Source organism: Chanos chanos, chromosome 5, assembly GCF_902362185.1.
Source record: "Chanos chanos chromosome 5, fChaCha1.1, whole genome shotgun sequence".
Taxonomy (NCBI): Eukaryota; Metazoa; Chordata; class Actinopteri; order Gonorynchiformes; family Chanidae; genus Chanos; species Chanos chanos.
In genome coordinates, this window is record NC_044499.1 from 44,006,162 (window position 1) to 44,067,109 (window position 60,948).

Consider the following 60,948-nt stretch of genomic DNA (forward strand, 5'->3'; position numbering starts at 1 on the left):
GTCATCCTAAGAGGCAGGCTCCAAAAATAAGCAATAAGAGGCAAATAGATGAATTCACCAGAGAGGTAGTTCTCCTTACCATGTCTTTCACTTTTTGGTCTAATTGCTGTCAGCTATTAATCCTTGACTTGTCATTAGCAGGGGTTGCCTGCTGTGATGGCCCTCTCTAAGGTCTTACTCTCAGTGTAGGGGATGTTTCGCTAATGATGTCATCCACCAATACCAAAGGGCAATGGTCTAGCACAATAGACAGCTGGCCAATTACACATTCTCACCAGAGAGGGAGAAGTGGGACGGCCTGGTGGTTTTTTTTAACTTTTTACATTGCTGTGAGTTCGTGTAACACAAGGCAACGCACACATTCAGAACAGCACATTTCCGCTAATCTAATTGATTGCCATTCCTTAATTGGAATGCCTCTTTAACCTGAAGCGCCATGTCCAATTTGTGCATTACAACTCCTCTGGCAATGATCTAATAATATCACCTCTGTCTCTACACTTGCGTTCGGGAGCATCTTTCAGGACTGAATGATTTATTAGCCTTGAGATTTCTTTCTTTCAAAGGCACCAGTGCCTTACACATGTTCAGCCAGTACAGGGTGCTGTGAACAGTGCCTCTGGCCACCGGTATACTTAGAGTTTCACTGGGGAGGGACAAACTGGGCCTTTTCTCATCAAACTGGGAACTTTTTTTTGTCTGGACCAAAAGTCATAATGAGTTTTAGGCAAATGATACAAGAAATTCATTTAAAAAATAGACTGCCTCTAGATATAAAGGGAGTAGCAAAGATGGGTCATTAAACAAGTCACTTTTTCACAGGCCAAATGCTGCTGTAAAGAATATTTAAAACATGTGAATGATTTGACAACATATAAATAATATAATCTCAATTATGCTAAAAACTGCTAATGAGGTTTTGAAGAGTGGCAATGAATAGCAATGCCAATAAAAAGGAAGGTAGTTTGAACTAAATTTTAAACATTGGTTTTATCAGTGTGCTTTTGACTACACAGATGTAATTTGGTGGTCTTGGATGCAGCTCCTATGTAGTCTGGAGCTTGGCAGGCTTACAGAAGATCAGTAGTGGAGGAACACACTGGATGTCACTCTTTCTTTCATTTGTTTACACGCCCTGAGGTGTTACTTTGAAGGGCATGATTCGTTGAGTTAACCAAAAAAAACTGTGATCCTCACAACTCAATATAAAAGTTCATGGTTTAAAATGCCTTAAAAACTTGCCAACAAGCCACCCATTTGGAGTTTACTCTACACAGCAAGCCCAATAAGCTGCTATCTCTTGGTTCACTCTGAGCTTGTTAAGCAAAATTAAAATGAGATGAAATGCTTTTATGGTAATAATAAACTAACTATAACAAGCAAGTAAGTATTGGTCAATATTTACTGATAACTTGTCTCTGTCAAATGATATACAATGCATGGCATAAAATACTGGGACACTACATGTTGTATGATAAATTGTTGTGCAGAGTTGTTACGGATACATGAACTGTTTTATATGTTCTACTGAAATATAGACCATTTCATTCTTAGTGCAATTAGTTGATTATATGCTCAGTGAGCCAATAAAATGAGGATTCTCATTATTTAAAATCTACTGTATGTATCATCCATCATTTTTACCGTGCCTTATTCGGTTCTCTGTTAAATATCCATTTAAATTTCCTACTGATTTTACAGCAATTGCAGTCTTGTGTCAGATTTGAGAAATGAAGAATTTAAGGTGAGATATGATGTGAGCTCAATGTTAAATGTGTCTAACTGTGTATAATTCAGAAATGGCACTGTTACATCACATGTGCAAGTGAAGCCCTCGGTTTCACTCTGTTCATTTACAGAGGATGAATAAAGTGAAATCTGAACTGTCTATGCATGGTGTTTGATAAAGATGCCTTGTTAATGTGTTAATTAGTAAATAAACACTTTTCCATTAAAATTTAAAACAGTTTCCTGGAATGGCTATTGACGTTGTTAGTCTATGACGAATCAGTGAAGAACATTTTCATCAAAAACCCTCACATAGCAGTCTCTTATATTGGACAGAAATGTATCTACAGAAAAAAACAAAAAACAAACAAACAAAAAAACACCACCAACAACAACAAAAAAAAAACTAAAGTAAATTTCATTCCTATAATTATTTTTCCGCCAAAGATAATACTCAAATCTTTTTCAGACACTTATACAATCGGATTTATGTGCCCCACTCTTTTATTGATAAAAAATACAACTGTTTTGAAAGGGCAGGAAAGAACCTAGTGTATCAGATAATTCAGGAAGTCTGACAGTTCACTCGTCTCCTGAAAAATTAAACAGCAAAGGGACCTACCACTTATCAAAGCTTCAAAATCACAAAATAGGATATTTCAACCCATTTTAACCACCACTTCATAAAAAATAGATATGATATTATAGTGAATCGACCTTTGTGCGTTATTGAAAAATGATCTCGGTGACAAAATGTTTATCATTCTTGATGAATAACCAACCCACAGACAATTGGGTGGCTAGGATTACTCATCCTTTATTATGTATGCCCGTAATTGTCAGCTCCGTTTAGATCATACCTTACCCTCTGCTTTCCCTTTAATCTCCACATCTGTCAGGAAATATACATCAACTTTGGGCTCAGATGTACTTTAGTAAATGGCCAAAGAATTATTTATAAAGCTTTTTGAAATGAAATTGTGGTCTGCAGGTATTTTGAGTCATAACAGAAGGTTACTTTTGAATACCGTGGAAATCTCAAGGTTATTTTGAGTTTCGATACCAGTGCCCTTGTTGTTTTTCCCAATGCCACTGCCAGCGAATCTCAGATACATTTCATTCACTTACTGAGCTTTCTCCCATAATTTGGCATTCATCTGTAAATCCAGATGACTGGAGAGACAGCTGGGCCACTGGAACGGTTTCATTGCAGTGTCGCTATACCCTATAATTCATCTAGATCCCTGCAGCAACTTAATGATTCACTTCCATAGCAGTTTTCCGTCTCTCATTGATTTTCTTTATTTGGTGGTAGTTCTACAATTCAATCCTTTTCCTTTGATGGGATTTGACACTGTGTTGTTTTGTGAATTTATCACACTAGCCATCTGCTGTCTTTGCTTTTTTTGTTCTAATAGTAGAAGAACTGTAACACGAACATGCAGTTCCATAATACATATCTCCACAGTACAGATCTCCTGTGCTATGATCCAAAACTCAAAATTTACTCCACTGAGCTCTTATTAGAGCTGCATTGGATTCATTATGCAAGAAGCAAATATCAGTCTGTTTTCTTTTCCAGAATCTAAGCCAAAGGCCACCTCAACATGTAATGACATATCAAAAGAACCGTTATCCGTTTCCATCTGCCAAGATTGTGTATGGTGCTAAACAAGAGATTATTACAGCCAAGCGACGTAATTTGTCCTTCGTGCACTGACAAATTTGATATGTCTACTTAGTGATTTGTGTTATGTGTGCTCATACATCTTTATACATCATATTTTAATATTAAAGCCAACTAAAAGATTCAGCCTTCCAAAAACATGATCTCTTGCCATGCTGGTACAAACAGCAGGGGCACTGTGTGCTGATTTATGATTTGCCATCTGTTGGCTTAGTGTGTCAACAGAAATGAAAGGCACCTGCAATGTCTTTGCCCTCCCTTGTCTTTCTCACAGCTAGAAGACAATTAATGCCATGCTTCTAATAATAATACTTATCTCCATTGGTGAGACAAGCCCGGTTTGACACCGCATTAGAGCCGCCAATCAATGATGGCTGCATCAAAAGACCATTTTGAGGTGAGAGGAAGTACACCCACTGGTTGAAAAATAATCTTGTAAGACTTGCTCATATAAAATAAAACCCCATAATTTCAAAGGAATAGCTTACAGTGCTGATCATTTAGAAAGCTGAATGAGGACAAATTGAAACTGAATGAGGACAAATTGAAAATTGAAAACATTCTGTAAAAATTGTATTTTTCCATGTAAGATGTGTGTCTAATGTTTTGTGAGAGATATTCATCTTTGTATGTTATTAGTGACAACTGTGTTATACTGATATGGAAACATCAGTGTAGAAACCAGACATATTCAGAATACAAACCCCCTAAAAAGGATGATTTTTAAAGTTCTTTGTACACTAAAAAGCAACAATAAAATATTACTTTTGAGATTCATAAAGTGGTAATTAATTAAGTGCCGATGGATTATTACAATGAAAATTTTCTAAAATTGCTGATGACACTGCTCAGGAGTGACTATGAAATTTTGGGTAGACCCTTAATGCTTAAATGACATACATGTTTCAAATTTATTCAAATACACAGTTTAAATAGTAACACTCCAGGAGTCACAAAGAGTACATACAGGGGCTTCTCTAAGGTCATTTCTTATATACACAACTGTATTAGCTCCGTAGCCTCATACATCTCTGTCCTTTGCCCGCAGACTTGACAGGTACATGCAGTCTACAACACCACGTCTGGTCTCTCTGCCAGTTTAAGAGCCTCGTGCATACTGGCAGCAGACAGTTTTCGGTTAATATTCCTGTAGCGACAACGGATGAGGTTGTGGTAAGTGGTCCTGAGGTCCCTGTTGAAGAAGGCATATATGAAAGGGTTGATGAGTGAGTTGGCATACCCCAGCCACAACAAAGTCCTCTCCACCCACAGGGGAACACAGCTACACTGGACCCCGCAGACGAAGGGCCGAGCTGTGGACAGAAGGAAGAACGGCAGCCAGCAGACGCTGAAGGCACCCACCACTATCCCGAGCGTGGCTGCCGCCTTCTGCTCCCGTTTGAAGATGGAGATGTTCTTGCGGTCGTTCTTAAGGAGGCGAGAGAAACTCGCACACTCCTCGACCTCTCTCTGCAGCTTCAGCGCAGCCGTCACGCAGTCCACGCTATCCTCGTCCTCTGCTCTAGGGAAACCGGCTATCGTGTGCTTGGCAGCGCTCACCTTGGCCGCTCTGTATATCCTGTAGTACATGATCAGCATTACAGACATGGGGATGTAAAAGGCGACCGCAGTGGAATATATTGTGTAGCCAAAGTCTTGGCTGATCAGACACACTTTGTCATCGTTCACGTTCTGCGCCCACCCAAAAAGTGGAGGCAGAGTAATGGAAGCAGAGAGAAGCCATACAGACAGGACTATTTTGGCCATACACTTTCCACTCTGTCTCACAGGATATGTCAGGGGCTTAGTTATGCCAAGGTACCTTTAAAAAAAAGAGAGCACAGTGGGGCAATATAAATACACAGCACATTTTGCATGTCAGTCTTTGGCCCAAAGGGAGCGACTTTTGCTGTTGGAGTGAGCCATAAATGACTAAATCAGTTTTTTTTAAATCAGCAAACTCAAATACATGGTTGTGTATATGGCTTTTTATTTACATAATTTATTTACACTTAAATTTTGCTTTATTTATCCCAACCAAATATAAATCAGTATTATGCATATTGTACATATACATGTATATATGTATTATAACATACACATGTATCATATGTGTAATGTTAATTTATATGATCTTGCCACATGACCATAAATTACTCCTTAAATATTAAAAATTTTGTCCACTCGATTTTGGTTTCTCTGGTTTGATCGCATTTTATAAGTAATTTAAAAGCCATGAGAAAAGCTCACCTGTCTATACTTATCACACAAAGCGTCATAATTGAAGCAGTGCAACACATAACGTCCATAGCGATGAAGACGTTGCAGAAAACCCGACCAAATATCCACTGTCCTCCTATAAGATCGGTGATGCTGACAAAGGGCATCACTGCTACTGCTACAGATAGATCTGCAACGGCGAGGGACACAATCAGGTAATTGGACGGCTGTTTGAGCTTCTTTACAAAGCACACAGATATGACCACCAGCAAATTCCCACAAATTGTTGAAAAAGTGAGAATGGTGAGGATTCCTCCTATTAGCACTTTCTCAACGTTCCCGTAACTCAGAATTTGCTCTCCGCAGTTCGTCTCATTATCCATTAAACTCGAAGTTGGTAAAGTTGCTGTTGACGTATCATGAACCTTCAACAATCCCAGGTCCATCATTTCAGATGTCAGAGTGGACACGTCAAGCTCCTGCATAAGTTCTTTTGTCGGAGACGATCTCATGCTGATGCAAGCGACCTGTCCTTGGTTCTGAAATAAAATGACTTAAATGAACAGTGTCTGCCTTTTCTGCCAGCCCACAGCAGACAAAAAACTATCTTAACAAACGTCATTGCCTATCTTTTGTTAAGGTGCTTCGATAAAACTTAATGGAATAAGTGGGAGCTTCTGACTTTTTCACTTCCTCCCATGTCTTCCCTTTCCATAGAAAATGTAACGTGATAACACGAAGCACCAGCCACCTCTGTTTAACAGTGTACGCTCTCACCAACCCGCCTCGGTCGAGGCGTTCTTATACATTCACATGACGTCACTGTTCCGTAGACTCAAAAAACAAAGTTTTAAACACCTCTGAAATGAGATGCATTTAAAGTGACAACACTGAAAGTGTCTTTCTTAGCTCTCCGTAAATCAGCCCAAGCTATACTGAGCTGTCAGAGGAAAAACCTTCCTCCTTTTCATAATTACAAATTCAACATCAGAAATAACACCAGCATACATAGTTTTTCGTTTGACATATCTGAGCATGCAAGACTTAAGACAGTCTTCTAACGCTAAGAAAATGATAAATAAAATTTGTAAGTGCACAAATAAAATCCAGTTCGTTCTGTTGAGAAGTAGGTCATCATGCCTCTCGGACATCACTATACTGCCATCGTATGGATTTATATGATACTACAATTACAGTCTCACTTCATGATGCAAACGCTCTGTCAAGTAAGTATTTAACTTATTGTGAGTTCATTCACATGAAAAACATTACACAGCAGTTTCTGTTTAACATAAATGTACCAGCATTTCCCATTATTATACTCGACTGTAAATATAAACTGTCTTAGCACAGCCCATGTTCATAAAGAGTGAGACGATACGTGAAGACATGATAGGCAGTAAGTAGCAATTTAAAATTTTGCTTAAATGTATATCACCGACTTTGGCAACGTCTGTAAATAATAAGCAATAGACAAACTGCACGCATTTTAAAAAAGCAAAAATAGCACAAGTAAACAATAGCAGAGCACATGAGCACAAAACGAGAATGGAAAGTAAATTATTTATTCTATGACTATTATTTTTGCTGTTTTGCAGAGTAAACGTTTTTTCAAGAACGTTTGGGAAGTTTTATACCACACACGATGTAAGTGAAGAGGGAAAAGAAAAAATAGGAGGAAAAGAAGAAGAAGAAGAAGAAGAAGAAGAAGAAGAAGAAGAAGATGATCATAATATAACTATGGTTAACTGGCTACAGAAGGACAATCTAAAAGCTTCTTGTTTTTATTAAACAACATGGCGATTTTATTCACATATGGAGAGCCGACCAATCAGTGTTGGATCGGAGGCCAATAACTATTCTCTCAAAAATGTGACGTTTTAATAGAGGGGGTGCCGAGGCATGTTCTTTGTAGTGACGTAGAATACCGGCTGTTTAAGTCGGAAGCTGCAAGGTAAGGGGGAAATGACCGACAGTGACCTCGATGTCCTCGCTGTAGCTCTTGTTTGCATCATTTAACACATCAAATAGTTGACAAGATCTTTTTGCGGACAGTTCCGAAGATTTAGAAAGATTTACGTAATCTAGAGCGGAGACTAGATCTCTGTACTGTTGTCTTCCGAACATTCAGTTTCGCTGCGCTCGGCGTAAAATATGGAAAATGTACAATCAACTGATCAAAAAGGAACGACTACGCATTACTCGAGTGGTTTGTTAAATGGATTTCATCCGTTACCACCCAGCAACGGAGACTGCATTGCTTTTAATTCAAATGTTTGCAGCGGTGGTAGTGATAATGGCACTAACAGTAGCGGTGGCCATAATGGTATTGAAAATTTCCACCATCTTCAGCAGGATGTGCACAACAATGGTTCGCCTGCTAAACGCTGCAGGCTTCGGAGACGAATGGATTCGGGGAAAAAGAACCGGCCGCGTAAGTTGTCTCGAGACTATGCCAAAACAATTTTTTTTTTTAATTGTCATCCCTTCATTCTGAGGGGTCGGTAGGACAATGATACAGCATAAAACATTATTTAAACCGGCTGTGATGAATTCTCTTTTTTTGGTGAAATTAAAGCCAACATATATCAGTGCTTTATTCGAAAGAGTGTCATACGGTGTGCCAGGTGTTAGTATCATTGTATAACCTATACATCGTGAACAAAGACATAATAAATCAGTTACAAATGTAGGCTAACAGTAAAATTTTAAACAGTGCTTCTTCGAACAGTTGGGTAGGCTATGTATCTGCTGTCTGTTAATCAAACGATCCAATGAAACACAAGCGTGCAGGATACTCTTCGTTGACAGGTTGACAGATTTCGTCTTTTAATTTTCAAGCTGGCTTTAGAAAAGCTCGACAAACATTTGACATCTCGAGAACAATACCAGTTTTGCTATTAAATTATGCATGTGTTGTAAAAGGATGAATACGCACACTGTGCTAGAAAAAAGTGAGAAAATCTGTTTAGATTTTATGTCAACTGTAATAATAATTTGTACAGTGGTTGTGATTTTTATTATGTTGAGATCGTCATGTTGTCTCTTATTTCATTGGTCGAGTCAGCATTGGGGTGTGCCATGTCATTGCTGACATAAATCCAGACCATTTAAAACGATGTTCGCGAGCATGGGGGTGGTTTAAAGAGCAAGGACCAGCCCATGATTCTTACTTGTAAAACAACGGAGTTTCCCACTGACGTAGTTAATCATAAGAAGTTGACATATTGAGAGAAGGGTTCAAGCTTACAGTGGTGACGAAAGCACACAACATAGTCAAACCATGTTCATTTAGTAGATGGCAGCGTCTGAGATCAAATAACTGTTTTTACATTATATTCCTCATACATACCTCTGTAAAAACATGAAGCTGATGGCCAAGAAGCCAGGTAAGACGTTATGCACTTGATACTATAAGACTTTGGTATGCCTAACTTAATGGTCATGGATTCTTTGAATACAAGGGAGAAGTATATTTATCGATTCAAATGGTATTTCTATTCAGTAAACTGGCACAAATAACCAGGGGCAGTTTAATCGTCTGTAGTGGTACGAAAAAAAATCATCAAGACTCTTTTGACAAGCTGGTTTTACTACATTCCTCTGTGCACCTAACAGTTCGAACTAGAATCAAAGTAAGCAGGCTAACGCAATTGATGCAGTTGTTGAGAGGCAGTAAGGGTTGACAAAAGGAGAAATCTTTTGCAGACAGTATTGTAAAATTCATATAACAAAGCAGCAACTTAGTTTGTCAGCAAGAAAATTTGGTTAGGTACAGTCTTGTTGTCTAGTGTAGAAAGCTCATTGCATTTAGAGGTTTCCCTTTCATTTTGACCATCAGGCGGAAAGTGTCATTGTGCCAGCATTACTAATTGAACCAATATTTTATTGTATTTCTCTTAATTTGTTACGTTTTTACAGTTCTTGTACCATCATAATAATAAAATAGTTAACTAGTTTATCTCAACCCATGAAATTAAGAACATATGATTGTGTGTGTGTGTGTGTGTGTGTGTGTGTGTGTGACAAGGCCAGTTGACACTCTTGCATTTGTGGTTTTTGAGTACTTTGCACCTCTGATCTGCATGGCAAGGAGTAAACACACCTTTCACCTACATGTGTGCCTGCCAAAGTCAGGTTCTCCCCAAAGGACAAAACTAAGGTCTACCTCCGCCAAATACATGAGAAAGGTTTCCTGTGAAACATCACTAACTTCCATGCTTTTTCAGATGAAAGTGGTGATTGGTGGTCTCAACTGATAAAAAAAAAAAGATTTACAGACTTGGGAAGTGTCAGAATGTGGGAAGTGTCTTTATAACTGTGCAAATACTGAGTAGTTATGCTCTTCTCTCTATTACTGAATTATTTTTGATGATAAAAGTGGGCTTGTTACAATCTTGAGGCAATCTTTTCTCCAAGCTGCTGTTTCCATAGCAACAAAAACTGTCTGCTCTCACAGGCTATTGTGAATACAAAGGCCCCTCCTTCCACTTGTAGAATGATGCATAGTCCACCTGATACCTCAGAAAGGCCTGAATATTCCACATATAACCTAGAAAACGTGAATGTCTTAGCCCTGTGAAATACAACTAGCCTACATCATACAGTACAATGAAGTGCAGGGAACATCCCGTCACTCTGTCAGTTGTTTGGAATGGAAAATTAGCCCAGCGTCACATTGTGGAGAAGAACAGGTTTTTCCTGTCGTAAAAGAGAGACACGTCCCTATTTTTAAAGATGGTTTGTTTTGCAGCTTTCCCTTGGTTCGGCATGGATATTGGCGGAACCTTGGTAAAGCTGGTCTACTTTGAACCCAAAGACATCACCGCCGAAGAGGAGCAGGAGGAGGTGGAGAGCCTAAAGAGCATCCGTAGATACCTGACTTCTAACGTCGCCTACGGCAACACGGGCATCAGAGACGTGCACCTGGAACTAAAGAACCTCACCATGTGTGGTCGCAAGGGCAACCTGCACTTTATCCGTTTCCCCACGCAAGATATGCACGGTTTTATTCAGATGGGCAGAGACAAGAACTTCTCCAGCCTCCACACCACTCTGTGCGCCACTGGAGGAGGCGCATACAAGTTTGAGGAGGACTTCAGGATGGTGTGTGAACCTTAAACAGCTGTTAAAATTAATTCTTTTTTTTTTAAACACTGTTTGATGATAATAAAGAGTAAAGTTGAAAGTGTAAAATTTAGTCATTTGATGTGACATTTTGCTTTTTCATCTGTTTTCAATCATAGGGGTATTGTATTTACAGTTCTCAGGCAGAATTATGCACAGTCTTTTATAAGACCAGCAGAAACAGCTGTATAAAATGACCAAGTAATGAACTATATTGTATTCTTAACTGTAGAGCCACTGTCGTATTTTAGACTAGTGTAATTATTCAGAGAGCAGAGGTGTGAATATCTATAAATATCTTGTTAGAAAACATGTTACTCTGGTCTCCAGTTTATTGTTTGAGTACATTCTGCACATCTAAGGATTTTCTTTAAACGATTAATTAATTAATATGCAGTTATTCAGTTCATCTTTATCAACAGTGTGATTCCTTCTTTTGAGTACTGTGTATTGGTCTTTAGACTTATGGGAGTCAGTTTTTTTTTTATTCAGTGGAGGTGACCATAGAAATCATACACCATTTGCTCAGCTCTTATGCTTCCTGTAATTTTTCTTGCAGATTGCTAACTTAGAGCTACAGAAGTTGGATGAACTGGACTGTCTGATCCACGGTCTCCTTTTTGTTGATTCTGTTGGCTTTAACGGGCACCCAGAATGCTACTTTTTCGAAAATCCCTCTGACCCTGAAAACTGTGTTAAAAGGCCGTGTTGTCTTGACAACCCTTTCCCCATGTTGCTGGTAAACATTGGCTCAGGGGTCAGCATCCTGGCAGTGTACTCAAAGGACGACTATAAAAGGGTCACAGGCACCAGGTAAATGCTCTTCACTTTTTGTTTTAAGGAAACGCAGGTTGAAAGATCTTTTCCAGAGAACTTTTACATATGGATTAGAAAAGCCACACTGTTTTTATTTAGAAGGAAGTGTATAACGTAAATAGGACTGTAGAATGAGATAACATCATACAGAATACACCGCGTGTGTATGTGTGTCTGTGTGAGTGTGTATATGTGTGTTGGTATGTATCTGGAGGGGGGTGGGGGGAGGGGCTGGGGGCCGGTGTAGATAGTCTTGTGTCCAGTCGGTCCACATAGGTGTAACTTTACCAAAGCAATGTCAGTCCACTGAAGCACATTTGTGTTTCTGTTACGTGCTAAGATGCTCTGGTTTCAGCGAGGCTCGTTTTTTTTCTCGTTGCTATTTTAAATAGCAGAGCTTTTGAGTTCAGCACTTGCCGGTTCACTAATAGGCTTCTGTTGTCAAATCTGTTCCTCTTAGTTTGGGTGGTGGTACATTCCTTGGACTCTGCTGCTTGCTGACAGGCTGTGAGACATTTGAGGAGGCCTTGGAGATGGCAGCTAAGGGGGACAGCACTAATGTAGACAAACTGGTGAAGGACATTTATGGTGGAGATTATGAACGTTTTGGTCTTCAAGGGTCTGCTGTTGCATCCAGGTACGGGAAGGTTTTCCCCAGACAACCTCTTTATATGACACATCTCCTTTTTTTTTTTTTTGCTGCAACTTTTAAATAAACTTAGCCCATAACTGAAAATGATTATGATTAATTCTATATTTTTAATTCCAGTTTTGGTCATATGATGAGTAAGGAAAGACGTGATAGCATTAGCAAAGAGGATTTGGCCAGGGCCACTCTTGTTACCATCACCAATAACATTGGATCCATTGCCCGCATGTGCGCAGTGAATGAGGTATGTGGGTAGTTTATATGTTTATTTTTATACATGTTAACATGTATGTTTATTTCAGTGTTTACATGTTACCAGTTTTACATGTTTACATGTTTTTTTTAAAAACACATTTATTACAAATAGGGGAATGATTATTCATTGGGCTATTGCTTTTTGATACATCTGTCACCATTCTATGTTTGCAGTCTTACATTTTTTTTTTTTTTTTTATAAAAGAACAGTTGTAGCCATGCATTCAAGACTGAAAAATAGACCCTCCTTTTCTTAGAAAGTTTGTTTTTTTCTCCTCTGGAATACGTATACTGTGTCAACAACCTGTGAGCTGGGAATTAAGTCTGTCTGCTTTCAGCTTCTTTACAGTGTTGCCTTGTGGCATGGAGATCAAGCAGCATTGTACAGGGCTATCAAAGCACACAGAACATGCACGGGACACACAGCCTGATTCAAAGTTCAGCTCACTAATCACTACACTCAGTAAATGTATTACATGCATCCTTTGTTCCTCTACTCAGCACATTTTTGTAACCAAGGACAAAACACAAAGGATCATGAAGCAAAATAGAATGAACACAGCAATTAGAATTTCATAAAAATGATGAAGTCTTCATGAAGTAATATTCTTAATACATGCTGGTAGTTCATTTATATATGATCATACTTAAAATAGTCATGTCATCATAAACTACCACATCCCCCAAATGCTTTGATAATCAATATGTACGTTTTCTTTCAGAAAATTGAAAGAGTTGTTTTTGTTGGGAATTTCCTTCGAATCAACACAGTGTCAACCAAGCTGCTAGCTTATGCTATGGACTTTTGGTCTAAAGGACAACTGAAAGCCCTATTTTTGGAACATGAAGTAAGTAATAACTGCAAAGCATGTACTTGTTTTTTCTTTTTTTATTATTTGTTTGCTTGATATTTAAAATGAACCTGAATATCAGCAAACAACTTGGGCTGATTTCTTACACAATGACTAAGACTAGATTAGGACTTCGCTGCATTTTTGCATGACAAATGTTCATTCAGATTACAAGTTAGTTCAGACTAAGCATAATTGTCTGAGAAGCGATAGAACTGTGGAGAAGATGATGATGCAGCAACGTTCTGCCTTAAAAGAGAAATGTTGATATGAGCCAGATATGATGATATAATGATGAACTCTAAACTGCTTTTTTTCCTGGCACACACAGGGTTATTTTGGAGCTGTCGGTGCCTTCCTTGAGTTACTAAGGATGACAGATGACCTCTGAGATGCAATGGAAGTACCAGCTTATGAGACGCTGCTGTAAGAGTTCAGGAAAGCCCCCTCTGAGTATGGGGAAAAGCCATTTTCGTAATTTATGATATTTAAGATATTGCCTGTTTACTCCTTCCCCATTCTGAGGTTTTATGCTATTAATCTTAATATGAATGGGGTTTGGAGGTATGTGTAGTACAATGGGTACCACTGATAAACCACTGATAAGCCAGCCTTTCTGGTACTACTGTTAATGAAAGAATGAAAATGTATCTATTTACAGACAGCGACCTGAAAGCCAAAATCTACTGACTTTAGTCTGATGGTTCGATTTCTGTCTACTAATTGACTTAATTCTTTTTTCTTTTTTTTTTTTTTAATCACCAGCTTCTTAAAAGAAATGAACTCACAACATGTTCAGCGCTAACTTCTCTTATGGAGCTTAATCATGTATAAGTTTTTCTCTTATCCTCACTCATGACTTAAGCATGAACAGTTAGGATAAGTCAGATCATTTTGAAGAAGAAAATCTCAACAAACTCAACATTTTTTTTTAACAATTTAGCCGTTATTTTCATGCTCACGCTGACTTGTTCGTTGGAGTTTTGTTACTTTATTTACTTAATTTCTCATTAGTTGTCCTTTCTTTTTGGGTTTGCAGTATCAGGGAGAAACTGGATAGTTCTGTTCGACTCTTGTATTATCGTAAATGTGTGATTCTGATCGTAGTTCAGTCTAAATTCTGATTTATTAAGGAACTGTTTTATAGAGATAAATCTCCATACGTGTCATTTGGCCTCTGTGACATACGTGAATTTTTCACCCATACTTGTACAAACTGTGGGACCATATATGAGTGTTAATTTACCATTGACAGTGTCACTTGGAAGCAAAACATTAAGCAAAGAATTATGCTTCTGGAGAACTTTCAAAGTTGACCCTTGCTCAGACCTTTAATAGACTCCAAGAGATATGGTGAGCACCATTTTTCTTTGGGGGGAAAAAAAAGTCCATGCCTTGGACTTTGGCTGACTGCGCTGTTCTAAAAGTGAGTTCATTTTCTTTTTGATCTTGAGGATGTGTGTAACAATATTTACAACTTTAATTTAATGTACATTATGCAAATGTTGTTATTTAAGATATCGTCAGCCTCGCGAGGCATAAGATAGTGTTTAAGCTTCGGATGACCTTAAAAAAGCTCTACACTGTGTTTTCTCCAGCCTTTTCTTACAGATGCCTTCACCACCATTTCATTATATTGCATATCATTGGCCTAGACTTAAACAATATCACTCATAGTATTTTTAACCCCGTTTATGCCCTTGACTGACGCCAGAGACTGTATTAAGAGAGATGTTCCTTTTCTGCCTGAATTTAATACAAATGCCTAATCCTATAAATGTTTCACTCCACCCCAAAGTTAAAAAGAAAGGACATGAGTCTCTTTTGGCTGATGGTAAAAACGTAATATTTCTGGTTGGCCAGAGCAGTTTAGCAGCAAATGAAATCTGTGCTTCTGAGGCTAGATTCCTAAAAAAATTTAGTGAGCTTAATCTGCCTAAATATTTCAAGTAAAAAAAAAACAAAAGCACTTCTAAGAGACTTAAGAAATACTTTTTTATCCCCCTCCTCTGACCTCATTCTTTAGCCAGTGTTGCTGCAATTCCGTATAATTGTTGTGTGACCCAAATTTGTAAAACTGAAGACTTTTTTCCCATTTGTTAACAGATTGAGCCATGGGTTTACTAATTAGCTTTATCCATCAAATCCATATTTAGCAATGTAGCATGAAAACAGTCAAATCTCCACTGACACAGATCATTTAGAACAAGATATCTTGCAGTTTTCTGTGTGTGTGTGTGTGTGTGTGTGTGTGTGTGTGTGTGTGTGTGTGTGTGTGTGTGTGTGTGTGTGTGCGCGTGCGTGCGTGTGTGTGTTTGTTTTATTACCTTCAAAACTGATAGTTCTTACAAGCAATGATCTTGAAACATCAGTTGACACTAGTAACTTTTTGTATTGTAAAGTACTTCAGCATAACTTTAAATGGAGCAGGTGACAGCTTAATTTACAGTACAGTACATCATGTACTTAAAATTTAGGCTTAAAGTTTCCTTTCTGCCATTCTCAGAATCTCCAGTATTTACAAACTCATCATGTGTTCTGGTCTGTCAGTTTACAGAGTAACACAGGGAATTTCATCTCATTTCGATTTCAAAGAAGTAACAAAGTAAACTATTTTTTTTTTAATATATCCAAGATGTTCCCTTTAAAAAACAGCGTTCTCTAGTGGAAAGAGACTTTCACTGAATTTTCCATCAGACGGATTAAACTACGATAACTGGTTAGTTTTTTTCTGACAGTTTTAAGATTTGTCAAACAGTGCTGAGTATAAATTGCTTAGACTCTGTTTTTCGGTTGGACACATCTTTTTCCACTTAGATGAAGGAACACACTTTACTGATGAATCCTGATCAAGTCTGAGCATGTTTACAGACAGCGCAGAATATACTGTATAACACATACTGTGTGAGAAACATCAGAGCCTTTCAAATTCTCTCAGTTTTTATGCTCTCAAACTAAATGGGCATTCAGAAACTATATTTCCCACAAAGGAGTATTGATATTACAGATATCACCCTCCTCTTGTCAAAGGCATTCGTTCCATATTTTTGGAGACCTATGAAGGTTTTGCTGAAATTGATTGCTGAAATGAAGTTAGTTCTGTCGACTTGTGTTTTTCCTGTATTGATGTCTTTAGCCAAGTTCTTAGAATTACCCACTGTATTTTTGAGTGCTATTTCAATTTGGGATATTTGCATATGCACAGTGGCGTTCTAATAAAATTCTGTATCACAGCTGTATCCCCCAGAGTTTGGAATGAGGGGGTTGCCTTTATAATGGGCCACACTTTAATTATTTTTCATCTATGCTGTTCTAAATCCAAATCTAGATGTCCATAGAAAACCGAAAACAGTCCTGCAAGTCTTCATTCCTTGTGTACTATAGTGGCACCTGTGTGTTGCAGAGTACATGCAATTATTTCTTTGGTTTCTGATCTGAGATCAGTAGGAAGGATTTTCTTATAATGGTTACGGTTAAGAAAAAGTATGGGAAGCCTGATCCTCGCTTCACTGTCTAGGACAAAAATTGCTGGAGTATTCATTGTTGCTATGCCAAGAAACAAAATGTTATTTAATCAGTTTATCTAATGAGAACCTAAAATCTTTAGACTTCCAGAACCTCAGCTATGATTGTCTGTTTCTTTGTTTTTCATGATTTCTTTGTGGTCAAGCCATGGTAAATTTAAAACATGGACAGATACACTATATTTTGAGTCTGTACAAAGCAACTAGAGCAGTACTAGTATCTCATGGATATGTGAATGATAATAATCAGTTTTTTGTTCTGCCAGATTATTCCAAATGAGTGCTTGGATGATTATTGTTGTTAAATGATGAATGGCCAAAACATGTTCTCTCTCTCTCTCTCTCTCTCTTTTTCCTCACATTCAAACACACACACGTTCTACTGTTGCAGTACATTTTCTGAAGGTGATATAGTAATAGACACTTCATAACTGCCGAGTCCACAGATATGATAACGCTACAAATTCAGAGCCTCTGAATTTTTTGACCAAAAACTTGTTGGAAATTAGACATTCAAATGTCTATGTTCAAATATGTAAATGCCATACTCATGTTGAAATTGTTTGTCTCAAGTGTTGTCATCCTCATTCTATTGTAATAACAGTAGGCCTGTCACTACAGGAGATGATGTACCTGGTGTTTACATGTTTACCTGTACCATTTATTGGATGAAATCGTCATGTATTCTGACTGGTTCTTAATTACATAAATGGTCAGAAAGAGATTTCCGTTATGATCTTTTTTTTCGTTTATCCCGTGAACGTTGTTTTCTCTGCTGTGTTAATGAACCATTTTGTACATATTGATTAAAGTTCAATATTATGCAAAATACATTTTCCTTGAACTTTATTTCATGCATGTATTAGAGGATGAGAGTTTTCACCTATTTTATAACCACTAGACAGCGGTTGCGCTGATCACCAAACAGTGACTATGCTGAACTCCCTGACCGTATACCAAATAACCTTGCACAATGCACTGCTATAGGATATAGCAAAAGATCCTGCAAAACACGTTTTGTGACGTTTTATGGGGGAAGTGCAAGCTGTGTGCTCTATCACAAACGTTAAGTTAAGGAGCCCACGATATACTGTTGGAAGAGAGAAGGAAAATACTCACGGTACACTGCCATGCATAATTGCATAATTTCTCTTCACGTGTTGGGCGGAGTGGAGAAAGAGGTAGGTAAATTCATTGGTTGTACGCTTACATTCATGTAGATTCACACCAGAGTAGATTCTTTGGCCGCTGCAAACTCATGCACCTTGACTTTATTGTAATGAAGAAATGTTAGAACAAAAGGATCAGTAGAGAGGGAAAAAGCCTTAAAAGTAGCAGTAACTGAAAAAATATTATATGTCACTTAATTGCAGGAGTGAAGTCAAGCCGGCGAATGGTGACAGGAATTCTTACGAAAAATGCGCGAACCGCAGCTGCATGGCGCTTAGAATGGTAAGCGTTCTGAAGTTTGAACTTCTTAGAATTTAACAATATACGCATAGTATATGTGGCAAAACAGCTGAGCAAAATCGTAGAGGTTTCGGAGTTTTAGTATGGAGAGGTATAGAAATACTGCAGAATTGTAAGCTATGTGGATCTATCTTCCAGCAGTTGAGCCGCGCGGACGTTTTGCATGAAAAATGTGAGACGTTTTTCGATTTTTATCTTAACAACAAGAGCACCTCAGAATAATTTTAGTAGCATCCCATTTTTTAGATATTTAGGCAAAAACATCTACTTCGTTCCCTCTTTACAACCATGCTTATTGTCTTACAATTAGATTAAATGTAGTAATTGCCATATGCTTATTAAGTTGTCGAGGATTTTTACATTAAAACCAGTTTTTAGTTTGCATGTTGTCCGGGTTGGTGAACATGTCGTTCTTTTTTCTCTTCACATTAAACATCCTTAGGGTAGTTTATGACCCCCTCAAGTCATTGCATGTTACCAATTTGAAGACTTCAGTTTGAAACTGGAGATTTTAGACATATGTGTTGCATTTCTTAAAACTGTTTAGACATGACATGAAAATTTCTCTAGATGAACTTAATGAAAGTTTAATGACACATTTTTTCTAGTACAGTAGTATTCAAAATGTCTTGGTGAAGCCACTTCCAAAAACAAGTTAATCAAAACACGTTCACTTCACCAATACACTTGACACTATTATATTTTAGATCTTTATTAGGATCACAAGATAGCGCTAATGTATGCATTTGCATCGTACAGACTTTTTCAGTTGTTAATGAAATTGTTCAAAACTGATTTAGACGTGTCTTATGGTTAATGTTTTGGAAAATAGTAAGAGCCTTAACCCTTTGAGAAAGGGTTAAGGTTCTGTGGAGAGTGAATGAACGCATACCACAGCTTTTCAACAGGGCCACAGAGGTCAAGCCTGCAGACAGCAGGGTCGGAGTTAATATGGTAACTCCTTAGTTAGCCTGAACTCCCTGGTCGTAAACACCTCCCCTAGACAGGCAGTTTGGTAAGAGAAACTATGCCACCTCGCTTTTCTTTGATGTAAATTATTCGCACTGATAGCATGATTTGTAAGCCAGCAAGAAAAACTTAACAGAAGAAAATAAATTTGCTGAACCCCAAAAGATGTCACACTATCAGTAGGTATTTTTCTGTTCAACATATTCTTTCTGTCAGTATTGATAAATGGACTGTTTGCTAAAAAAAAAGAAAAATCTTTAACTGTTTTGCTTGTTATGTGATTTGCAGAGTTATTAACTGGTCTACCTGACCACAATTTTCATGAGCAGCAAGTGAGCCAGAGGCATTGTTGGCTGGGACTAGGTTCTGAGGATCTTAGTTGACGAGAGGGTCGGCTGTTGTTGGTGCAGCTTCCATGGCTCAGGAAAAGAAGAGAGCAGGAGTCCTTCCTCCAGATGGGGGTTGGGGATGGATGATTGTGGCCGGCTGCTTTGTCGTCACTGTCTGCACACGTGCTGTGACAAGGTGAGTTTTGTGCTCCCTGGCAAATTTTTTTCTCCGTTGGACACTTTGAAGCTTACATTTGCTTACTCTCTTCAGGGTTCAAAACACTAAAAAGTTCTGTCTTGTCATGTCAACTTTTTGATCATTCACGTTGATTTGTTCTTCACTAGCAAGAACAGCAATCCAACATTCGCCCGTTGTTTATTTGGCTTATTTATTTCTTGAACTTTTAATGTAAGCTTTATGGTGATTAATTAATTGTTGAACTCTAAGCACTTAGAACTTCATGGGTAGCTACTTAGTTACTCACAAACTTTCCTTTATGTTTCAGCTGATATTTGCTGTATACCATGCCTATTTTCTTCTCTTTTCTGAGTTGACATTTGTACAAACATTTTTTAGCGCCTAAATAACATATTGTAGAAAAATAGAGTATATAGAATACAGATGTAACATGATATTTAGTTTACCACACTTAGAATTAGTCAGAAAATGCTATGAGGTAGCTAGTGTATCTGACAGTTCCCAGTTCAGGTTACATTTCTGAGGCTGGTAAACAACTTGCTACTTTTCAGTATTGGGTGAAAGACACATGAGACATGACAAAAAAGACAGGCAAGGCTTTTAAAGCAAATATTCTAATTCTGTGTTCTTTACCTTGTTAATACAAACGTTTAGTCATCAGGTTTGATGTAAACAGGAATAATTAAATTTGCTTTGTGCACAGTGAAATAGTACACAGTAATTGGCTTTTCTCCCATGAGTTTCAGTCCAGAGTAAGAAAAAGGGGAATTTATGCATCCTTATCAATATATTATCTCGGTTCCAGTTATTAGTATGTGAAACTGAATTGTGCATCAATTTATGTAATTTAGTTACCACCTTATCAGCTTTGACTGAACCTTGACGTTTTCCCCTCTCTCTCTTTTGAAATAGATTATTCAAATGATGTTGACTGTTTTCTATACCGAATTTATTCTAACTTTATTCTTAAAAACCAGTTGCGACTGTCAGTTACAGATATATGTGCAAATGTAGTCTTGAAAAACAGGTCAAGAGGATTTTAGGTGGAATCTTTTCAATGTCAGATTATGGGTTGATGGGAGAAATCCAGCTATGACAAAACAACTCTGTCATGCAATCTCTAACCAGTGGAAACAAGAGCACTGACCATTGAACTCCACTGACGTCCAACCGTGGCCCTCTTGACCATTTCTTGACTCCTGTAGAGATAAGTGGCAATAATCTACTTGGATTATAACAGATGATGAAACTCCACAGACCAAATGAAAAAGCCTTAACACAGAAGCCGTGTTTTAGAATGATTTTTTTTCCCCCTTTGTATCCGTGCCAAGACTAAATGTTTTGCATTTCTCTTTGCAGTTGGGCGTGTTTCAAGGCTGTGAGAGGGATTTGAACCCTTTGGCCCTAACTGAGGTTCAGTCTGTTCAGCATGTACAGTCTCGTTAGGAACAGTAATGTGAAGGACGTGTTTCTAGACTGGCCCGTGTCCAGTCTTGTGTGTACACTTCCTGGCTAGTGATTGAGGATGTGAGAGTGGTTTGCTGTTATGGTCGCAGTGAGCGCTGTGACCCCGCTGTCCTGCCTGGTGCTTTTGCTCTGTTTGTTCAGGTGCAGATCAGATGGAGTAGAGAACCTGCTTCATTACCCCCATCACAGTATTTTCCCCTAAACCTTGGCTTTTCGCAGCTTCCTACTGCCTGGCTATTCATTAAGAGAGGTTGTGTCACACACTCTGTTCATAATGGTTCCTTTCACTGACCATCTGCTGAAAACTAATAATTCATGTCCTCATCCTCAGTAAAAGTAATGTGACCCAACAGAAAGAAGTCACAAGAAGAGGTGGGTCTGAGAAGGGAGTGCTTTTGGGTTTTTTTGTCAATTTGTATTTATATTTGTTCTTTTTTTCCCCCCCTTTTTTTTTTAGATGCATCTCCATCTTCTTTGTTGAGTTTCAGATGCATTTTGGGCGTGATTATTCTGGGACAGCATGGATTCATTCATTGGTAGACTGCAGCACTATGTTCTGTGGTAAATGCACTCCTGTGTCTCACTGTACTACACTGCAGCCAAGCAAAAAAGACATGATTTAATAAACAGATTCTTGAATTTCTGGCATTGAAATAGTGCTATGAGTTGGAACATGAAGTAGTTCTATGTCTCAGTAAGACATGTACACAAGATTTTATTTCAGAAAGTGATGTGAGGGTCAGATTTCACCTGTTCTTTTCAGTGTGGCTTTCTTGTTTGATGATTTGCCTAATTGCTTTGTGCCTCCCTTCACAAAATTCTCAGCATGCGCTGTCTTTTTTCTTTTTGTAGCCCTTGGGTGTAGGGCACATTAACGCCCTCAAAACACAGGATTTACAAATGAGAAAAACAGGCTGTTGAAAAACATGATTTAAATACGAGACAACAAACCACAACTTTTCTGGATAGCGCTCCTTGTTTTTTCACATTCTGCATGCTCAGGATGTTAACTAATCACATGAAAGAACAGCCAGCAATACAAAAAAAAAAAACTCCCTCCGTTCACGCTAAGTTAGTTTAGGGATAGACAAAGCGCACTGCTGTCTCTTAGGGAAGAAAAAAAAAAAGGAAGTCCCTTTTCTTTTATGGGACTTCACAATTAAAAAAGACAACAGAAAGAGGTCAAACCCGTGGGAGGCATTATGCTTTCTGCTAAATGTTGCAACACACAGCGAACATCTTGAGAGGACATATCAGTGTCACAGCAGCTTGATTCAAAACAGCTAACTTGTTTGTTTTTTTCTCCAGAGATAACTAGCTTTATAACCAAAAGTATTTGACCAGATTAAGGTATTTCTTGACTCCTCCTGCAGACTTGTTTAAAAATAGCGGAAAAATTTTTTGACATTACGTAATTCTTCCAACATCACAGTTACTTGAACTGGTGATTTTTTTTTTTTTTTTATCACAAGACTGATATGAAAACCCTTGGCAGGAGCTAGGTCACTTGGTGACTCAGATGAGCAAAGAGTTGCATGTCAGCAGTAACCTGAGAAAAAGAAAAGGAAAAAACAGAGGCAGCTCAGTGGCAAATGGTGTCTGGAAAATCTTGGTGCTCAGACCGGGACCCTGAATTTTTGATATGTTGTTGTTGTTGTTGTTGTTGTTGTTTATCATTGGCTATTTTACACCAGGTCTCAGAGACCTATTATTTTAGTTTTATAATACATAAAGGTTCCTTACAGTTTCCTGACCACCTGACACATGACATCTGTAGTCTGTAACCTATCCCTTTTCCTCAAGGGGAGAATGGATATGCTAAAATACCAGTCCTCCGTACGCAAAGGTGCGTGAGGGTCAGATTACACAGCGTCTCTCACCTGACAAAGCTAAATGGGCACTGGGATTAACTGGATTAACTGACAGGATTCAGTTGTCCCAATGTAGTGATTGTTTGGTTGTTTAGGAGGAGCTATATTTCATTCAGTGTAGCCAGAAATTCTAGTTTGCCCTAAAAATGTAACACTCTTGTTGTGTCCTCATTGTAAAATGGCTAGAATTGGCTAGAATTTTTTTTTTTACAAACTCATCACCATGACTGAATGAAGAAAAATGTTAACAAGTCAAATTCATTTTTTGTTTTTTGTTTTTTTAAATTTAGCATGTTTGGCCAACAGCACTGGGATAATTCAGTCAAGGCAATAAGTCTGCAAGTAAATGACATATTAGAGTGTCAGCTACAATATATGTTTTTAGTCAATTTAGAATAGTTTTTACTGGTGTATCATTTCTCTCCATGTCCTTTCCAGTTCTTAAATCCTGTCATTATTGAAAATGTGTTTGCTGATAAATTTGACTGTGGATTGAACTTTGGTCATTACTGTCAGTTGCTTACTTAATGCAATGTGTTCCAATGTCAGCCCCACTTGGCAGCCTTATTGGGAACCAGCTATCATGCCGGGTGGCTGTGATTTTGGGCGGTTTCCTGGCCTCAACAGGACTGGTGCTGAGCTCCTTTGCGACTAGTTTGGAGTACCTGTACCTGTCTTTGGGTTTCTTAACAGGTCATTCATGAAATATCTTTTCAAAAATCCAATCTGAACATATGAGAATACCCATTAGTCATACAATATATAAAGCTGTGTTTTTATTTATTTATGTTTTTTATTATAGCAGGCTCTTTTTTTGTTTCCTTTCACAGGGCTTGGGTTTGCCCTGTGTTATACTCCAGCCATTGCTATGGTTGGGGCTTATTTCTCTGAGAGGAAGGCACTGGCATACGGCATTGCTATGTCAGGCAGTGGCATAGGAACCTTCATCCTAGCCCCTGTAGTTCAAGTCCTGATAGAATATTACTCATGGCGAGGGGCTCTCCTCATCCTTGGAGGATTTGTGTCAAACTTATGTGTTTGTGGGGCTCTGTTACGACCCATCACCCTGAAGGAGGAGGAAGCCTGTCCCCTGCCAGTGGACACAGAGTGTGGGTATGACGTAAAGCCACCAGCAGTGACCAGCACAGCAGAGGAACAGCCTGTAGATGGAGAGCACCAGGGCTGCCGATGTCCTCAGTTCATGCGGGAGTATCACTTCTTGCTCATGCCTGACTTCATAGTGTTGGCTGCCTCCTTTGTGTTCCTAGCCAGTGGCTGCAGCTTGCCATTTGTCTATCTGGTTCCATACGCACTGGATGTGGGTGTCCGTCATCACCATGCCGCCTTCCTAATGTCCATTCTGGGAGTGATAGATATTATCGGCAACATCACCTTCGGTTGGCTTACTGACAGAAGGTATATTGCCATTACCACATGTTAAATATCAAATTAATGTTCATAGGATTTATGTCATATGTTGTTATATTTTATATTATAAACTAAGATTTCAGGCCCAGGTTTTCCTCAGCACTTGCGTTTGGTTAAGAAAAAAAAAAAAAAAAAGGATTGTCGCAAACAACGACAGCTTGTTGACAGCTTGTATGCATATCAGTTTCCTTTGACAAGCCATTGACAATTGTTAAGCCCATAACGTAAGAGACTTGATATGGAGAGGTCAGAATAGTTAGAATTATGGACATCTGAAGAAAACAAATACGGTGTGTCAATATTCACAGCGTGATTGTCCTTACTCTTATCATGTTTTGCTCAGGTGGCTGAAGAAATACCGGACTCTGTGCTACATGTTTGCAGTAGGAATGGAGGGTCTTTGCTGCCTGTTTATTCCTCTTCTCCGCACCTTCGCCCTGCTGGTGCCTTTTTCTGTAGTATATGGCTACTTTGACGGTGCCTACGTGGCCCTTATACCTGTTGTGACCTCGGATGTTGTGGGGACAACATACCTCTCCTCTGCTCTTGGGGTGGTGTATTTCCTACATGCTATCCCATACCTGGTCAGCCCACCTGTTGGAGGTAATCACTTTTATCACCCTTGGTATAACATCTTTCGTTTAGGGCGGATATCCTTTTTTAGACGGAACTAAAGGATTTCATTCAGATAATGAGATTAATCAAAACATATACTTTTTTGAAAAATCAAATAGTTGAGGAGAATTCAACTGAAAAAAAAAATAGAAAAACACATTTCTCCTACTTGAATTGTACTTATGAGTAAAAGTAGATTATTTATTAGTTTTGTTGTTCCAGTTCATTTAGAGAAGTTCTTGAATCCACAAATAAAAAAATAAAATAGTTTTCAACCCCTTTTGATTCTTTTACAGTGTTATCCCATGTCCAACATATATTGAAATGTAACCAGTCCATACCAATAACTGCACAGGACACAGTGCTATAGTTTTCATTTTACAGTTTTCGTTTTATTTTATTTCATCATTTCGTGAATAAAGCAGTATCTCATGTAGCATGGTCTTATAATTAAGTCATTTGTCTGTTGTGTTTTTTTTTTCCTTCTTCAGGATGGTTGGTGGACACGACTGGAACCTACACAGCTACATTCTTCCTCAGTGGCTTTGCTCTTATCTCTAGCGCCCTCTTGCTGTTCACTGTGACAATGATTCGGCATTGCCAGAAAATGAAAAAGGACATGCAAACTAAAGTCCCCAAAGGGACACACAAGTACACTTCTACATTACCAAAAATAAGGACCTGATAATAATTACCACGGCAACCTCATAGTATTGAATCTATCTACCAGCATTTATATTGTTGTTTGTTCCTCTCTTTATTTTTTGTAAAATCGGAGGCATTAGATTAGTGCTCAGAAATTGATTTCAGGAGTACAGTACACAGTACATACTAGTCTAGTTTAGAAGCTTAAGACATTATTTGCGTATGTGCCTTATCCATAAACATTTTGACCAAAAGCAACCTTTTCTGCTTTTGAATAAAAAAAAAAAAACCAACCAAAAAAAAAAACAAAAAAAAACCCCAGAATACAACTGCATGAGGTTCTCCATCAGAACTGGTGCACATTACATCAAGAGAAAAAAACATACATCATTTGTTTGTCTATTTGTATCATATCAGTACATTTTCCATATGCATTTACTCTGAAATAGGGAAGTTAAAGATCCTGTTATTATTTCTGCATTCTGGCTGGAATCCAAACATGACCCAGTACCAAGACAGAAGTCAGTCTGTCATACAACAATGTTTATGGTGTTATGTTAACCTGTAATGTTGTATTGTAACTAATTAACCTCTTGATGACACAGGTCAATTTAGCCACTATGGTGATACCGGCAGTTGAAGGCACATGAAAGACAAGTCAGTTGATAGAGTAGGAAATTAAATGAAGATACTGGCCTGATAAGAATTTGGGGAAAATTGTTTCATAGCTGAACTGCGTAAATGAAGAAGAATATATTTCAAGCTCTGTATTATTTTGTGAATAGTTTAGCCAAATAATAGTCTGATTGTGATGTTGGAATACAGTCTAACTACTTTTCCAGTTGCATTTATGCCATTTTACCATAGTGTTTTCTCTTTACTGCAGAATGATTTCAGAGGAGGGCACTGTTTCTCTATAGAAAAGTCATTCCTAACTGCCATGCTCCGGAATGATGTTCAGCGCAATGAACCGTGCTAATGTTGACTTGGATATTCAATGCATTCTTTACCTGTATGAACCTCTGTCTGTGTTTGCTGCTTGCCCATATCACTTCTACTTAACAACATACCCTCAGTAACAATTTAATAATATGTTAAATTTCAGCTCTGAGAGAGATTTTGTTAAGAAACCTTATGGTTTCTTAGCAAAATCTGATTATTAAATTCAGGTTAATTTTACTTCGAGTGTAATGAATTGGTTCCAAGAGGCAGTTACACTTAAAGTGCAATTAGAGCAATAATGTGCAGTTCTATATTGACGTTTATTGTGTGCAAAGAGTACATGTGTGGTTGCTGTTTTGACCAATATTGAAACTGGAGACAGAAATGTTTCACACCGGTTAGTTGACTCCCCTTGCATGCAGTACAATGGCCGTTGGGAAGACACCGAACAATGATAGTTCAGCGAGCTTCGAAGGCTCCTTCTTTTGTTAGAACTTTTGTATCCTTCTTGCCACATACTTTGACCCCAAGGACAACTAAAAACCAGCTTGTTCTGGTCATTTTGTAAAACATTAGTCCTCATGGCCGCCCACCTTTGCCCTTTCCTTGACCCTATGTTTCCCAAATTCCTCTTTTCACAAGGTGAACAAGTTATAAAGCAGAGACAATGGAAAATCACTAGAAGCTACATTAATCAGAGATATAGGACTTTGATTACATCTTCAATATATTTGAGCATATTACTTAACACATTTGCAAGTTAGAGTCACCTTATTTAAAATCCAAACCCACACATGTCCCTGAACCACCTGTTAATCAACCATAAGATGTCAGTAACCGTTAAAAGTCACTAACCACTACTGAAGTAAAAGTCAATTAGGCTGCGTTTACAGTGCCTGGTTAAAGTGACCCAGTTCCGATTTTTTGCTCACAAGTGGCACAGATCGGATACGTATTATGAACGTGTAAACGGGAAAAAAGCACATGGAATCGGATACACACGGAATCTGTTTCAGGTCAGGAAATCTGATATCGATCAGATCTCTGCCAGTGCGACTGTGATCTAAACGTGCATATCGGATATTTCCAGTCATTGCGATTCGCACGTCATTGAAAATGCGACTGTTTCGCATTTTAATGACGTATAATGTTACTTTCACACACAAGTTAGCCAGAAATCAGAGAGGATTGAGCCAGGAATTAATTAATTAATTTCATTCATTCATTAAATTAAAGCCACAAGTTAACCAGAAATCAGCGATCATTGTCGCATACGCTCAGGCTCTCCTCTTTCTTGTCTGCCTTAAAATAGGATCAATATTTTGCGGACCTTTGAAGATGTTTCGGAAAGCGATAGCTTTTATGATTTCGTTTGCGTTCATTGCAGTGCTGGCTGGTTGTTTACTTCCGTCTCCCTAACCAAACCCGCTTGTACACATGCGGGATGTTTCAATTGTTAAGCAGGTTTAAACAGCAATATCGGAAATGGGTCACTTTAGATGTAAAAAGGCGGTTCAAATTAAAAAAAAAAAAAAAAATCAAAACTGGGCATCAAGACCAGCGGTGTAAAAGCAACCTTAGTCGATGTCTCAGATTACCACAACACTATATGTAATATTATTGCAAAGACAGACGTAGCTCACAGAGATTACTTAGGAACTCATCACTGTCTGTAAAGGTGAGAGCTTTCTCATAGCACTCTATAGCCTGGCATTTTTCTCCCTTTTCCTTATGGATGAACCCAAGTATCCCAAAGGCTTCTCCATCCTTTGGGTTTCTGGAGATGCGTCTCTCTGCAATCTTCCTCAGGTTATTTGCACCCCTCTTCCCATCATATGTATCAGTTCCCAACTTTAAACATTCCATGTAATATTGGATGGCCAGTGGCTCACATCTGTTGCTATACTGCTGAAACTCTGCATAGTGAAAGCGAACAATTTGTAAAGTTTGCAAAGGCTCATTTTTCTCTTTTATCATCTTGAACACATTTTGAAACAAGTTCTCAGCCTTCTGTATTTCTTTGTTTTCTCCATAAATGAGAGCAAGATCACTCATGGCAGTCACAAAGGATGACTTTAGTGTGACTACCATTTCCAAATGGTAGATGCACTGATCACGGACACGCCGTATCTCAGCTCCTTTGCTGTGGTGGCTTCCTGTATAGTATAAGTTGTTTTTCTTCTTCTTGTAGCAGAGAGCTAACTGATGATGTATAAAGGCTGAGTTTGGGGTACGGTCCAGTGCTCTCTTTAGCAGGGCGATGGACCTGTCCAGAGACCCCTGATTCCGGAAGTATTTCCCAACATATCGAATAACATGTGGGCTGTCAGGAGACATCTCTAAAGCCTTTTCCACCAAGTCATCAGCTTCCTTAAACTTTTTGTACACACTCAGTCTCAGAGCTAAAAAGACCTTGAGTACAGCATCATCTTGGTTTGTCTCAATGGCACGTCTTAGTTGTTGAATAGTGGCCGATTCCTCTGGGCTTGAATTCTCTGTCTCTGTGCGGTACAGAGCTATGGCATAGCCAGCGTTCCACTCACTTTCATCTGGTTCTTGTTCCAGGGCCTTTTTAAAGCACTCCTTGGCTTTGTCATAGTGCTTTTGGGAGAACTTGAGAAAAGTCCAGCCTTTCTCTCCTAAGACCTCAGGGTAATGGACAGAAGTGGACTTGGTTGGAAATTTTTCTCGGATGTCTTTCAGTTTCCCAAGATAACTTTCACACTGTGTGTAATCTCCTGTATGATAATGTAACCAGGCAAGGTCTCCATAGGTGACAATAAGATGCCTCTCACTGTCCTCCCCACGATAATCTTTTGTTAGCTCCACAGACTTCTGCAAGTAGGTGAGTGCTTCCTGAGAGGACCCAAGCAGATACTTCACAAAGGCAATAAGGTTGTAGGAGCGTGCAACACCTGCCTTCTTCCCCAGATCCAATTCTATCTGTTCTTCCAGTCTATTTAAGACATCTGTAAGATCAGCATCATCTTTTCTCAGGGCCCAGGTGAAGTGACATTCAAGCTGTAGTAGTTTGGTTTTGAAATATCTGTCCTGGGTAGCACTAGTGAATGAAAACATCATTTTATTAATAGTATCAATACACTGTATTAAAAAAAAAAAATTTAATTTGCCTAATATTTCTGCTGTTGTCAACATCTGAAAATACTCGTGCAGTATCATAAGGAAAGTGCAGAGCTCCTCGTACTTTAGATAAAAAATGTAGTACAGAGTATATCTAAATCAGCTATGACGTTTGACTTTGAGGACAGATTAAAACATAAACAGACACTTACTCCATTTGGTCCATAGTCTGCATGCTTGCTGTAAGACGACGGTCTCTAAGAGGCTTCTGCTGTCAGCGAACACAAACTATGATAATTAGTTAGGATGGAAACAGAAACACAAATTGCCCCCCCCCCCCCCATGACTCGACACAAAGAAGTATTTTCGTTTTCTATTCACGATATCTAAGCGATGAAAAAATGAAAAAGTGTCGAATCTCCACTGAGGAGCCCAAGGATTTGCGTTTTGCTCATTAATGCTGCTGTACACAGCTTGTGAATAAATAAAGACCAGCGTAGTTTCGTTTTGATAATCAGCGTAGTCAGTAACTTAAGTTTCCATTTACTTCGAACTAACACACCCCCTAGCGAAACTGCTGCAGTTGCGATGAGTGGCCTGTCTCTTTCCCGACGTGGACTTTACACTTCCATAATTCTTAATGCACATAGCATAATTCGCAGACAGTATATATATGATTTTTTGTAGACTTGATAATGCTTTTCATTATCTAACTCAACAGGGGAGAACGAAGTAAGACGAGTTGATCGGAAAGATGAACCACCCTAATTATCAAGCAACCATGAACAAAATAAAACATTTTTGGAAGGGGCAACTATTTATTTAATTTATGATGGAAGAGCATACAGAAAACATGATAAATCTGGAGGTCGGGAGTGGACATGACTGAACAGCTTTCTTTTTCTCCTTATCACAACATAAGTCTTTCTCATGATCACAGCCATCTCGTTATCACAACATGACAATAGCTTTCATGAGGTACCAATCATTCTCAGAATTATAGTCTGACTCAGTGCAAACAGTCTGAAATCGAACATATTAAATAGCCTACTACTTTGGTCGGGGATTAACACAGGCAGAGATGGCAACCCCCCCCCCCCCCCCCCCCCCCCTCGCTTTTGCATACTTCTACATAAAAGATGAAATAAAAATTTATGTGCGTCACTTTATCTATAGAGGCACGTCTGGGTCCCTAACGTAAAACTCTCCAATAACCTTCACTTCCTTAAGTCGCATATATACTGTAAGCACTGATTATTCCACATCTGTCCTTCAATTTTAGCATTCTTGAATAACACAGCAAAACATATAATAGACTGTGATTTATGATATGGCAATGAATATTTTGACTATACTGAAACACATGAAGTGTGTAAAGATCATTGAAACAGAAAGCCTATGTAAAGGTATGGGGACGCAATAGGCTCTCCCCTAACAAGCTTTAGAGATTTCTTTTAGAATGTGAGTAGCTGCGTACCACAGATAGTGCGTTAATGTGCGAGAGAATTAACTCTCAAAGTATTTTATACCAGCAGAATTAGAAGCATGAGAACCATATTTCATTTCACTTCATTATATAAGCCAGGGTCATAAACTGATCAAATTACACGCGTCCTGAACAGTCAAAGCAGTAACAGGCTAGAGTTACCCCATCAGTCGGCTCCATTTACAACTGACCATGCATCCAGGAAACACTATAACACCTATAAAGGTCTGTTTCATCGAACAGAAAGCAAATTTGTTAAAGTTGCCAGGCTCAGAAAACACATTGTTGCGGAGCAAACATCATTAGGTTAAATCACAAACAGCTACAGAATTCGAAGGAGAAGATTATATGCAATTATATGTGCAATATCAGTTTTAGTCACAAGGCGGAGCCAGCAGCACAGATTATGAAGTAGGTGCGGTATCGCCAGACTCATACTATTTTTCTCGTTGTAGTCCAAACTAAAAACCATATGAGAATGACATAGATATATATCATAATATACACTATGTATAACATCATACATTTTACATTATATATCATACATAATGCAAAACATAAGTACTAATACTTAATCAAATTATGTGTGTGTGGGTGTGTAAGATATGAAATATGTAATAACATATAACATACGGAAAGTTAAAGAACACACCTGTTCATACTGAGTTACATTTACATTTTAATGATTAACATTTCTATTATTTGTATGCAACTGAGCTGTTTCTTTGTTAATTGATGGAGAAAGAACAGAGTCAACACAAGTGAAAAGAGAACTCCAGTTTATATCTGCAATTTTGTTGGCATAATCAGTGATTCAGGGAAATTCCAGGTCATTCAGAACATAGGGGGTTGGACACAGGAAATGGAGGCGGCTCTGAAACAAGCATGATACAATAAGGGCATGAGGCAACATGCACCTCACACGCTCACGCTGATCGAGATGGTGCTCCTGCAGTACACTTGGGACTGTATCCGAGGATACGAATCATGGCTCAAGTCACCTTTCTTCCCCTGTCTCTTCTCACTAGCAGTTTATTTGGGCTTCTGTCTGCCCTTTGTGGTGCTGGACACCCTGTCTCCAAGAGTGGCTCTCATCAGGAAATACAAAATTCAACAGAAAAGCCATGTCTCCTGGAGTATGATGTGGTCCTGCTTGGCTCTTGCGCTGTACAACCATGTGGTGTTTATCTTCCCACTGAGCGTGCTTCACTGGTACTGGAGACCAGTGGTCTATCCAGAGACAGCGCCTGAGACCCTGGAGGTGATCGGGCAGCTGGCTGCCTGTCTTCTGCTCTTCGACTTCCAGTACTTCATCTGGCACTTGTTGCATCACAGAGTGCCTTGGCTCTACCGCACCTTCCACAAGGTGCACCACAAGTACACCTCCACTTTTGCCCTGACCACAGAGTACTCAGGAGCCTGGGAGACTCTGTCATTGGGCATCTTCGCCGCGGTGAACCCCATGCTGCTGGGCTGTCACCCTCTGACAGAAATGCTTTTCCACGTGCTGAACATGTGGCTGTCTGTGGAGGACCATTGCGGCTATGACTTACCATGGTCTACGCACAAACTTGTGCCATTTGGACTGTATGGAGGTGCACCTCACCATGACCTGCACCATCAGAAGTTCAAGTCCAACTATGCTCCGTACTTCACGCACTGGGACAGACTCTTTGGCACGCTGCTCTCTGAGTAAATGATTCATGTTCATTTGATGGACTCGTGACAATACCCTTTTGCATTAAAAGAAATCCTGTTACTTAATCACTTTATAAGTGTATGTGCTTTTAGCGTTTGTAAAACACTGAAACACCAAATACTGAATAACACAAATGTCAGTCATTTGCATTGTACTAACTGAATGTCTTATTTATTGTAAGCCTTTATTTAAGCATATATTTAGATTTAAAACTGTGTTTTATAGAATTGAAATATGAAAGAGAGTTGTATGAATGGTTCAGTGATTCATTTTAAATCTTATTTTATTTAATAGAAAGCTTTCAGGACAATGAAGAGCTGAAATTAACAGCTGTTATAGCTTTACTCTGTCAAATTATAATAAATTTTTCCCATGATACAAACTGTACCTCTCAGTGTGTGATGATTTTTTCATTTACATTTGATTCACGTGTGGTGGGGTTTAGAGAATACCAAACAGTATCGTAAATCTATCAAAGTGTGAGGAATGCTGAATGGGAAATGACATGATAGGTACTCTAGAAAATATACATTTCTTTTTTCTATTTTGGGCTTAATAAAGAAGTTGGCCGTGCCAATAAACCACAAGTGTTCAGTTATCTGGGCCAAGAATCTTTCATCTCATACTGAGTCATTGTTTTGAGACATATCTACGACAGATTGGTCATCCGAGGGAAATTTCATGCTCTCCAAACCTTAGCAACATTACCAGCTCCCTGAGCTTATTCCTAAGAAAGGAATATAACTAGACATCGTCTGTGCATCAGATTTGTTGAAGGAAACAAAAAAATAACATACTCCCAAGTCTGACCACACTTTGCATGTGTCTTCGTTCAGTGGCCAAAGATTTTGGATGATGAAAGTTCATTAGTAGCTGTATGTTAAGTGGAAATGATCACAATCAAGCAGCCATTAACATGTGTATTTGACAATCTCAATCATTTAGAGCTCCTCACACCCAGCCATTTACCTGAACTGAAGGGTCACCCCATCATGCTACCATTACATTAGTAATATGATGAGCAGGTTTAAAAAATAACCTTTTTATTTTTGAGTGTGGCAGCTATGACTTTTAATGACTTTATAATGTGCACAGGAAATCTGCCCTGCTTACCATGTGGTGACTCACAGGGTGCATCAAAACAGCTCTCTGTGTTTTAATGGTTTCACGGTAGTCTGAACAGTTTAACCTGCCTAATACATATACCAGTGTCTGTCAGTCAAATGTATGTGTAAAAGACAATATAAGATATTTCATTCTGTGTTATATTTGTAGACAAAACAAAGATTAGATATACACGTGGTGCAAATGCTAATGTATGTGTAGTGGATATGAATGTTTTATAGAATATATGTACGAGAAAATGAATTGTAATTTCTAAATCTATAATTTAAGTGACACTGGCACTGCTAATGTAATTGCACTGGTCACTTTTGCTGAATCATATTTTTTTCCCCATGCCCTGTCTTGGCCTGGTTCTCGTAAATGAGCACACTTAGGAAAATCCCACTTATTTATTCCAGGTTGGGAGGAGCTTCCTGACCTACCCTAACAAGGGGGATTTATCAGTCCACAGTCTTATCCAAAAATATCCAAAAACATGTTCCGGATATCTATAGACTTTGGTATTACTGAACATCAAAATTATATCAGAGCATGATATAGTCTACATTTATCAATGCAATGTTGCGGTAATAATGTTTTGATTATGTCTGCTAGGCTTCCCGTATTTCCTGGACAGAACAATGGTAAGTTTCCCAGAAACCGCACATAATCCTGACATGCAAGAAGTGAAGGCCAACATAGACATATTAAACATCAAAGCTTTCTTTTAATTATTAAAAGAAAGCTATTCTATTGTTACTCTAACTGGCAATGCCCTCTGAGATTCATCAGCTCAGCAGAAGTCCAATTTGGAGTGACCTTGACAACCTCACAGGCTGGATGTTCTTTCCTGGTAACATTATCACACAAACAGCATGTGCACAGTAAAGTAAGGAATAGATGAAGAGAAGTCATTGTGACTCCTTAATTGCTATTTGACATTTTACTTTACATAATGAAAAACAATTAAACAATTTTGTCCAACTTTCACACTAGTCCCACCACAAAAGATTACATTCATATACTGTCTCAAGTGTCAACAAAACAAAAAACGAAAAATACTGCCTCTGCTGCACTTGTGTCATGAAGGGCACATGATCCCTTCAAAACTTTCTTTAGTCCGATAACTGATTTTTGCTTCTGTATGAATTCAGTTAGGATATTAGTTGTACTTAACATATATGTAGCTTGACTCATTTATTCAGGCATCTGCTCAGTTTGCCTTCATGTCAGTCAGTGCCTACGATCAATTCTGGCTTGGATAAAAATGGTACTTTTACATATATGTTCACAGAACACAAAGGACAAGGAATGCAATTAAAGTTTACATTTTGAATAAAACATAACTTCCATACATTAACTGGGCTATCATTTATACAGAAATGCACCTCTGCCTGAAATTTTGACAACAAAGCCAGCCTTGAGAAGCAAAAGGTAAATGTCCTCCAATCTCTGAGCTTCAGACACACGTTCACACCAAGAGCTGTGCGCATAGTGTAATATCTGGTCAGTACAAGTATTATAAAGTATTTATGTTACCCAACATTACAGAAGGGCAAAGGCAGATTTGCTTTGAATACAATTTTATAAAAGGCAGTTCTATAAAAGGTAAATTTGCTATGTACATCATTTCATAAAATATCAGTTCAAAACCTTTAGATATCAAATGAGTTGCAGATAGGTCTTCTGATGCTTGTAGGTTTCAGCTGATGTGATATGTCATTCAGTTATTTGGTATATCTCTTACACTTACAAACAACCAGAATTGTCTTTATGAATGATTATGATTTGTGACTATTTATGACAATGAAATATAATTACTGACTATTTTCTTTCAGGTATTGCAACTATTGAATACACCCATCTATCTGTCTGTACACGCTTGAGCAGTAAATAGAGCATTGCAAATTGGTTTCAAAGCAGGCTGTATGAAAAGGTTAAGCCCTAATCAGAAAGCCAACCGCCAACTTTCCACTTCCATATAAATAAATAGATAGACACACACACACACACACACACACACACACACGCACACATATATATATATATATATATATATATATATATATATATATATATATATATATAATTATAAATACATATATACATACATATGGGAATGGAAAAGAAATGGGGGAAAAATACAATGGGATTAAAGCTGAACTATTTAGTACACAGTTTATAAGGCTGTACAAATCATGCTAACATTTGATTTAGAAATGAGAGGAACAGCTCACTTCTGCTTTACTCCAAATATATGCTAAGCCGTCTACTTTACAGGAAAGTGGAAAACACATGTCTACTTTTAGAGCAGTCTTTCTGTTCATCATACTTACAAACTGAAAGTTCACAAGTCTATATGGGAGTGTGTAGTGTATGTAGATTCCATCCTTAAAAACCTAAATAATTAGATATGAAAACCACAAGTAATAGCAAATTATTAATAATTCCAAAGAGAAACTCAATCAATATCAGTTCACATCACTGGGAATGTTTCTGAGTGGACTCAATGACAGTTTACATGTCTTTAGGCAATAATGAAATTCAGAAAAAAACAAAACAAAACAATGCATGTGTCAGTTTGATCAAGTACAAAAACTGTGCTGTGATCAGTATCAAAAGGAAATCCCTAAGACAGACACGGAGGAGTGAGAGACAGTGAGAGGAGACTGAGTAGAAACACAAGACGTTATCTCAATACATTCCTGGCATCCTGTGGATGAGTCATCACAGAGAGAAAATAGCCAGAGGGAATTTTCCTTTCCTTTCATTCATGAGAGCCAAAAACAATCACCAGTATAGTTCTCCTGTGGGAGCAGCAAAGTAATTATCATTTTGTGTTCGCTTTTATAAAACCTCAATCCAGTTGTCTTTCTGAATTGTTGTAAGTGACAGAGACACCACAGTATCATAGGTGGGACTGAAAGTCCTAATTACTTTGTTTTGACAGTTCCTCCCATTCCTCTCTTCTCATACCCTGAAAAGAGAACAATCCTATCTATCTATCTATCTGTCTATCTATCTATCTATCTATCTATCTATCTATCTATCTATCTATCTATCTATCTATCTATCTATCTATGGATTCTCCACATCCTCAGTAACAAGTAACATGTCGTCTTTATGGTAATTAACTTTGGCTTCAAACATCACACACTGATGTTTGATGAGCTATGCATCACACTTGCATAGCTCATCAAACATCTGTATTTCCCGCAAAGAATTCAGTGTCAATGTCAAAGTCAATGAGACACTTCTGCTGAGCATGTGCCAACGGTGACAGCTTTGTAATATGACCAGGGGTTGGAGGAGGTCTGAGACTTACACAACAATCCCTCTCTGTCTTTTGAGACCTCACAAACAAAGACACCTGTTACTACAGGTATCACTACAGATCTTTCCTAAGGATACCTTCATTTTGCCAGGTAAACATAAGCGATAGAGGCCATCACTCAACAATTCAGCCATTGTAAAATGTTGTGAATATTACTGTAGGGCATATTGTGCTGTCCATTCCAGCATGCTGCCAGTATTGCTCCATATTCTACCTATTCTATGCAGTAAAAGAATACAATAGAATCAGTCCAAGTGTGCTACACCAGCACGAATGACTCGGAAGCAGTAAAAGAATTGGTCCTCATGATAGTCTCTTATTTGAATCACAACTTTCCTCATTCCACATAGTTTAGGTATGGCAAACCTCTCCTCCCACTCACAAACAGGGTTGTGCTTCTGTGGAATAAATGACATGAAAGTGAATGACTGCTAATTGTCACGTAAACAGACTTTCATTTCATTTTCGGTGGACCTGTTTAGTACAATGTCTGGTTTCAGGCATTGTCTTGTAAATTCTCAAATCCTCACCTGCCCATCTGGAATTGTATCACATTGCTGTTACATTTATTACAGTTTGCTATTACAAAACAGTTATTACAAAATAGATGAAATGCACAGTTTTACAAAACATACTACAAAAGTGTCCTTCAAGAGTGTAGACATAGTCTCACGTTTTAAGCCTTTTACTACAGCCAGAACACATTTAAACCATTTAAAGAGGGAAATAACTTTAGAAAATACATACCGTATTTCATAACATTTTTTTTTATTTTATAACAATTCATAAGCAGCACATGCACAAGACATACTACATTATTTCATTTCAACCAAGAGTTTAGATTCTAAAATAAAGATAGATTCTAAAAGCAGAGAAAAGTAAGACAATCATAATTCATGCAAATCACAAAGTCATACATCATAAGTCATACATCATTTCATTATAAAGACTTTTAGATTCTAAAAAAGATATAGGCAGAATGAGATGTGCCCTCATCTAAAAGAAGAAAACTGTCCTCATCTATTGTCTTATCTGAAACACAGACAACAAACAGAAAACAAAAGTTGTATTTTGTAGTTCTCAAACTGGCACAAATCGTACAGCTAATGCACTCCCACACCAGCCCTTATACACAGACACACATCACGCATTATAAGTATTATAATAAGTGTAAATATTGTTAATAAGTGTAAGTATTGTAATATCTAGTTACAACTAGAAGCGAAAAATTTAAAAAGAATATGTCAAAGGCACAAAACCTCTGTTTCAGAAAGTTATTCTGATTTGCTACAAGGCTACATAATTGCGTCAGTTTAGTTAATTGACGGAAGTCGGGCAACAACGACCGACCAGGGTCGTACTGAGGTCTCGCCTGCGTAGAGTTACGTGTCAGGAAGTGAAACTTCCACTCGGTGTAGACGAAATGTCATCATCCTTTTGTGATAAACATTTGTGCTTATGAATGGAAAGGGACACCGCCCAAAGTGGAAAGTCCTCACGTTTCTGTTCCTCTGTGTATGATGAAATACCGCCGCGAAAAAAACAGGTGTCATTTTCCCGACCGAAAATATTTAGCTAAATGAATAATGTATTGTATAATGCTTTTTAATTAGTTCATGAGGCAATTGTCAAGCCACAATAAAAAGAACGGGAGGGGCGGGGTGGGGGGTGGGGGGGGGACCTGGATGTGGCTGTAGTGGAATTCACCTGTGAAGATCACAAGTGAATGCTTCTTATTGGATATCTTTGACATGTCGTTATACGCTTCGACATGTTTTTATTTATGTTGTCATTATGCTCATTTATTATGCCAATTACTATGACAAATAGCAGAAAATCAGTAAATAACAGTTCAAGCAGTGATAGGATACTGGTTTAAGTTCAAGCAGTGTCTTATTGATTTCACACACAGCTCCAACTATGATGCATCACTTCAATTAATGAGAAATAAGGCAATAAAGCAATGTCTCTAAAAAGCTTTGAACTTATATATGGGAATGTTTTGTGGCCATTGAACTGAGAGTAAAACTGTCATGTTTCGGTCTTAACCATTATCTAATGTTCACCCCTTTACGGAGATCTTTGTTTTTGTTGTTGTTGTTGCTGCTGCTTTCTCATTTCTTTTTTCGGGGCTTGGGTTTGCCCTGTGTTATACTCCAGCCATTGCTATGGTTGGGGTTTATTTCTCTGAGAGGAAGGCACTGGCATACGGCATTGCTACGTCAGGCAGTGGCATAGGAACATTCATCCTGGCCCCTGTAGTTCAATTCCTGATAGAATATTACTCATGGCGAGGGGCTCTCCTCATCCTTGGAGGATTTGTGTCAAACTTATGTGTTTGTGGGGCTCTGTTACGACCCATCACCCTGAAAGAGGAGGAAGCTTGTCCCCTGCCAGTGGACACAGAGTGTGGGTATGACGTAAAGCCACCAGCAGTGACCAGCACAGCAGAGGAACAGCCTGTAGATGGAGAGCACCAGGGCTGCCGATGTCTTCAGTTCATGCGGGAGTATCACTTCTTGCTCATGCCTGACTTCATAGTGTTGGCTGCCTCCTTTGTGTTCCCAGCCAGTGGCTGCAGCTTGCCATTTGTCTATCTGGTTCCTTACGCACTGGATGTGGGTGTCCGTCATCACCATGCCGCCTTCCTAATGTCCATTCTGGGAGTGATAGATATTATCGGCAACATCACCTTCGGTTGGCTTACTGACAGAAGGTAAATTGCCATTACCACATGTTAAATATCAAATTAATGTTCATAGGATTTATGTCATATGTTGTTCTTCTATTTTCTATTACAGTCACAGATTTCAGGCCCAAGTTTTCCTCAGCACTTGTGTTTGATAAAATAGAACTAATTGCTGAAAAAAAAAAAACAGCAGGTTATTCACAGCTTGTATGCGTCTCAGTTTCCTTTGACAAGCCATTGACGATTGTTAAACCTGTCACCAGCAGATGATAAATATCAGATTGATGTTCAAAGGAGTTATGTCATATGTGATTTGATTATGAGAAAACAGGCATTCCATATTTCAGGCTCATGTGTTTTTAAACAGATCTGATAGTTAAACAGAATGCATGCTACAAAGAAAAGAAAAAAGAAAAAAAAGGTTATCTTTTTGTCACATCAGAATTAGATTTATTATGAACAAAAGTAGATTATTTATTCGTTTTGTTGTTCCATTTTATAGTGTCATCCCATGCTCAACATATGTTGAAAAGTAACTGCTTCATTGCAATAAATGGACAGAACACAACACAACATAACTTTGTCAGTAAAGCAGCATCTCTTGTAGTGTGGTCTTGTAACTAAGGGCTTTGTTTGAGTTTCTTTTCTTTTTCACGTTGGCTGGTGGACACTACTCGGACCTATACGTTCCTCCTCAATGGCTTTGCTCTTATCTCTAGCGCCCTCCCGCTTGATTCGGTAGTGATTCGGTATTGCCAGAAAATTGCTCAATGGTTAACACTGTTGCCTCACAGCAAGAAGGCCCTGGGTTTGAATCCCGGCCAGCCCAGGTCAGGTCCTTTCTATGTGGAGTTTGCATGCTCTCCCCTGCCTTGTGGCCACCCACTGCGCTGACCTGCCAGTGTGTGTACTCACTGCTCCTGGTGTGGGTCAAATGAAAAGGTTGGAATTTCACTGCTTACTGCTCCTACTGTGTGTGACCAATAAAGTATTTGAAAAAAAATGAAAAAGGACATGTAGAGTAAAGTCCACAAAGGGAAAAACAAGTACACTTCCAAAGCACCAAAAATAAGGACCTGATAATAATTACCACGGCAACCTCACAGTACTGGATCTATTTATCAGCATTCATCCTCTTTATTTTTTGTAAAATCAGAGGCATTAGATTGGTGCTCAGAAATTGATTACAAGGTACATACTAGTCTAGTTTAGAAGATACTGTTTGGATATGGTCTTATCCATATACATTTTGACCAAGATAGTCTTTCAGTGCTATTGAATAAAAGAGAAAACACACTAACAAAACAAAGAAAAAGCAGAACCTAACTGGATGAAATTCTTGATCATAATCCAGACAAGACCCACTGCAAAGGCAGCAGCCAGTTTGTCATGCAACACAGTTGTTGTGTTAACCTGTCATGCTGTAACATAAGTAACTGACCTCTAGATGATACAGGTCACTTTAGTAACTATGATGATGATTGGTAGGTTAAGACAAATGAAATCTAGTCAGTTTATAGAGTGGGAAATAAAATGGAGACACTGGTATGATACGAATTTGGGAGCGGTGATTACTTCTGATAGCTATGGTTATTTGTAACTGAAGTGTAAAATCTTGTGAAAAGTCTATCTTTAGTCAAATAATGAGACGTGAATTCTGATGTTGGAAAACAGTCTTACTACTTTTCCAATTGCATTTATGCCATGTTACCTCACCCCCCCCCCCTTTACCTGCAGAATGATACCAGAGGAGGGAATTGTCTCTCTACAGAGGTGTCATTTCAAACTGTCATGCTCCACAAGAATGCTGTGTTCAGAACAGGAACCATGCTAACGTTGATTTGAATATTCAGTCCATATTGACCAGTATGAACCTTTGTCTGTACTTGCTGCTTGACCATATAACTTTTCTTTAATGACATACTTTTACTGGGAGATAAACAAAAACAACATGTCAAATTCCATTCTCTGAGTTAGTACCATCCAGCTCCTCAGCTGAAAATTCAGCAGATATATACAAAAAGAAAGATAAACAGTGTTAGCAAAATCTTATAGTTTCTTAACAAAATCTGACTGTTAAAATTCAGGTTAACTTTATTTAGAATGTAATGAAGTGGTTTTGAAAAGTGCAGTTACACAGTGCAATAGTGTGCAGTTACATATTGACATTTGTTGTGTGGAAAGAGTACATGTCCTTTGAGGATTCTGGGGCACCTATTTATCCACCATAAGATGTGGATGATTCAGTAAAAGATCTGTAACTGAGAACAGCAGAACAAGCTGTTATATAGGTGCTTTTGAAGGACAAGTAAATTAGCCAATATTTCAAATTATTACAAAATTATACATAACATTATTTCAAAGACGGGTGAAGCTGTCACAGAGGTTACGGAGGAACTCATTAGTGTCTCCATTATCATCTTTCTCATAACCCTCTGTAGTTTGGCGTTTTTCCTGCCTTCCCTTATGCATGAACTCAAATATCTCAAGGGCTAGTTTATCTTCTGGGTTTCTGGAGATGCGTTTGTCTGCAATCTTCTGTAGTTTCTTTGCACTTCTCCTCCCATCACATGTATCAGATCCAAGCTTTAAACATTCCATGTAGTGCTTTACAGCCAGTGGCTCACATCTGTTGCTATAGTGCTGAAACTCTGCATAGTGAATATTGAGAATTTGTAAAGACTCATTTTTCTCTTTTGCCACCTTGAACGTGTTTTGAAACAAGTCCTCTGCCTCCTGGATTTCTTTGTTCTCTCCATAAAGGAGAGCAAGATCACTCATGGCAGACACAAAGGATGACTTTAGTGCGACTGCTTTTTGTAAATGGTAGATGCACTGATCACGGACACGCCGTATCTCAGCTCCTTTGCTGTGGTGGCTTCCTGTAGAGTATAAATTGTTTTTCTTCTTCTTGTAGCAGAGAGCTAACTGATGATGTATAAAGGCTGAGTTTGGGGTACGGTCCAGTGCTCTCTTTAGCAGGGCGGTGGACCTGTCCAGAGACCCCTGATTCCGGAAGTATTTCCCAACATATCGAATAACATGTGGGCTGTCAGGAGACATCTCTAAAGCCTTTTCCACCAAGTCATCAGCTTCCTTAAACTTTTTGTACACACTCAGTTTCAGAGCTAAAAGGACCTTGAGTACAGCATCATCTTGGTTTGTCTCAATGGCACGTCTTAGTTGTTGAATAGTGGGCGATTCCTCTGGGCTTGAATTCTCTTTCTCTGTGCGGAACAAAACTATGGCATAGCCAGCGTTCCACTCACTTTCATCTGGTTCTTGTTCCAGGGCCTTCTTAAAGCACTCCTTGGCTTTGTCATAGTACTTTCGAGAAAACTTGAAAAAAGTCCAGCCTTTCTCTCCTAACACTTCAGGATGAAGGTCGGAGGTGGACTTAGTTGGACATCTTTCTCTGATGTCTTTAAGTTTCCCGAGATAACTTTCACACTGTGTGTAATCTCCTGTATGATAATGTAACCAGGCAAGGTCTCCATAGGTGACAATAAGATTCCTCTCACTGTCCTCCCCTTGACATTCTTTTGTTAGCTCCACAGACTTCTGCAAGTAGGTGAGTGCTTCCTGAGAGGACCCAAGCAGATACTTCACAAAGGCAATAAGGCTATAGGAACGTGCAACACCTGCCTTCTTTCCCAGGTCCAATTCTATCTGTTCTTCCAGTCTATTTAAGACGTCTGTAAGATCCGTATCATCTTTACTCAGGGCCCAGGTGAAGTGACATTCAAGCTGTTGTAGTTCAGTTTCGAAATATCTGTTCTGAGTGTCACTGAATGAAAGAATCAACGTATGATTAACGGATAATAAAGACACAACTTTCTTTAGTCATATATTTGTGCCGTCAACAACATCTGAGAATACTCCCGCAACATCATAGCGGAAGTGCGGAGCTCCAAGAAGCCTATTTTAAAAAGCTTAGTATAGTGTTGCATATTTCAGTCAATTATGACGTTCGATTTTTGACAATAAAAATAAATAAAAATCAAACTTACGCCATTTGGACCTGGTTTTTCCGCATAAAGTGTTGGCAGAAAGACGACAGTTTCGTAGATTACTGCTGGCAGGGGAAACTGAGCTAAACACTGTTTAATTGGGGCGACGGAAGTAAGGAAAAATATTGCTCTCCATATGACTTGACACAAGGAGGGTTCGTGATATATTCACTATCTTTGCGATGAAAAAATGTTGTCAGATAGCTGTTGAGGAGGAAAAGGATTCACGAGTTCTTCGTTAAAACTGCTCTGCACGGGCTCCAAAGCTTGCCGACTCAGATGAAAACAGAATGATCGGCTAAATCATTAGTGTAGCCGGTCATTTCAGTTTCGATTTACCATGAACTAGCACGCCCCTAGCGTAAACCACAGTTGCGACGAGTCTCCTTTTCCGGATGTGGACTTGTGCATTGATTTTCCTACCAACAGCATAGTATGTACATAATCTTTTTTTTTTTTTCAGATTTAACTTTTCTCCTTCTAACTTAGTGTATATCCACTGAGTTAAGTGACTAACAATAAATCGGGTGTTCGTCTAGATATGTTAGACAATCTTGTATCCAGCTGATGAAAAGCCAATACACACATTTATAAATTGAAATGGTTTATTCAGACTTTCAAGCATAAGTGTAACATTTAAATGGTGCATTGACATACACAATTGTCTATTCAGAGTAACTAGTTTCAAATTATTTACCAAAGTGTAAAAGACCACATTGTATATGACTGCATCCAGAAAATTCTACAACAAGTAGCATACTCAGCAGATTTTCTCAGAGCAAACACTCACTGCAACATTTCAGGACTAACTAATAATTAGTAATGAATGAATGAAAATGAGTACAAATGGAAAATCTGTGCTATAAATCAGAAATCAGCGTTTAAGTTTCATGCCCTTTGCAAATTTCTCTGTCAGATCAGTGGTTCCTGAGGAGTAATGCTCAGCTTTTCTGGTATATTCTGCAGCTTGTCTATCCTGTTTATCCTCAGCGCAGACAAAAGCTAAAATCTCAAATGCCTCCCTGACTCTCTGACTCGTGTTCAGGCGTTTCTCAGCGATCTGTTTCAGTTTTTTGCCTGCTTGCTTCCTCTCATAGCTGTCTATCGACATCTTATAGGCCGTTTTGAACTGAGAAATGGCACCATCCTCATCCCTCTTCCTGTAGAGCAGGAACACGCCATAGCAGAAGTGGCAGTGCTGTTTTTCCAAATCGCTGAGAGAATCATCTTTCAGCAAACTGGTAAAGATCTTATCAGCCTCGCCGAGCTGTCGGTTCTCACCGTATATTTCAGCGAGGTTGACCTTGGCATAAATGTTGGATGGTTTTAGTTCTACAGCTTTTGACAAATGACTGATGCACTCTGCCACTTTGGCTGCTCTTTGAGCTGCGGGTGAACGTTTTCTTAAACGCTTTTGCTCTTCGGACATCTGAATGAGCTGCTGTTTGTAGCAAAGGCCGATTTGATGATGGAGGAAAGATGAGTCTGGGGACAGCTCCACTGCTTTCTGAAGAATCTCCAAGGATTCATCGAGGGAGCCTTCAGCTCTGAAATACTTAGCCACATACCGGGTAACTTGAGGTACATCAGCAGATAATTTGAGAGCCTCTTTGATGAGTTTCCTGGCTTCATATCTCTTTGTTCTTTGAAGTTTCAAAGCTAGTAGAACCATGACCTCAGAGTTAGTGGGATCTAAATCTAAGGCCTTTTGCAGCTGTCTTACTGCTTTGCTGGCTTCTGGCCTGATCTCCCTTTCCTTGTTCAAGCCCTCTAACCTGTATAGCACCACTGCATAACCCACATTGAAGGACACGTTGTCTGGCTCTGCCTCAAGGGCTTTGGAAAAACTCTCCTTTGCCTGCTCATAAAATGCAGCTCCAAGCCTGAGAAAACTCCATGCTTTTTCTCCATGAACTGTGGGAAGGCTGCTTGAACACTGCTGAGAACATCCCCTATCGTTGAAAATATTTGTCGCTTTTCCCAAGTAAACCTCAGCATCATCTAAATTGCCCAAATGATAGTGAATCCATGCAAAATTAGAAAAGGTCACAATGAAGTCAACTTCATCCCTCTTGTCCTCCATCAATGCAAGTTCAGCCTTGCGAAGATATTCAAGTGCACTTTCCGTTTCACCTGTCAAGTGACTGACAAATGCCAAAATGTTGAAGTACGTCGCATGATATCTTTGAGGACAGAATTTGACCCTGTCCAAGAGTTTTTGAGGGATACTGTCTAAATCTTTTATGTCTGCTTTTTCTAACCCCCATGTAAAGAGACATTCAAGCTTTCTCAGCTTGACTTCTAGGACGTCTCTGTTGGGAAGACTGTGTGGAAAGAAAAGAAAAGTAGAGTGAAGGGAAAAATAAAGGGGAAAGGGGAAAATGAGTTAATAATAATTTATATGTTTTATGACACACTTCTTACACAATATTATACTTGAATCGAGCCCACCGGATTTTAAAAGCGACAATTCTTAAACACAGATGTCTGAGAAAATGAAGCTACAAACTGGCACAGTAGGCTGAGTTTGCTCAGGACATAATTTATCGGTAATACTATTATTACTTTAAGTGATCTTCGAAGATACTTTATTAATGATCAAAGGAGCCTACCTTTCATCTGCGTACGTAGCCATTGTTATTGTTGAGGGGACGCGACTGAAACAGCTGAAGTCTGAAAGTGTCTCGGTTTTGTTTGGCAAGGAAACGAAACCGAAACATACAGAGTAATGCCATCCCTCTCTTCGTTCTCTGACTATTACGCTCTACACATTCAAGATATATCGTTACGGCGATGCACCAGGGAATGTGTAGTCTATTGGTTTGTTTTCATATATTCATATGCATGTTCAGAGAGGAACATCAAATTAGAACATGATTTAAATATTCTGTTTCACCAAACAGTAAGCAAATTTGCTGAGGTTGGCAGCCTCAGAAAAGACGTTACTGCAGAGCACGCATCATTAAATCATGAAGAGCTATACGATTCGAAAATGAAATGACGTAGTCTATCTAACAAAAGCAAGGACTGTCAAGTATGAAGTATGTGCTTTATCCCAACCACGCAATATTTTTGTTGTCTGAGTTCATACTCAGAATTCTGTTAGAACAACACTGATATTTTGGTATATATCACTGTTAAGAACTGTAAATTGTTGATGAAGTTTGCTAGTATTGTCCGGTGTAAAAGGTTCACAGAAGGTCCGGTAAGAACATAATTCGATGTCTAATCAAATATTTTCAATCCCCTTAAAAACACACAAGGGCAACCACTCTCGCTTAATTCCAGTGCCTCACACAGTGGTTCTATATGAAATGAAGAGGAATGTAACCATTTGTACACATAAATTTCAAAACGCTTCTTTATGCAAAGAGGATGATGTTTAGTTATCCAACGACTGAAGAAAGTTCCAGTTAATTGAAAACGAGGTGGATTAACAAGAATGTCCAGTAGGGGGAGCAAACAGACTGAAATCACTATATAAATCTCCCCCTTGCCTCTGTGGGCGGTCTTCTTTCCCCTCCAAGCTCGGGTATCTTAGCTGTTCCTAGGACTGCACTCTTCTGTATAGAGATCTCGGAAGTTCTTCCTGGGAGCCACTCTCCCAAATTGGGGGTCACAGCTCTGAGTGTTAGTTTGGGAGTCACAGCTCTGAGTGTTTTACATACACACACACACACACACACACACACACACACACATATATATATATATATATATATTGCTTTGTGGTTTGTTTTTATGCCAGGAACTCCCCTTTTTAGGGGCTAGGGCAGTACCCTTTACAGGGTCTTTGAATGTGGCAGTGTACCACTTTACTTGACCGCATGCCCTTGCTGACATCAACTGTGGCTCAACCACATATATATATAAATTTTATAAAATGCCCTGTGTGAAAAAATACATGAAAAATACAAATTAACACACAACATATGAAATTTTAACACAACATTTCAAATTTTAAGTTTATTGAAAGAAAACAATTGTACATATAAAGCTGCAAAAAACCCTTTTGTACATTATGCATAAGATGTTTCTGTTATTTATGATAATATTGTTTATTTCTATTATTCTTTGTATGAAATTGACCTTTTTCTTCTTTTGATGGTAGGAAAAGATATGGTAGGAAAAGATTAGAATCAATTCAAGTTTAATATGAACTTCAATGTTTTGTGCTCTGGAAATGCACTGACTTCATCGGTAACTGGGAAATTCCAGCAGGAAGGCCATTTATGGCATGGGGTTGGACACAGGAAATGGAGGCGGCTCTAAACTGAGCGTCAAAAAATAGGTATGAATCAACACGCACCTCACATGCTGACACTGATCGAGATGGTGCTCCTGCAGTACACTTGGGACTGTATCCGAGGATACGAATCATGGCTCAAGTCACCTTTCTTCCCCTGTCTCTTCTCACTAGCAGTTTATTTGGGCTTCTGTCTGCCCTTTGTGGTGCTGGACACCCTGTCTCCAAGAGTGGCTCTCATCAGGAAATACAAAATTCAGCAGAAAAGCCATGTCTCCTGGAGTATGATGTGGTCCTGCTTGGCTCTTGCGCTGTACAACCATGTGGTGTTTATATTCCCACTGAGCGTGCTTCACTGGTACTGGAGACCAGTGGTCTATCCAGAGACAGCGCCTGAGACCCTGGAGGTGATCGGGCAGCTGGCTGCCTGTCTTCTGCTCTTCGACTTCCAGTACTTCATCTGGCACTTGTTGCATCACAGAGTGCCTTGGCTCTACCGCACCTTCCACAAGGTGCACCACAAGTACACCTCCACTTTTGCCCTGACCACAGAGTACTCAGGAGCCTGGGAGACTCTGTCATTGGGCATCTTCGCCGCGGTGAACCCCATGCTGCTGGGCTGTCACCCTCTGACAGAAATGCTTTTCCACGTGCTGAACATGTGGCTGTCTGTGGAGGACCATTGCGGCTATGACTTACCATGGTCTACGCACAAACTTGTGCCATTTGGACTGTATGGAGGTGCACCTCACCATGACCTGCACCATCAGAAATTCAAGTCCAACTATGCTCCGTACTTCACGCACTGGGACAGACTCTTTGGCACGCTGCTCTCTGAGTAAATGATTCATGTTCATTTGATGGACTCGTGACAATACCCTTTTGCATTAAAAGAAATCCTGTTACTTAATCACTTTATAAGTGTATGTGCTTTTACCGTTTGTAAAACACTGAAACACCAAATACTGAATAACAAAATGTCAGTCATTTGCATTGTACTAACTGAATGTCTTATTTATTGTAAGCCTTTATTTAAGCATATATTAAGATTTAAAACTGTGTTTTAGAGAGTTGAAATATGAAAGAGAGTTGTATGAATTTTTCAGTGATTCATTTTGAATCTTATTTTATTTAACAGAAAGCTTTCAAGACAATGAAGGACTGAAATTAACAGCTGTTATAGCTTTACTTTGTCAAATTATAATAAATTATTCCTATGATACAAACTGTACCTCTCAGTGTGTGATGATTTTTTCATTTACATTTGATTCATGTGTGGTGGGGTTTAGAGAATACCAAACAGTATCGTAAATCTATCAAAGTGTGAGGAATGCTGAATGGGAAATGACATGATAGGTACTCTAGAAAATATACATTTCTTTTTTCTATTTTGGGCTTAATAAAGAAGTTGGCCGTGCCAATAAACCACAAGCGTTCAGTTATCTGGGCCAAGAATCTTTCATCTCATACTGAGTCATTGTTTTGAGACATATCTACGACAGATTGGTCATCCGAGGGAAATTTCATGCTCTTCAAACTTTAGTAACATTACCAGCTCCCTGAGCTTATTCCTAAGAAAGGAATATAACTAGACATCGTCTGTGCATCAGATTTGTTGAAGGAAACAAAAAAATAACATACTCCCAAGTCTGACCACACTTTGCATGTACTCTAGGCACTCTAGAAAATATACATTTCTATTTTGTATTTTGAGCTTAACAAAGAAGTTGGCAATACCAATAAACCACAAGCGTCCAGTTATCTGGGCCAAGAATCTTTCGTCTCATATTCAATCACTGTTTTGAGACATATTTATAATAGTTTGGTCATTCAAGGGAAATTTCATGATCTCCAAACTTTAGTTACATAGGTGATTCGATAATTAGATATAATTAGATATTGTCTGTTCTTCAAGCTTGTTCAAGGTTATATGAACAATTAATGCAGAATTGTCACCGACCCAGAGACTCATCCAGTTCATTTTGAAATTACGAGCTCCGTGTACACACATCCCTGTATAAAATGCCTTCATTCAGTGACAAAAGAATAAATTTGGATGATGAAAGTTTATTAACAGCTTTGTGTGAAGTAAAAGTTACTACAAACAAGCCGTGTCAATAATCTCGATGATTTAGAGGCCGATCACACCCAGTTATTTACTTGAACTAAATGACAACCCCATCATACCACCATTGCATTAGTAAAACGATAAGCAGGTTTAATAAATGACCTCTTTATTTTTGGTTGTGGTTGCTTTGACATATCATCACTTGTTGGGAACTTTGCACTGCCCACCATGTGGTGATTACGCAGAAGCCGTCAAACAGCTCGCTGTGTTTTAATGGTCAAATGTATGTGTACAAGAGAATTTCTCTTGTAGGCAAACCTCTGATGATTATATGCACATACCATATCAGATGAAAAGACAATCACACTGGGGACTTTTACAACAGTGGAAAATACTTGAGTCATGGGAAAACTACATGCATATGAAGGAATGTGGTAGAAGTATCCATATCTATGTGCAGTGGATATGCATGTTTTATAGAATATATGTATGAGAAAATGATTTGCTATTTAGAATAGAGTAAAGACCCAAACAGACAATTTAAACATCTAGGTACAGATGTTTAACAACTATTCTATTGTTACTCCAACCAGCAATGCCTTTTGGAATTCATCAGCACAGTAGAAGTCCATTTATAGTGACCATGACAACTTCACAGTCTTGGTCTTGGATGTTCTTTCCTGGTAACATTATCACACAAACAGCATGTGCACAATAAACTAAGTAACAGACAAAAAGAAGTTTCTGTGTCTTCTGAATTGCTATGTAGCATTTTATTTTACACTACATAAAACAATGAAACAATTTTGTCCAACTTTTGTACTAGTACGTACTGTCTCAAGCATCAGCAAAACAATTTGAAAAATATTTCAATATATGTTCCCCTCACAACTTTCTTTTGTACATGATTTTATAAAAGGCAGTTATATAAAGGGCAAATTTGCTGTGTTCACAGTTTTGTAAAATATTAGTGTAAAACCTTCAGATATCAAATGATTTTCAAGAACCTTTTGTTACTTCCTGTGGCAGGTAGGTCTTTTGGTGCTTGTAGGTCTTCAGCTGAGGTGACATGTAGTTTGATTATTTGGTATATCTCTTACATGTATAAACAAGTCAAATTCCCCTTATGATTATGATTTATGACTATGTATTACTATGGCATTCCTTTCAGGTAGTGCAACTTTGAACACACCCATCCAGTTGTCTACAAAGGCTTGAGTTGTCCACAAAGCATTTCAAATTGATTTGACAGCAGGGTGAGCTGAAATTTTCATCCCGGTCTGAGAACTAACTGCTAAGGTCATAGGTAGTCTGAATGTAAGAAAAAAACAAACAGAAGTGAAATTGGAAAAGATTAGATAATATCATAGATCATCATATGTGTACAACTTGTAGTTATGAATATAAGAGATGGAAAAAACAGTTGAATTAAAGTTGAGTGCTTTAGGACACAGTTTATAGCATGGTATCAATCAGGCTCACAACGTTTTTAATTTCGTAATGAGGGGGAGAACTCACTTCTGAATCGTTATATGTAGAGCAGTCTTCAGTCTTTACTTTCCAATCATTACAGTTACAAACTGAACAATCGCAAATTCTATGTGGGAATGTGCAGCCTGTGCAGACACCCAATCAAAAATACAAATTATCAGATATTAAAATCACAAGTAAGAGCAAATTGTTAATAATCCCAAAGAACAACTCAATCGGTATCAATTCACATCACTGAGTATGTTACTGTGTGGGTTCAACGTAAGTTTACACACATCTTGAGGAAATGACAAAATTCAGAAGGGAAATGATGTGTCAAAGAATTTTTATATTACGGAATCTTTATTCCAGAGTACTTTGACTAAGCACAGAAGTGTTCAGTATGAAAAGGAGATCACTATGACAGACATGGTGGAGCGAGAGACAGTGAGAGCAGAGTGAGTAGTAACACAAGACATTATTTCAAGTCATTTCTGGTGCCCTGTGGATGAGTTTTCCCAGAGAAAAGAGCACCAGAGACAATCTCCTTTTCCTTGCATGAGAGCCTAAAATAACCACCATCATAAGCTTCCTGTGGGAGCAGCAAAAGAATCATCATTTTGCGTTTACTCTCACAAAACCTCAATCCAGCTGTTTGTCTGAACTGTTGTAAGTGGGAGAATAACACAGCAGCGCCACAGCTGGGAGTGAAAGTTCCAATTCCTTTGTTTTGTCTGTTTAGACAGATGACAGAAATTAAATGATCTTCGCTCCTCCCTGCTCCTATCCTAAGAAGAGAACATTTAAGACAATCCTTAAATCGAAGGCAGGTACAATCTGAAATTTAAGAAGGAAGATAATCACCTCTTTTACAACTAGTTTATAAAAACATACAAATTTGTGTGTACATGCTGTTCTCATTAAAGTTTTAAAAAGATCAGGACAATTTATTGTTTGGCATATGTTAAGCAATTCCACTCAGATGTTTATACTGAACATATAATTCTGTTTATGTTTATGTGCCAGTTTATGTGCCATCTATCTGTTTATATGAATTGTGTGGTAAATGTCGTAGCCCATTCACCTGTGCCCTTAACTGCAACCAAGCAACAGGTTGCAGAGATCTAGTCTATATTAACCATATTGTATAAAAAATAACTATATTTCAGTAGGAATAGAGCATCTTTATGCAACCCACTGGTATAATACACACACAGGAACTTCATGACCTCATGTATTAGAAACCAAGGGGCTTCTATGAGTTGTGAGCTGTATGACGTGAGATTATACTCAAAGATGTTTATCTGTACGATTAAATGGGGTCATAACAAAAATGCTGTTCTGCAACTTAAAGGTCTCAGGAGGAAAGAGCTGGCTTGGGGGACTCACCAAGGGCCAAAGGTAGTAAAAACCTGCCCCTGTACCCCACAAATCAACGGTCGGAATTTTTACTCCAGCTGCGTGAGAACTGCTGATGAAATTGTGTAGTTTGGTGATAATTTAAAGATCTGATATAGAGGTCCTTCTTAGAAGAAAGATTAGAATGTCTACGTGACTATGTGGTTAAATAGGCTGCATTTAATGGTTATGTCAATAGTCTTGTTGAGTCCTGTATCTTGAGTGAGAAACATCTTAACGCTGCTGGGCGACATATTGTAATAAGCAATACAAAACATCAAGGCACGTCAAAGCCTGTTGCCTTTTTACTTAGAAGACTTTATGTTGGGTGCCAGTATATTGAATACGAATTGCTTAATCTTATCCACTTCATCTGGCAGCCTGTGAGAGCATAGGGAAATTTCTGAGAAGAGGTAAAACACACATCTTGAATTAAAAACAAATCTAGTGTTCAGCAATGATGATCTATTTTATATATTTGCGACTCACATAAACTCAATACATGTTTTGTGTTGTATTGTACTACGAGCAAACACACTAAGCTCGATGACCTTTACATAAGAAAGACAGTTTTGGAAGTCAGGAACTGACTGATGAAATTTTGTGGTTTCGAAAGAATTCATTACTGGTCACAAGTAAACATCACATTGACGTGAACATCACTGCATTACAGTCAGTTCATATGAAACCTTTCCATAAATGATATAGGCTTCTCTAGAAGTCTGTGTCTGGCCAGGGTCGATAAACAGAACCTCGGGTTTGCAAATGCATACGGAACAGAAAACAGCATGTCACCAGAAAAGTGGTTAAATGCTTGAGGTGAGTATATCTTATTACTTCAATGTGTTTCCATTTTGTCCTGACTTATAGCTTATAGGACCAGTTCTTGTGACGAATCTTACCATACTGAATTTAATTGAAGTCATGATTTCACTATCAGAAATGGTGTAAAAATCCCCTCAGAATGGTTTTAGAAGGCCATGTAAGCTGTAGATTGTGTGTCCATACATATACATATACATATACATATACATATACATATACATATACATATACATATACATATAGACAGACAGATAGATAGATAGATAGATAGATAGATAGATAGATAGATACATACATACATACATACATACATACATACATACATACATACATACGTACATACATACATATGTACATACATGGATGTGTGACATGTGCTTGCCTTCAGTGCTAACTTCAGCTTCAAACATCACACAGTGGCAGAACTTACACAGCTTATCTAAGATCTGTTTTTCCCTTAAAGAATTCAAGCCAATGGGACGCTTATATTGAACACATGCCAAAGACGTGGGCGGATTTGCTAATATGACCAGGCGTTCAGAGGAAGTCTGACACTTGCGCAACAATCTCTGTCTGTCTTTTGAGACCTCCTGGAAAGAAACAACTGAAGTAGTACAGAGTCTTACCCATCATTAATTCCATAAATGTTTTGTCATCATCTATCCACATCCAGTCATCCACTAAAGATCTTTCCTGAGAACACTAAGACAGACATTTTGCACCATCCGTCTTAGAACTTTTGCTGTTTGTACATGTTTGCACACGTGCACTTTATGTAGTCTTGCGTAGGCCTGTGTACTCTCCGTTAGTTCTGTGTACTCTCAGTTAGTTCTGTGTAGTCTCGGTTAGTTCTGTGTAGCCTCATTTGGCTCTGTGTTGTTCTATGTAGCACCATGGTCCTGGAGGAATGCTGTTTCATCTCACTGTGTACTAGCTGTATATGGTTGAAATGACAATAAAGTGTACATCTACGATGTCTTTGAATCCGTTCTTTCTGCCAGGTAAACACAAGCTATGAAAGTGGTAACTCAAAAATTCAGCAACTGCATAATTTTGTGAACATTTCGGTGCGCCAGGTCTTGTCCATATCAGCATGTTGCTCATATTGTTCCAAGACATTCAGTTCACAGTAAAAGAATGCAGTGGTATCTGTCCCAGTGTGTTACACAAGAATGTATCAATTGGAGATGATCACAAGACTGAACTTGAACCCATTTGCCTAGCTGGAGCTCTGTGGTGAAATACACACACAGTGAACAATACAAGCTGCATTTATTCTCTACAGCAGGGCTGTCTCAGGATGCTTGTACCTGTGGGAAAGTAATTTCACACAACAGGTCGATGGCAACCTACAAGATCCATTTCAATTTTATATACATCAGGATGATTGATCTGTGACCAGTGGAACCTCTCCTAAAATAAATCATACTTCCAGGTATCATTTAGCACGGAAATTACGATGAGAATACGCTCAAAGGCAGGCAGGTTCAGTCCTGCACAACTAAGTCATGGAAAACTGAATATACTAGCAGAACAGAAAAGTATATTACCCAAATCTTGTGATCTGTATAGATAACAGAAAATGCAGAACTGAAAGTGAATAATATGATCCTTAAGAAATACTGTCAGGTCTTTTATTTATGGCTTTAATAATCTGATTTAGATGCATGTGTCAGTCTTTGAATGTGTTCAGTGATACATTAAGCTTCATATGTGCATGTGGTGCTGTATTAGAATTGAGGGGATTTTCAAAGAGCGCTGTCCCTACATCATTTGTAGGTTGCTTCAGATACTGCACCCACATGATTATTATCTTGATCGATTAAAAGGTGTTTGCGTGAAACAGCGTTTGAGTTTGCATTTGATAAGGCAAGGCTTAAAAGGAGAGATGGAGGTCATGACACATCAGCAAGAGAGTGAAAAGTCCCTTGACCTCAGAACGCTCCTGTATCTGAAGTGCACATGTCCTCATTCTACATAGCTGAAGCTGGATAGTTTGGTTACGGTCTTCTTGCCCCTCTCACAAACAGGATGGTGCTTCTGTGAAATAAATTACACAAAAGTGTGTAACTTACAAATGTTTCACAGACAGACTTTAGTTGTACTTTTGGTGAAGTTGTTTAGTACAATGTCTGGTTTCAGGTTTTCAATTCAATTCAAGTTTATTTGTGTAGTATCTTTTACAATTAAATGATCTCAAAGCAACTTTACAGAGGTGAGTGCCTTTACCCTGAATGTCTAAACCCTCCATTCCATTGTCAGCAAGCTTGAGTGATCGTATGTGAATAGAGGGGAGACAGCACCAACACCCCAGTTCACGAAAACACTCTATGACCAGGGCCCATCACCTCTACCCTTATGTCTATGCAAATTAGCTCTATGTTTGGATGTATAGGCAAGTTTTCAGTCTACACTTAAACTGAGAGAGTGTGTCTGAGCCCTTAATCATTTTAGGCAGTTATAATTGAACTATGTAGGTCCAAATTGAAAAGGCCAACTACACTGATTCGACAAATGGACCTTGTCAGTTTGAGAATTGAATTGCAACTGAACTGACATAGGAAACGATGAATCTACACATCTATGTGTAACATCAGTAAACAGTAGATTCAAAGCCTAGAGGAAAGAACTGTAAAGTTAAAATCGTGATGCATAATACCTCTCTGCCAATGAGTCCTAAAGCAAGATATTAAAGAAGAATGTGCCAGAGGTACAAAACCACTGTCACAAAAAGTTATCCTGATTTGCTGCAGGCCTAGATAAGAGCAGCAGCTGAATGACTGTATATTGACTAAAGTTCAATGGGCAACCAAAGATGAATCAGGGCCATACTGTGTGGTCTTGCCTGCATACCGTTATATGTAAGTGGAGATAATAGGACTTGATGTTTCAATCCCTGTGGTAAGTTGTCTCTCTTGATGTTGGCAGTGGGATTGGAGTGGTGAAATGGGGGTCATGGGGGTCATCAGGTGGGCATCCTCCTTATTTGACGTTTCATTGATAAACCCACAATGTCTTCAGATGGCTCAACAGTGATACCTGGTGTCCCTGGTTCACCCCCCCTCAGTTCCCCCTCAGTACTGGGGTCTGGGAAGGAGGTTATAAGTGGCTCCGATGACAAAACTTAGCCGTGATCCTGTTATCTCCCAGATTTCACGCCAGCTAAGTTTCCTCTTTTCTAAGCTCTCCCAGTTAGTCCATTGGCCTTGCTTTGGCCATTGAGACAGCACTGGCGTGTTGCTGTGCCTCCTGTGTTCTCACCTTCTCCACAACAAGCCATCTGCTCTGTACTGATGTTGCCTTGTGCCATTGAGGAACTTGTGGGATGAGGCTGAGACCGGCTCTCTCATGTTGGACTTGGCCTACCACATCCTGGAAGCAAAGGGCAGACTTAGCACTCTGAATGGCTTCTGATGGGGTCCACGTCCTCCCCGTTGCCACATGGGTGGCTGCTGTTCGAATAACGGTGTCGTCAGATTCAGTGAGGGTCATGACCAGCCTTGCTTTGGTGCATTTGAATTTTTCCACAAGACTTGTGATTAGTAATTCCAATTTGCTGTTACCATACAGTCTGATAGGACTTAAGCATCGTGGAAATTCAAGTCACTGTTTCACATGTACGCTGATTACTCTTTCCAGCTTTTTCACTTTGTTGATGGGGATTTCATAAATAAAGGCCACATGAGTCTTGGGAGTATGCCAAACTGGAAGCACCACAGCTTGAGTTTTTCTGGCAGCAAGGTGATGTTGATGCAAGCTATGTATGTGATGGTATGCTTTTTGAGTTGTTCAAACTGCTCGGTGTCCTTGATCTTTGCATCATACCATCGGCCAAAGCTCTTCACTAGCATTTCTGAAACAGTTAGGACAGGTGTTCCACCTATATGAAATCCTTGTTCCGTGACTTGACCTTTGACAGTGGAGATGCTTCTGCACGTACTTGGCTTGATCTCCATCCTCGCCTATATGATTGATGTTTTAATGAAAAATTTCCAGAAGTCTCTTGGTGCAGGGGCCAGTTGTCGTCAGTGTTGTTATATCATCCATACAGGCTAGTATCGGTGGTAACAGCTGACCACATTGTAGCATTTTTCCTTTCGCAACCCATTTTGAGGCTCTGATTATGAGCTCTATTGCCATAGTGAAGGCCAATGAGGAGATGGCGCAGCCTGCCATGATGCCTACCTCCAGTGGTTGCAAAGTTGTGGTGAAGTCTGATGTTGTGAGACAAAACTGCAGATCTAGGAAGTAGTGCCTACCAGCTTTGTTATTGTTGCAGGCACCTGGAAGAATTCAAAAGTCGTCCACAGTTGGAAATGAGGAACTGTTCCATAGGCATTGGCCAAGTCAAGGAACAAGACATGCAGATCCTTTCCTTCTTTCTTAGCAGTCTGGATTTGATGCCATATGATGCTGGTATGTTCAAGGCATCCCGAGAGGCCTGCTATGCCAGTGTTTTGGATCAAAGTATCGATGAAATAGTTTTGTTTCAGATACTTTGTAAGTCTCTGTATCTACACGCTGAAAAAGATCTTGCCTTCTGTGTTCAGGAGGTTTATTTAATGAAACTAAAGGTGGATGAATTCTTTTCTTTTGGGATCATCACTCCCCCCGCTATTCGCCAGGCATTTGGGATAATTTACTTTTCCCGCACAACCCTAATATTTCTTCAGAGGAAATTGAGAACATCCGGGGCATTCTTGTAAACACAACACGGAACACCATTAGATCCTGGCACAGATACTGATCTTGCATTTTTCACTGCCTCTCTCACCTCACTCAGCTTGGGAGGGCTGATGTCAAATTGAGGTTTTGGGGGTAAGATTGGTGGGGTGTCAGCAGGGATAAGTATCGGTTCATCTTTTAGCGCATCAGTGTAGATGGTTCTAAGATGTCCTTCAACCCTCCTCTCTTGATGCTTTCAGAGATCCGCTTTTTCTTTTGTGAAAATGTGTGTGTGTGTGGGGCCTAGCAGAACGTTCTCTGTGGTACTGAGGTCAAGAGAATAGACGCACACATAAATACATGCTTTTGTCCTCACAAATTCTTTACCCTCACACCTAGCAAAGACCAGAAATCACTCATTTTCTCTCAGATATGAGGTAAAGGTATTTGCTGTCTATGGCAGACAGGGTCAAAGGCCTTGTGGAGCATGAGTATATCTTTGCAAGAAAAATTGTTTTCTTTTGTCAGTAACATCATGGGTAACATCATGAGCACAGTGTGCAGGAGAGTTCTCTCTCCTCTCCTCTCTGCTCCTGTTTAAGCTGTATTATCACTGAACAATAAAGAAGACTACTACTGAAAACCACCTCTGTGCCTGTTTACGATCTTTTGACATTAAAACGTCGATGACCAACAAGTGACACATCCTTTCGTGCTAAATATTTCTGTTTATAAATGGAAAGTGACATCTAAATGGAAAGTCCTCGCATTTCTGCCCTCTGGTGTATGATGAAATACTGTGGTTTGACTGGATTTTCCACTGGCTATATCTGACATACCTGGCACGAGGTGTTTTAAATAAGAAATCAATTCATTGCTAAATTGAGGCCAATGTCAAACGGCAATATAGTGGAAAAAGAATATTACTTAGGGGCTGAGTGTGGCTGCACTGCAATTCATCTGTGACGACAACTGAATGCTCCTTTTTGGATTTCTCTGACATGTTATACGTTTCGACATGTTGTTATATTTCCCCATAAAGTCTTAGAGAAATTTGCTAATTTATACACATATAATGCTCCAAGTGTGAAAAAGGGACATTTACACTTGATGTAAACGCAATGTCATCAGCCTTTCGTGATAATTGTATCTGTTTATAAATGGAAAGGGGAACCACCCCAAAAAGGACAATTCCAGTCTTCACGTTTCAGTCCTTCGATGTATGGTGAACTACTTGGAATCAAAGATCAGGTTTGACTTGATTTTCCGGAGGTTGTAAATCTGACATAGCTGACAGGCTGTGTTTTGAGCATAATGATTTACAGCTGAATAGTTTCAGCTGGAAATGTATTTTAATCTACTGCATAAGGGTAATGTCAAACAGCAGTACAAAGAAGTAATACAGAAATACAGAAAATAATACAGCTTTTTACTGAAGCTGTATCTTATGGATTGCACACACAGCTCTAACCACGATGTATTACTTCAGTTGGCAAGAAATACAGAAATGGTACCAAAGAGCTGAAAAATTATGAAAGTGTTATGTGGATGTATGGGAAAGTGCAGTGCTAATCGAATTTAGGGTTAAACTGTCAAGTTTCCAATTTAATAGCACTCTTACATTTTCCCCTTCATTAAAAATAGGCTTTGATGATTTACCCACGTTGTTTCTGCTTGTTTTCCCTGCACTAGCCCAGAAATTCAATACCGATGGAAAATTTACCACGAGGGGGCGAGAGAGGAACCACTACAATGACTGAACGCATGAGAAAACTTTTGCAGTTTTGCAGATAAGAAGGAGGGTATAGAGATTCAAAAGATAAAAAACTACAGTGGAACAATAGGAAATAGAAGAACAGTCTGAGGGTATTTTCTTTTGTCAGAAAGGTTAGTTAAATTTCCCACGATATGCAGCTTGACTTGTTAAGAGGGGAATGAGAACTGTACACACTTATTATCCACTTCATTAGAAACAACTATCTTGGAGGTACACTCACTTGCCACTTTATGAGGTATACCTGCCTTTTAGGTGGACATATTGGTGTACAATTAAAGACTGTAGCCTATCTGTTGCCTTGTAC

At 38.8% G+C, this 60,948-nt stretch overlaps 8 protein-coding genes across 11 annotated transcripts; 4 read left to right on the plus strand and 4 right to left on the minus strand.

Annotated features, from left to right (window-relative positions):
• Positions 1-4,483: 4,483 nt before the first annotated feature.
• On the minus strand, positions 4,484-6,147 carry htr7 (5-hydroxytryptamine receptor 7). The gene is made up of 2 exons (XM_030775549.1): positions 5,666-6,147; positions 4,484-5,237 (listed from the first exon to the last, which is right to left on the minus strand). Exons 1-2 carry the CDS (start codon positions 6,145-6,147, stop codon positions 4,484-4,486), a joined length of 1,236 nt encoding a protein of 411 aa, XP_030631409.1.
• A 1,613-nt stretch (positions 6,148-7,760) lies between these two features.
• Positions 7,761-15,573, plus strand: pank1b (pantothenate kinase 1b). Of its 2 annotated transcripts, none has more exons than XM_030773667.1 (7): positions 7,761-8,069; positions 10,389-10,741; positions 11,322-11,575; positions 12,039-12,215; positions 12,348-12,471; positions 13,205-13,330; positions 13,665-15,573. In XM_030773667.1, the coding sequence occupies exons 1-7, from the start codon at positions 7,790-7,792 to the stop codon at positions 13,722-13,724; spliced, it is 1,374 nt and encodes a 457-aa protein (XP_030629527.1). In that variant the 5' UTR covers positions 7,761-7,789; the 3' UTR covers positions 13,725-15,573. The 2 variants fall into 2 exon arrangements, with proteins under 2 accessions (XP_030629527.1, XP_030629528.1); XM_030773668.1 differs by lacking the exon at positions 7,761-8,069 and adding an exon at positions 8,853-9,024.
• Positions 15,574-17,935: 2,362 nt separating this feature from the next.
• On the plus strand, positions 17,936-27,028 carry slc16a12b (solute carrier family 16 member 12b). 3 transcript variants are annotated; one of them, XM_030773884.1, is made up of 8 exons: positions 17,936-18,038; positions 18,231-18,309; positions 19,585-19,821; positions 21,749-21,852; positions 23,712-23,855; positions 23,993-24,578; positions 24,934-25,193; positions 25,697-27,028. In XM_030773884.1, the coding sequence occupies exons 3-8, from the start codon at positions 19,712-19,714 to the stop codon at positions 25,888-25,890; spliced, it is 1,398 nt and encodes a 465-aa protein (XP_030629744.1). In that variant the 5' UTR covers positions 17,936-18,038; positions 18,231-18,309; positions 19,585-19,711; the 3' UTR covers positions 25,891-27,028. The 3 variants fall into 3 exon arrangements, with proteins under 3 accessions (XP_030629744.1, XP_030629745.1, XP_030629746.1); XM_030773885.1 differs by lacking the exon at positions 17,936-18,038 and having other exon boundaries at positions 18,114-18,309; positions 19,626-19,821; XM_030773886.1 differs by lacking the exons at positions 17,936-18,038; positions 18,231-18,309 and adding an exon at positions 19,431-19,475.
• Positions 27,029-28,409: 1,381 nt separating this feature from the next.
• Positions 28,410-29,873, minus strand: LOC115812594 (interferon-induced protein with tetratricopeptide repeats 5-like). The gene has a single exon (XM_030775079.1). The coding sequence runs from the start codon at positions 29,871-29,873 to the stop codon at positions 28,410-28,412; it is 1,464 nt and encodes a 487-aa protein (XP_030630939.1).
• Positions 29,874-32,299: 2,426 nt separating this feature from the next.
• LOC115811604 (cholesterol 25-hydroxylase-like protein) lies at positions 32,300-33,055 on the plus strand. Its single transcript, XM_030773887.1, has one exon. It carries the CDS (start codon positions 32,300-32,302, stop codon positions 33,053-33,055), a length of 756 nt encoding a protein of 251 aa, XP_030629747.1.
• Positions 33,056-42,543: 9,488 nt separating this feature from the next.
• On the minus strand, positions 42,544-44,200 carry LOC115812595 (interferon-induced protein with tetratricopeptide repeats 5-like). Its single transcript, XM_030775080.1, has 2 exons — positions 44,196-44,200; positions 42,544-43,972 (listed from the first exon to the last, which is right to left on the minus strand). The coding sequence occupies exons 1-2, from the start codon at positions 44,198-44,200 to the stop codon at positions 42,544-42,546; spliced, it is 1,434 nt and encodes a 477-aa protein (XP_030630940.1).
• An 869-nt stretch (positions 44,201-45,069) lies between these two features.
• ifit9 (interferon-induced protein with tetratricopeptide repeats 9) lies at positions 45,070-46,877 on the minus strand. The gene is made up of 2 exons (XM_030775081.1): positions 46,808-46,877; positions 45,070-46,519 (listed from the first exon to the last, which is right to left on the minus strand). Exons 1-2 carry the CDS (start codon positions 46,828-46,830, stop codon positions 45,070-45,072), a joined length of 1,473 nt encoding a protein of 490 aa, XP_030630941.1. The 5' UTR covers positions 46,831-46,877.
• A 1,650-nt stretch (positions 46,878-48,527) lies between these two features.
• On the plus strand, positions 48,528-49,283 carry ch25h (cholesterol 25-hydroxylase). Its single transcript, XM_030775863.1, has one exon. It carries the CDS (start codon positions 48,528-48,530, stop codon positions 49,281-49,283), a length of 756 nt encoding a protein of 251 aa, XP_030631723.1.
• Positions 49,284-60,948: the final 11,665 nt, after the last annotated feature.

What these genes read in the sequence shown, in the direction of transcription:
- slc16a12b (XM_030773884.1), top strand. Translation starts at nt 19,712, where the DNA reads ATGGCTCAGGAAAAGAAGAGAGCAGGAGTCCTTCCTCCAGATGGGGGT. An exon ending in TGCACACGTGCTGTGACAAG is followed by an intron (nt 19,822 to 21,748) that starts GTGAGTTTTGTG and finishes TTTTTTTTTTAG; the next exon opens with ATGCATCTCCATCTTCTTTG. An exon ending in GGTTGGCTTACTGACAGAAG is followed by an intron (nt 24,579 to 24,933) that starts GTATATTGCCAT and finishes TGTTTTGCTCAG; the next exon opens with GTGGCTGAAGAAATACCGGA.
- ch25h (XM_030775863.1), top strand. Translation starts at nt 48,528, where the DNA reads ATGGTGCTCCTGCAGTACACTTGGGACTGTATCCGAGGATACGAATCA.
- pank1b (XM_030773667.1), top strand. Translation starts at nt 7,790, where the DNA reads ATGGAAAATGTACAATCAACTGATCAAAAAGGAACGACTACGCATTAC. An exon ending in GGGGAAAAAGAACCGGCCGC is followed by an intron (nt 8,070 to 10,388) that starts GTAAGTTGTCTC and finishes TTTGTTTTGCAG; the next exon opens with CTTTCCCTTGGTTCGGCATG. An exon ending in CCCTATTTTTGGAACATGAA is followed by an intron (nt 13,331 to 13,664) that starts GTAAGTAATAAC and finishes TGGCACACACAG; the next exon opens with GGTTATTTTGGAGCTGTCGG.
- ifit9 (XM_030775081.1), bottom strand. Translation starts at nt 46,830, where the DNA reads ATGGCTACGTACGCAGATGAAAG. An exon ending in GCTACGTACGCAGATGAAAG is followed by an intron (nt 46,520 to 46,807) that starts GTAGGCTCCTTT and finishes CTTTCCACACAG; the next exon opens with TCTTCCCAACAGAGACGTCC.
- LOC115812594 (XM_030775079.1), bottom strand. Translation starts at nt 29,873, where the DNA reads ATGATGTTTTCATTCACTAGTGCTACCCAGGACAGATATTTCAAAACC.
- htr7 (XM_030775549.1), bottom strand. Translation starts at nt 6,147, where the DNA reads ATGAGATCGTCTCCGACAAAAGAACTTATGCAGGAGCTTGACGTGTCC. An exon ending in TGTGTGATAAGTATAGACAG is followed by an intron (nt 5,238 to 5,665) that starts GTGAGCTTTTCT and finishes TTTTTTTTAAAG; the next exon opens with GTACCTTGGCATAACTAAGC.
- LOC115811604 (XM_030773887.1), top strand. Translation starts at nt 32,300, where the DNA reads ATGGTGCTCCTGCAGTACACTTGGGACTGTATCCGAGGATACGAATCA.